At 39.1% G+C, this 72,089-nt stretch overlaps 2 protein-coding genes across 2 annotated transcripts in view; both read left to right on the top strand.

The window, feature by feature from the left end:
- Positions 1-9,455, top strand: part of srl (sarcalumenin) — an 18,308-nt gene extending 8,853 nt beyond the window's left edge. Inside the window, exons 2-6 of the mRNA XM_072693952.1 lie at positions 784-879; positions 3,166-3,261; positions 7,494-7,610; positions 7,756-7,989; positions 8,157-9,455. Of these exons, the coding sequence (XP_072550053.1) occupies positions 784-879; positions 3,166-3,261; positions 7,494-7,610; positions 7,756-7,989; positions 8,157-8,968 (1,355 nt within the window). The 3' untranslated portion in view covers positions 8,969-9,455. The remainder of the gene's footprint in view (positions 1-783; positions 880-3,165; positions 3,262-7,493; positions 7,611-7,755; positions 7,990-8,156) is intronic.
- Positions 9,456-26,763: 17,308 nt separating this feature from the next.
- Positions 26,764-55,767, top strand: trap1 (TNF receptor-associated protein 1). Its single transcript, XM_072694427.1, has 18 exons — positions 26,764-26,958; positions 28,783-28,938; positions 29,038-29,120; positions 33,248-33,388; positions 33,561-33,632; positions 37,069-37,229; positions 37,422-37,531; positions 37,898-37,971; positions 46,894-47,049; positions 47,201-47,321; positions 47,439-47,508; positions 47,585-47,732; positions 47,900-48,085; positions 49,300-49,438; positions 49,557-49,642; positions 52,382-52,527; positions 52,720-52,792; positions 55,415-55,767. Exons 1-18 carry the CDS (start codon positions 26,838-26,840, stop codon positions 55,514-55,516), a joined length of 2,145 nt encoding a protein of 714 aa, XP_072550528.1. The 5' UTR covers positions 26,764-26,837; the 3' UTR covers positions 55,517-55,767.
- The last annotated feature ends 16,322 nt before the right edge of the window (positions 55,768-72,089 follow it).

Below are 72,089 nucleotides of genomic sequence, written 5' to 3'. Positions count from 1 at the left end.
GAGACCTAATGGAACAGCATGCGGCAGCATTGCTGTAGCCCTGCATATCATGCAATCTGTTACTGCATTTAGGTTTGAAAACACTAGGCCCTAGGGAACATATTCTAGGTATGTAATTGTGCACTGTAGTGGTATGACACATTTACTAATTTAGTGTTGTTGTTTTTTATATGACATCAGACCAATACTGATACTGATCTAGGACATATTATGCAAATTATTTCAAAATCTAAGTGGGTTGAGCTATATGATTTTCTAGGGCATGAGGCGAGTAATCGGGGGAAAAAATAATTTTGTTTCTACGTCATATGGGGTAGAAGATATGGACTTTGAAGTCGCATGCTTCGCTATAGTGCCACCATCAGGCCAGTCGGGCTGAACTTGAGAGCTTAAGTAGCAGGAAGGACTACTACTTAATATCCAAACTTACGGTTTGGTCTGTGCATTTTGTTTTATTGCAGAAAAACAGTTTTATTCGTTTTATTGTATGAAAGACTGAAATGTATGTATGAAAATTCTAACAAAAACAATAGGGTTCCCGCACCTTTGGTAGCAGAGATGTATATAATGCAAAAAGACTTTCCCTTTTGGACATTAGTGGAACATTATATTATATAAAATATCCATGTCTCAAGTTTCGAGTTTACACCAGATAATTTGTGTTGCCCAATCCTAATTGGCATAAGTGAATGACACTTGAAAAGGGAGAGATGGTTAAAAACATGGTTGAAATGTGTCCTATTTGTAATTCTTGGGGTGCATATGCCTGTGTTTTATCTGCAGAGGTGGAGGAGTTGTTGGACTCCATTCTGAGAGACAGATCTCACATTGAGGAGACACTAAGATTGGCAGCAATGGAAAACTCAGGAGACTATACAGGTAGGTTAAAGAAGTGCCTGTTAGATAATGCAGTCAGGTTGGATATTAATGCAAGCAAAAAATCTACACATACAAGTCTCTTCTTAGGCTTAGTTCCTATACTTATCACTACAAGTTTGCTCTCAGGTAGGCTTGTTGTTGTTGTTTTTTTTGCTTAATTGTCAGATTCTTGCATAACTCTGCACATGGGATCATTTCTGGCAGAAGTAACCATTTCTGGTCAGGGGTGGATTTATAATTTGATTTAATTTAAATATAATTTGATTTAATTTAATTTAAAGTGGATTTAAAATATTTATGGGGAGGTGAGAGGGGGCCAGGAATTTTTGAGGGGTGGCAACATATGGCAGGTGTATATACTGAATTTAATCACAGTTTGATAAGAAATATTATGTAGACACTGTAAAAGGGCATAGGATGCCATATATACATGTGGACAAAATTGTTGGTACCCCTCGGTTAATGAAAGAAAAACCCACAATGGTCACAGAAATAACTTGAATCTGACAAAAGTAATAATAAATTTAAAAAACTATGAAAATTAACCAGTGAAAGTCAGACATTGCTTTTCAACCATGCTTCAACAGAATTAACTCATGAAACAGGCCTGGACAAAAATGATGGTAGCCTTAACTTAATATTTTGTTGCACAACCTTTTGAGGCAATCAAATGATTCCAGTAACTGTCAATGTACCTCTCAGCAGGTATTTTGTCCCACTCCTCATGAGCAAACAGCTCCATTTGTTTCAGGTTTGAAGGGTGCCTTTTCTAGACGGCATGTTTCAGCGCCTTCCACAGATACTCAATAGGATTTAGGTCAGGGCTCATAGAAGGCCATTTTAGAATAGTCCAATGTTTTCCTCTTAGCCATTCTTGGATGTTTTTAGCTGGGTTTTGGGTCATTATCCTGTTGCAAGACCCATGACCTGCGACTGAGACCAAGCTTTCTGACACTGGACAGCACATTTCTTTCTAGAATCCATTGATAGTCTTGAGATTTCATTGTACCCTGCACAGATTCAAGACACCCTGTGCGAAATGCAGCAAAGCATCCCCAGAACATAACCTCCTCCATGTTTCACATTAGGGACAGTGTTCTTTTCTTGATGTGCTTCATTTTCCGTCTGTGAACATAGAGCTGATGTGCCTTGGCAAAAAGTTTAAATTTTCCTCCTGCGACCATGTCCAGGGAGGTTGGCTACAGTACCATGAATCTTAAACGTCTAAATAAAATGTGCAACTGTAGTCACAGGAACATCAAGCTGCTTGGAGATTTACCTTTACCTTTACTTTTAAGATGCTTGTCTATCATTTTCTCCTGAGACAACTCTTTCCTTCGCTTCCTCTGGTCCATGTTGAGTGTGGTACACACCATGTCACCAAACAGCACTACCTGTGACTACCTGTAGCCCTATATAGAGACTCACTGACTGATGGGCCTATAAATAGGGCATGGTTCAAAAATTAATTTTCATAGCATTTTTATTTATTATTACTTTTGTCCGTAACTTTTGTCAAGTTATTTCTGTGACCATTGTGTTTTTTGTTTTCATTAACCGAGGGGTACCAACAATTTTGTCCATGTGTGTATAAACTCATGCAGACAAACTTAATCTCATGCAATGTGTTGCTTAATGTTTCTGATGGAAAACTCTGGCAAAACTGGGTTTGATCCTGTCTCAGTGTGAGCCACTGGATTACACTATACAAAGTATAGAATGTTGATAATGCCTAAAAATAATCTTTTATTCATTGAGAATGTTAGGAAACTACTTAATGCAAATAAAATCTCATATCAATGCAAAAATATTACTTTATACATCGCTCAAATGTAGTAGTGCTTCATTGACTCTCTTATATGTCAATTATATGTAAATCAAAAGGATCAAATACATGGTGCCTCATTTGTTATACCATCAAAGGTATCTAATATTGGTTATTAAAAAGCTATCAAAACTTTATACTAATCACTATGAATATGACTGCGTCAGCAGTGTCCAATCAACATATTGTTCAGCTTCGATGACCGTGAGGGGGGTCCACTTTGGCAGTTCCCACATCTTTAAGAACTTAAAGAAGTTTTTATGTAATGTTAAGATAAGATAAGATAAGATAAGATAGTCCTTTATTAGTCCCGCAGTGGGGAAATTACCATGTCATTTTAAACACAACCACTCCCATTATATTCAAATACTTTAATTACTTGATACACCATGAAGTTTTCTTTGATTTGAATTGTATTCAGAGTGTTCCAAGACTACTTTTTTCTATTTTCTGTTTTACAGCTGCTCTGCAGAGACTGAGAAAGATCTACCACAATTCCATCAGGCCTATGGAACAGGCTTACAAATATAATGAGCTCAGACAACATGAGATCTCAGGTATTTTTGTTCATTTGACTTTAATATTTTAATGAAGGACAGATATACAGAAATACATATTTAAATGGCAGACAACAGATGCTTATTCCATTTCTTTCTATTAAGAATATTAGGAAGGAGAAAACAGTAGCTGTGTCTGAAATGGTCCACTTGTGTACTTATTTACTAATCACCATATTAGTTAGTAGAGTAGAGAATTCGGACAGTACTTCCTCTGGAAATGTTTCACTGTGACATTTAGTCAACATAGTAACACTGCTTTCAAAATAGTTATTTTTCTGCTATTTCTTCTTTTTTTCTGCTATTTCTCCTATCAGCGCTGCTGATTTGTGTTGTGATGATATAAAATGTCACCATTTATTGCCAGTTTGCATGAGTGATGTGATGTGACCTTGTGGTAGCAGTTTCGCAACATTTTCCAAACTCAAATGTAGTTTTTCATCATTGATTCTACATATATGTTAGCTGTACAACCTACTAAAACACCTTTATGCATTGTTTTGGTTCTGGAACACAAGCTTAATTAGTTCTAGTATAATTCACATTCTGAAATCCTGTATGAATTTATATTAATATTAACTACAATACAGACTGTTGCAGTATGATAAGAAAATGCAATTGCTTTGCAAGTGCTGAATATGCAGTCTCATTTTTATGAGAAGTCATAGTCGGATACTGCATTTGAGCCTAGGATTACCCTGCCGAATGCCAAATGTTGGCTGAGGCATTAAAAAACTGACTGGAGCAATGGCCTTGTTTTTTCTGGTGTAATACCCTTGGGATGAGTTTGTGATCTGGAACTAATCATTCAATATCAGTACCTGACATTACTAATGCTTCCGTGGCAGAATGCATTCAAATCCTCATAGAAACATTCACAAGGAGACAAACTATATAGAGAAACCTGGACAAATGACACATTTTGTTGTGAAAATCCTCTACAGGAAACAAAAAAAAGAAAAAAATCTGTACATTTCAGACCACAATTCCTACTGAAAAAAAATAGGCCATCCTGTGAAAACCTGTCTTTTTCATATTTAATATTTAAAAAAAATTGACATTTGGTCTTTATTTGAACAATATTAAGAGATGATGGTAATGCAATTAAACCACTCACTTTAACAGCCCAAAGCAAACCAAATTAAATATCTGAGGTTTAAATTAGACAGACTTCTTCAAAATCCTCTGTAACGATGTTCTAATCATTTCAAGTTAAGATGAGTAAAGAGGCTTTTACAGTCATTTTAGCTCTGTACAAGTACACAGTGAAATTACATTACATTTTTTTCCAGAACAAAGGTGCAACATGGAACAAAACAAGAACAAAAACAATACAATAAATACGACTCAATTCTGAGTAGAGGTATTTAGTGTAAGATTCATAGATATTTAACAGGTAGGTATTGATAATAAGGTGCATAAAAATGTAACATGTTGTGACATTATATGCAGACAGCTTATAATGCACATGAAACATGAAACACAGCTGGTACTGAGATAGTAAAGTATAGAATATATAAATAAGATAAATAGAATGCAGACAGGTTACAATGCTATGGGTAGTGGAGTAGGGGGTTAGTTCAGTCTCTGTGAGTTTAAAATTTGCAGATGATGTGGGGCGCCTGATTCTAATTCTAGGCATTTGTATTAAATGTGGTGGTGTCTTTTCCTCACAAGAAAATTACATTTCAATTCATTACAATTTACAAATTTTATTATTGTAAAAGACATTTCATCAGTTTTATTAGTCAAGTTATGTTACCTCTATATCAGTGTTGTTTTACATGACTGTATTTTTAAAAAAAAAACATTTTTTTTTACATATGCCACATTTAATTTTAACATTTATTTAAATGTTGCATTATGTTAAATTTAGTTACTAAAAAGTTTTACAATTTACAGACAATTTAAATTGTGTTTTCTGTAGAGAATGTAAAATTATTTTAACTCATTTTTACTATTTAAAAAACAGAAGCACATGCAATTTGACCAGGGGTGCCCACATTTTTGCACAAGACTGTATATGTCTCTAGGTGATGTTGGACAAGAATTTTGTAGTGATTGGTACAACACGTCACATAACATCACTAACAGCAAGCGAGCTACCACACCATGTGGGATACTGAGATTAAATTTTTGATCTGGGTGACTATGCTGTGCTACACCAATAGTGCTACACTACATTGGATCACACTCTGTAATACGAGTAACCTTGTAAGTTGATCTGGATAAGAGCATCAGCTAAATGTCATAAATGTAAATTTCCCCTCTCTGACATCACCTGGAGACTGAGCAATATCCATCTCTAAATCACAATCAAACCTTATTCAACCATTGCATATTCTCCTCCTTCCCACAGGGAAAGTTTTTTCTTTCTTTCTTTCTTTCTTTCTTTCATTCATTTTCTTTTTCTTTTTTTACTTTCTTTCTTTTTTCATCCTCTTGTTCATTGTCATCACGTTTTAACTGCACCTGACTATTCGTATCTTGCTCTCCTTGCCCCTTTGCTCGCTCCCTACCTTCACTAAACAGCCTATCCCGGACGCACCCTGGGGGATTCAGCCACAGGTGGGTATAAGGGGGCAATCTGCTGCATGGCCCCAGCCTGAGTGTCTGACCCCCTGCTTCACGTTGTTAGCATCAACAACTAAGCCAAGGTTACAACCATTTAACCTATAGTATTAGTATTATATTATATTAATTTGTTATAAGTTATTAGTCACCTAATCAAATGATCTTTCCAATGTAAAATATTTTAACACATGTTTAAAAATATAATTAACCTATATAATACGTTAATGATCTTTTTTGTATATTCGGAGAACTATAGAATAGGTTGTTCTGAATAATTTAATGGTTTGATGGACAATAAGCCCAATGATTTGGTAGAGTTAAAGCGAATGACAGCTGGGTTATAGCATATTTCTCCTGGTAATTCCCTCAGAAACTGGTATCACTGCCTTTATTTTGAGGTTGCTTTGAGCAACACTTCACAGAGTAATGAATGAAGAACAGTAAGGATCAGGATACATTTGTTGCAATCTAATTGTAATTATTTCTGTCACTTTTAATTTAATTCTATTTTTTATTTTAGGATTCAAATGAGCTGAATAAATGACAATGAAATCCTCCAATATTAGCTCAATCGCATAGATCCACTACTTATGTTGTTGGTTTTCAGATGATGTAATTTTGTTATTTTATTGTGTTTGATAGTGTTAAGCACATTTGCTCTCTGCTTTTGATTTTTTAACAGAGCCTGCTGTAAATGGTTCAGGGCTGAGGTTAACACCATCATTTAGTGGTTTGGCAGCATTTTCATTTTGGCAGCATTTAGCGGTTTAGCATAACAGGGGAAATTTAAGATACTGTGTCACGTGCAGTGCAGGCCAAAAACATATTTAATGCAAGTATGCGAATACATATGCTGCATGACTCACAAACACAGTTTTGCACATCATTGTTCTGAAATGTGTCAAGATGCAGTTCATAATACAGCTTATAAGCTGCTTATGGGTGATACCATATGGGGCGCTACAGCAAGACCCAAGACTGGCCAAACTTCCTTGAAACAGTAGTGTGCTTTTGTCCAGTCAGGTGCTGTAAAAGAACAGCAGTTTAAAGTGTGTGTCGCTGAAATGATTATATCCTTAACAATAATAAGCATGTTTATATGCTACACCTCTGCATAAGCACTGCACTCTACTGTCCACATGTTTAGAGATCCTTTAATTTGTCCTTTATCACCCTTGGGTACTGGGTGTTTTAACTGCACAGAAAACACACATTGGATTTGTGCAGAAGGATTGTACGGTTACTATGCATTGGCTGGGCATTGTCTGGGCATTGTCTTTTGTGTTCATGTATGTTTCTGCCCTTATTGCTGATGCAGTGCTGCAGTGCATGAAGGACTGTGTGTTTCTTGAAGCTTTGTGTTTCTCATTGTCTGTTTTGCCTCCTGTAAAATATGTTAGTACGCTTGTGGATTATCATGTGATGTATATGTCTTTTTGTTGAATTAACTACAAAGTAGGATAGCTTTTTTGTTTAATATTTTAATTTGATTGGTTTCAGTAGGATATGGTTTCACAGAAGACTTTTAATAGCATTTATAGTGTATTATCTCCTTGTGCAAATATTTACAGAAAAAGACAATATATTGCTTGTTTTAATAATGGATTAGAATAAGTGAGTTGTTCCATGCGTTTGTAATACCTTTTTATTTTTCCCAGATGGTGAAATTACTTCCAAACCCATGGTGCTGTTCCTCGGCCCTTGGAGTGTGGGCAAGTCATCTATGATAAACTATTTACTTGGGCTTCAGGACACTCCTTATCAGTTATATACAGGTAGGGTACAGTTCATAGGCCCATATGTATGACAATGCTGTCTGTAAGACTTATCACATTCATTATGGCAAGTACAACATTGGTTTATCTACTCCTTTAATCTTCTCATGTCTCTGCTTTAATCTTTAAATCTCTTTTTCTATAGGAGCTGAGCCCACTACATCTGAGTTCACCGTAATCATGCATGGTGAAAAAATAAGGTCTGTAGAGGGAATTGTAATGGCTGCTGACAGCTCTCGCTCTTTCTCACCCCTGGAGAAGTTTGGCCAGAACTTTCTGGAGAAGTTGATTGGTATTGAGATGCCTCACAAGCTTCTGGAACGTGTTACATTTGTGGACACTCCTGGAATCATTGAGAACCGCAAGCAACAGGAAAGAGGTAATATTTAAAAGCTGTGGTAAAAGCCTTTTCTGCATATATGACATGGCACATTCATCCAATGAATGATACTAAGAGCACAGTAGTCACCTTTCATTATTCAAAATAACCATGGGACCATTGTTCTTGTACTGCTAAACTTTCCACCCTACCTCCATCTTTCACAGGCTATCCATTCAATGATGTGTGTCAGTGGTTCATTGACCGTGCAGACCTAATCTTTGTTGTATTTGACCCAACCAAGTTGGATGTTGGTCTGGAACTGGAGATGCTCTTCAGGCAATTGAAAGGTCGGGAATCCCAGATCCGCATCATCCTTAACAAGGCAGACAGCCTGGTCACCCAGGATCTCATGCGGGTGTATGGTGCCCTGTTCTGGAGTTTAGCACCTCTTATCAATGTGACAGAACCCCCACGTGTGTATGTCAGTTCCTTCTGGCCCTACGATTATGCCCCCAACACTAGCCGCGAACTCTTCAAGCGCGAAGAGATCTCCCTCCTAGAAGACCTGAACCAAGTAATTGAGAACCGCCTAGAAAACAAGATTGCCTTCATCCGTCAGCACGGCATCCGTGTGCGAATCCATGGGCTTCTTGTAGACCGCTATGTGCAGACATTCAAGGAGAAGATGAGTTTCTTTAGTGACCCTGAGTTAGTGTTCAAAGAAATTGTGGATGACCCTGACAAGTTTTACATCTTTAAGTCAATCCTGGCAAAAACCAATGTTAGCAAATTTGACCTTCCCAACCGCGATGCTTACCGTGACTTCTTTGGAATTAACCCAATTACCAGTTTCAAGCAGCTATCGGCCCAGTGCTCTTATATGGGTGGCTGCCTTTTGGATAAGATTGAGAAGGCCATTACTGCAGATCTGCCTGGCCTTCTTAGCAGCATCAACTCTGGTAAAAACCCCTCCATGTTCTCCTGTGAGGCCACTGGATGTGGGGAAAAGCCCAAGAACCGCTACCGACGACACTGAGACTGAAGAGAGGAGAGAGGGTATATAAGAGGAAAATGAAATTAGTGCTTTTCAAAATAAAAATAGCAAAAGAGTGACTGTGACAACGCCGCTTCTGACATACATTTGTGGTCAGAAGTTTACAAATACTTATTATAGACATTAATGTCATAGGTATATTGGGCTTTCATAGATTTTTTAAAACTGGTCAGTTAAGGTTGAGTGTGCAACATTAAGCACATTTTTAGCACATTTTGGGGGGTTCTAAAATTAATACAGGGTAACAGATATACATAGATGGCAAAAATATACATACCTAATATTTCGTTACATGTCCCTTAGCAAGTTGTATCTTAACATGATGCTTGGTAGCCATCAATAAGTGTCTGGCAGACACTTGATATTTGACCCCTCTTCTTGAGATAATCTGTAAGGTGCAATTGAATTTGTTTAATTTAATTGAACCCATTTCCTGATTACAATCCAAAAGCTTAATGTTAATTTTTCCATTCCACAAAAACCTTTTATAGTGTTTATTGTCCTATCGGAATACCCAATTGTGTTAAACTGTCTAGCTAATAGCTTGATGTTAGGCTGAAGAATTCTAAGGTAGTCCTTTGTTATTCCATCCACTTTGTACAGTGTACCAGCCCCAGAGCATGATACTACTGCCACCATTCTTAACAGTTAGTACAATGTTCTTGGGGTTGAATGCCTAGACTTTGCTTCAACAAACATACCTCTTGTCATTGTGGCCAATCGTCCCTGTCATGTGCAGTGAGCTTCTACATTGTACTGTGTGTTGGTCAGTTCAATGGGTCAAACCCTTTTTAGGTGGGTGTCAGCTGTAGTCAATCCTTACACTAACAGGAAGAGACTTTGGCCCTAGCAAGCATTTTAGAACTTTTAGCACCACTGGATTAATAATAATCCTTTTTGCCACCACATTCTTGTGTTTTATTAAAGATGTGTTATAAACTCATTTTGCCTCAGAAAAATAACCTTCAAAGAAATCACTGAAACTTTAATATTTCTATGACATTTATGTCCATGATAAAACAGTATGCAAATGTCTGACCACAACTTTAGGTCTATCTTAGTAAATAGCTTTTGAGGTGAGGAATAAATAGACTTTTTTTGAGCAGAAAGTAGACTAGACTAGGTTTCTTTCTCCTGAAAAAATATACTTGGTAAAAAAACAAACAAACACCATGCTGCATGTTAGATAAAGCTAGGCTTATGTAATAATAACAGTGTGTCACATTGTTGCATTTCTATTTATTCTCTTTATAAATACTTTCTGTGTAAAATGTATGTGTTCGCAGTTGTCTTTTCACATGTTTCCAGCTGTCATGTAATTGTCACAGAATTTTTTGTTTTTCTGTGCTTTGTAAAGTCTATTCTGTGCTTTGTAAAGTGCTTACAAAGTGCTTCCTTGGTGTACATATAATGAAGGTTCGATTTCGATTTAGAGAATTACTTGGCCATGTATTTTACCCATAAGGCTATAAGGTTTACTGGGATGTGAATAAACTAAATGTAAATAAACAGTGGGAATCTTCAAGTGACTTGACAGCATTTAAAGTGTTTGCGATCATAGATGGATGGTTGTTAATTTGGCAAGATATCCACAGTAAAAAGCAGCATCATAAGAGAATTGCTATTTTTTACTTGTTGGCTCCCACTAGAACAGTGTAGTGCAAACACCACTCAGTACTGAATGTGTGGTGAGTGCAGAAATGCACTATGTGCTATGACATATAGGTATAAGCAGTGAGCTTAAAACATACATGAACACAGCAGTTCCTGAGGTAAAAGTGAACAATTCTTCAGTAGAAAACAGTATTTAGCAGCAAGTTATCTGATAAGTGTGCATGTACATACATGGTGGGCATCAATACAAAGCAAATTTGTCAGTGTTAATTTAACACTATCAGATGTGTATGTGAGTGTGGGAGTATGTGTCATGTAAGAGGGGGTCGCATCTCAGTTCCTGTGAAATGTGGTTGAAATCTCCAGTAATAATGAACAGTCTGTGTGGATATTTGTTTTGCAGCTCACTGAAACACAAACCACATAAAGTTAGTTCAGTGAGGCATTAGCATTAGCACTAGGGACTATTTATAGCACATCTACATACACTGTTGTCAGCTCTCTTGATAAATAAAAAGGACTGGCTCCAACAATTGCAAACTCAGCAATAGTGAGCAGTAGTTAGAAACTAGAGATGTGTTTTTACACCATTTAGTGCTGATGTAAACACACAGTGAGTATGGAAACATATCAATACCAAAATTAAAATGAAAATGTAATTTCCAAAATGGCAATGTAATCCTAAATGTGAATTTAAATGTTCCACTCATACATGCAAATTTAAGCTCAGAATTAATTTAGATTCAATAATTAATTTTACATATACCCTTTCGTAGATGTCAATTGATGTTTCATTTACACAGTTCGCTTTATGTGTATGCTTTGAGTAGCTTTATTTAAATGAAAATGCATTTCCCATTTTAATTTAGATGTTTAACACAATGATAATACAACAAATTATAATTAAAATGTTATTCACATATAATAAAATATTATGTAAAATGTTTCAAACTCACAACCCCAAAATTCAAATGTTAAAGGGGAAACAGAGTTTCTTTATCAGCCCTGCTGTGTCCCAGTCTGTGTTGAAGCGCTTGTGAAAATGCAAACCGAGCGGACTGTATTTTCATTTCCAAGGTCTTCCACCTCAGTCAGATAATCAGATGCCACAGCATTCCACCTCAATCAGCCAAGCAGGACAAGTCCTCTACAGCATGCTGCAACATGGCAGCAGAAGAGCTCATAACAGTTATTGTAACAGTGGAAGAGATTAGCTATGGCAACTTGTTTAGTGTGAAACTGTCTATTATTCCAACATGTCTCTAATGTAGGATATTAAAGAAGTATCAAAACTTCAAATCTGTGGTGTACATTTCAGGTTTTGGGGGGCTTTAACACACCTCAGTACGTACGGGAAAGTGGGGTGATTTGTGCCAGTGGGGAAGTTGTGCCACCCCCTGTTTCTAGGGGGTTTTGTTCTGGCCCGGGGAGAAAGAGAATTGTGCAATATGCAGAGGTGGTCGGAGTTAGGGGACCTGACGACTATCTGTGTCTTCCTCGCACTTTTGCAAATAAAATCGGATTAGGGCCCCATAAAGGCTTGGGCTGGCCAAGGTAAAAAGAGCCAAGCCAATACCACCCATCGACACAAACGTAAACAATGGCGGGAGGGGAGAGATGAACGTTTTCTAGTTAGAAATCTAGGCACTATTTTGAGTTTGTGTCAGCTAGATGATGACAATATCAAGATTCGTTGTACACTCAGTGCTGGAGATAACAGCACATGAAGAAACATTTGGCTTTGCAGCACGGCACAGTCAAACTTATAGAGCAAGTGCCACCAGGTGGTGCGAAGCAGAGAGCTAATGTAGGAGTTATGTTGAGGCGGGGGGTTGTGTTGTCTGCAGCTGCAGAATGTAACTAATAAAGTAACTTGTAAACTAACTTAGTTACTTTATTGATTACTTGATTTTAAAAGTAACTAAGTTACTTTTTAAAGGAGTAATGAGTAGAAATTGGATTACTTTTTCAAGGTAACTATGCCATCACTGTTGGTCCCACATATTTGTAGTCAATTTACACATCCTGCAAAGAAGAGAGCCTCAATGCATGAGAGGTAAGCACATTTGAAGACAAGTTTGACTGGCGGGGTTGAGGTGATTTGTGCCATAGGGTCTGGGTTAGGTTGTGTCACTTATTAATATTTTAAAGATTATTTTATTGTAAGTGTACATTGCATTTTTACATTTTATCACTAAAACTATGTGACATTTAGACCAAAAATAGTAATAGACCATCATGCCACAGAGTTATTAGAGACATGGATAGAACCGTGAAAGAGGTGGAGAAGTCCATTTGTCAGGTGGCAAGGCAGATAAACATGTCATTAAAACGATACAGAACATAAAGATAGATTGAATAGAAATAAGGCCAGGATATAAAAAGGTTTTTTTATAAAATATTTTTATAAAATGTATATTCTTCTGTAGCAAGTGGGATCTTATGAAGTAGGCCAGATCTGTGAAGAGAACTGCCCTCAATTTGGTCTTCCTTTGAATTTCATTTTGTTTTGAACGTGTGTACATGTGGCACTAGGCCTTGTTTAAGAAAATTGATCTTTGATGTGCTCATGTGGCGCAATAGACTTTTAGTGTTTAGTGTAATTGAATTTGTCTAGATTTTATATAGAATTACAGTTTGTGAGTAAAATTTTTTTACTATAGGTTCGATTACTATACTTTAATATTCAATAGCACAATTGACCCCAATGTGTTCACTTCAAAGGCACAAATTACATCGCAAGTTGTGCCAAGAGATTACTTTTTTTCAAGATAGCTATATTTCTTAAATGCTATATTTCAGTTTCAAAGTGATTGTTCCCAGGGATGCACTGGTTCCTGAAATATGTGGACATAGTTTAGTTGTCAGCATTATTGTTATGGTCTCGCTTTAAAGTCATTTTTGTTTGGCTCTGTTTGTTTGTCAGTCCTAGCCCTGCCTGTTCGTCAGTGTTTCTACCTGTGCCTCCTCACTAGCCACGCCCCTTTGTTAGTCCCAGGTATTCCTTGTGTATGCCTGTGTATAAGTACCCCTTTGTTTCAATCTTCCCTTGTCTGGTCTTGTGCATGTTCATGTGGATGTATGTTTATATCAGTTTGCGATATGTTGGCTCAGCCTGCCTGTTTGGTTTCTGTTTGTTAGTCTCAGTAAGTTATGTTTGCTTAATCTGTTTGTTTGTTTCTTGTGTTAGCCTTAGTACTTTTCGTTGTCCTTTTTAATAAAACTCCTGCAAGTATGCCCTGCTCCGTCTCCAAGCTCCACCATACCTTGACCATAGTACCATACTGCAAGAACATTTGGAACTTACCCACCTTGGGCCAGACTGTCAGAAATTATTTGTCCTACAGATCTAAACAAAAGAAAATTATGTTTTTCCAATCATCCAACTGTCAAGTCAGGAACATTTAAATTATGACATATTAAGGATTGTACAAAATATATCTAGTTGAAAATACATGTATCTCCAAAACTAAAAGTGGAAAAGCATTTTTAATGTAAGTGAACATAATGAGGTTTTAAATAATTCTATTGTATTTCTATTGGCCCATTCATTATATGTTCACAAAATGTAAGTCAGCTCACCTAAAAAGACAAGGTGTTCTATCAGGGGTGAGGTCAGGACTCTGTGCAGGCCAGTCAAGTTTTTCTACACTAAACTTGCTCATCTATGTAGTAGTAACCATAGAAGTTCATTCACTGGAACTAAGGGGGCTGAACCCAACTCTTAAAAACAACCCCACATCATAATTCCCCTCCACCAAACTTTACACTTGGCACAATGTAAAAAAAAAATTACATTGAAATAATTCATCAAGTGCTCAGAGGTGGAAAGGTAATAGCATTTACCAGGCAAAACCAAAACAAAATCTTGCCTTTGCATCCTAAGCACAATGCTTCTGTTAATTTAATAAAATATCAAGTTAAATCCCAGTTGATCATCATTTTGAAACAAGTTACATACTGCCTATAAACAGGTTACATACATACTACACAATGCCTTCTGATCCGTGTGCAGATGCCAAACACCTCTAGTAGGAGCATGCATTCTTTTGACAGACTAACTCCTTGAGGCCATTCTCAAGCCATTTTATTTTCTCCTCTCTGGATGACAACAAATAACAAAATTTGAAAAGCAATGAAACTACTTTGCAATAACTAAAGACAGTTAATCATTGGACAGAAGTGCACAGATTAATCAAAATACACAAATTGTCTAAAAAGAATAGGAGGTATGAGGGGGTATGCAAAATCAAGCAATGCACTACATATTTTATTCTACAAGATCAAGGGATAACCCTGTTGTACTAATTCTGTGGAAACAGGCACCAGAATTCACCATGGTGCCAACATGCTTTAGAGAACATATCAGTAATAACTAGGATAGTGGTGTTACCTTGAGACAAGGGTAGATCAATACAAAATCAATAGACAGGTGAGACCAGGGACATTGGGGGTATGGGGTCTGATGCAGGTAAAGGGGAACCCAGCTGTCAGTCTTCTAACAGATTGGGCCATGTAAGTGGGCAGCCATTTACTTAAGGTAAAGAGTTGGATAATAGAGAATGCTGAAAAGTATCAGTATATGTAGAGCAGAGAATGTTCGGCAGTATCAGACTGTGGCTAACGACTCCTGGACATCTGATTATAACAGTCTAATTAAAAGGAGAAAGACCAAGAGTAACAAAAACATGGGAGCATCCTGAAACACTGATGTCCGTCTGCTCCACTGTCCACAAAACTTAGTGATTGCGTGCAAGCAGCGGGACGCCAGCTCCAGCATCTCAGCAAACTACAATGCCCTGTGTCCATGAACCCCTGGATCTGCAGCCTTTATCTAAAGGGAAACATTAATTACCAAAAGCTATAAGTGATTCCAATCATGTTCTCTAACCTTTCTAGGAGGATAGTGGGATCTATTGTGTCAAATGCTGCACTGAGGTCAAGTAGGACTAATTAGAATACATAGCCTTGATTTCTTGAGGAAAGAAAAAGAACATTTGTTCTTCACAAAAGTTGTCTCTGTGCTATGATAGCATCTGAATCCAGATTGAAATATATCATACACATGGTTCTTACCCAGGTATGAGCAGAGATCTTATATATAAATTTTAGGTTAGAAATTGGTCTATACTTAGACAGTACACCAAAATCAAGATTTTGTTTCTTGATCAAAGGTTTAATGACTGCTTATTTAAGAATTTTGGGTACATACCCTAAGCTAAGGGGGTCATTTTACTATTGTTAAAAGAGGTCAAATTATAACTGGGAGTACATTTGTATTTTTGAGGTAATCTGAAAGCTACAGGTCCTGATGGAATCAGTGCCAGGCTCCTCAAGTCCTGCGCAGATCAGCTGTGCAGGGTAGTTGAGCATATGTTCAACATGAGCCTGAAACTGGGAAGAGTACCACAGCTGTGGAAAACATCTTGTGTGGTACCTGTGCCCAAAACACAGCACCCAAAGGACCTAAACAGCTACAGGCCGGTGGCACTGACTTCCCATCTGATGAAGTCACTGGAGAGGCTGGTCCTCAACCACATCCGCCCTCTGGTGAGCCCATCCATGGACCCTCTTCAGTTCGCCTACCAGCCTGGTGTCGGGGTGGATGATGCTGTCATCTATCTTCTACACAGAGCTCTTTCTCACCTGGAGAAGCCCGGCAGCACTGTGAGGATCACCTTCTTCGATTTCTCCAGTGTTTTTAACACCATACAGCCAGGGCTTCTAAAGGACAAGTTGGGACATTGTGGAGTGGACAGTCACCTGTCAAACTGGATACTGGACTACCTCACCAACCGACCACAGTATGTGAGGGCACGGGACTGTGTCTCTGACTTGGGGTCTCTGACCTGTGTCTCTTGACCGTTCCTTGAGGGGCTCAAGGAATGGTCTTGGCACCGTTCCTCTTCACCCTGTACACTGCTGACTTCATGTACAGCTCACCGACCTGTCACCTCCAGAAGTTCTCTGATGACTCAGCGATCGTCGGCCTCATATCCAATGAGGAGGACAGCGAGTACAGAGAACTTATTCAGGACTTTGTGGACTGGTGTCTGCAGAACCATCTGCAGATAAACGCTGGAAAGACCAAAGAACTGGTGGTGGATTTCCGCAGGTGCAGACACCCCCCTCCATCAGTGAACATCCGGGGTATGAACATCGAGAGTGTGGACTCTTATAAATACCTGGGTGTTCATCTGAACAACAAACTGGACTGGTCAGTCAACACTGCTGCACTCTACAAGAAAGGCCAGAGCAGACTCTACCTGCTGAGGAGATTGAGGTCCTTTGGAGTGCAGGGAGCGCTCCTGAGGACGTTCTTCGACACAGTGGTGGCATCTGCCATCTTCTATGGAGTGGTCTGCTGGGGCAGTAGCATCTCGACGGCAGATAAGAAGAGACTGGACAAACTCATAAAGAGGGCCGGCTCTGTCCTGGGGTGCTTCTTAGACCCAGTGCAGGTGGTGGGAGACAGGAGGATGACAACCAAGCTGGCATCCATGCTGGAGAACAGCTCCCATCCCATGCATGAGACTCTGGCAGCACTGGGCAGCTCCTTTAGCGACAGGCTGCTTCACCCCAAGTGTGTGAAGGAGCGGTATCGCAGGTCCTTCCTTCCTGCTGCCGTCAGACTGCACAACCAGCACTGCTCCCAGCGGACCACATACGCACACACTTAAATACACACACATGTTCATGTTCAGGGAAGAAGAGACTGGACAAACTCATAAAGAGGGCCGGCTCTGTCCTGGGGTGCTTCTTAGACCCAGTGCAGGTGGTGGGAGACAGGAGGATGACAACCAAGCTGGCATCCATGCTGGAGAACAGCTCCCATCCCATGCATGAGACTCTGGCAGCACTGGGCAGCTCCTTTAGCGACAGGCTGCTTCACCCCAAGTGTGTGAAGGAGCGGTATCGCAGGTCCTTCCTTCCTGCTGCCGTCAGACTGCACAACCAGCACTGCTCCCAGCGGACCACATACGCACACACTTAAATACACACACATGTTCATGTTCAGGGAATACTATGTGCAATACCCCCCCCCCATGTGCAATTAAGAGTCTTTTGCTGTAAATAATATTGTTTATTGCTTTTTTAATTCTTATTTATATTGTGTATATAGTGTAAATTATTTATCTAAATTTTTGTAACTGAGTGTCTTGCTATCCCTTTCTGCTGTCACACTGTGAATTTCACCACTGCGGGACTAATAAAGGACTATCTTATCTTATCTTATCTTAATTGAGTCAAGTGTGCAGGTTGTATTTGCCAAGAATATAATTTTCTCTAATTCTGGCTATGAAAGTGGGTAGAAAGCTTCCAGTCTTTATTCTGCAAGTTTTGCTCTACATCAGCTACACCAGGTGAGAGACATGTTAGATGTAATACGGAGGTTTGGATTTCTTGTCCAATATTTTCTATTTTACTATTTAAAAAGTCCATAAGGACATTGCTAGTTAAAGTAACTGGAATCTGAAGTTCGGTATCTGCCTGGCTTTTAGTATGTTTAGAAATCACACAAAAAAGCATTGTTTGAAAAAAAAAAATATATTTTTCTCAATCAGTGAGGCCTAAATATGTGAAGTGAGCTTTAATGAGTGCCCTTCTGTTCTTTTCTGTTCTCAATACGTTTTTAAGGTACGGGTTTATTCACTGTACCACAGTGCAAGCTTTTTGTTGCTTTATCCTTTTACATTTAAGCGACATTTAATGCCACTTTGTCTAAGGTAGACTGAAAGGTATTTTCTAGACCATTAATCTATCTAGCTCCATTACATCTGATGGAGAGTAGACCAATAAAAATGTTGTTATTATGGTTGTGTATGCCAATGTGTTCTGATAGAAATTATATTATGCCCCTGCACCACACACATGTAGATGCATGATAAGGCTGGATTCAGGGAGTCCTTTCGCTTCTCCTCTCTCCTTGCGTTCTCATTGGCTGGATTGGAACACCGCACTTACCAGTCATAACCTGGTCGTGACTGGGACTGTGTCCCTTACCAAAATCTATGTAGGTCTTTAAAACAGAATTGTAAAAATAAAACTGTATTATTTTTTTCATAAAACTAAAATACACCATATCCCATCAGAGACTCCATACATATCTGTATGAAACATTACACAGCATTTGTGTTTAAATGGGAAATGCATACTATACAACTAGTTAACTGCAGCACAAGCTAAAATAGCAATCACACACAAGAGTAATGGAAGCTGAAGCTCAATCCAAAAAACAAAAGAAGCTGAAGCACCACCTACAAAAGTAATGGTACCAGCAGCACCAGCCCAGCCCAACTGTGCCATCCCCTGGTATGACCACAATATGCTGTTTTGTAGGCTATGTTTTTGTACTGTTTTCATTATTTACATGGATGATTTCACATGAACGGCACCAGCATACAGTGATGACTGCTGGGGACTACTAAATGTGGACCACATAAATGCCAGGTCTATGTAACTTTGTGTGTGTTTGTTTCTTTATTGCTTGCCGCCTCTTAGTTGCAATATATCAGGATTGTCCTAATATTTTGGCACCTACATGTGTTCTTGATTTAATCTTTTAATGTGTCCTTTGTACTCCACATGGAATACTGTGGGCCATTGTGGAAATGTCTAAATGTCTTCTTTGTGCTGGGTCCCACAAAATCCCACCAAAAATGGTTGTGATCCCTAGGCACCAATGATTTATTGAGATTGAACATCCTAACCCTAGCATTAAAGCAATAGTTGGAAGAAAAAGTTAGGGTATGACAGTCATGATGTTGGAGTTCTATGTTTCTAAATGGATATTCAAATTATTTAAATTTAAATATTTACAACTTGCTCTCACTCTGGTTTTACAGATCACCAACGGTTGCTTTGAGATCATCTGCAGAATTGCCAGGGAGTAGTTTATTGTATTATACTCAGTAAAATGTATCTGTTCTTGACCAGAGGAGGATGGGTCCCCCTTGTGAGTCTTGGTTCCTCCCAAGGTTTCTTCCTCCAGCTCTGAGGGAGTTTTTCCTTGCCACTGTCGCCGTTGGCTTGCTCACGGGGGGGTCTTTGATCCTTCATGTTATTTCTTCTTTCTTCTCTGTCTCTGTCCTTTATTAAATACTAATTATGTAAAGCTGCTTTGTGACGACAACAGTTGTAAAAAGCGCTATACAAATAAATCTGACTTGACTTGACTTCTTAGACATTTATAGCCATTTTGCCATTTTATATTTTTAATGAAAGCATTTTCATTCAGTTGATCCCTTTTTTGGTTCTACCTGTGTGTTTACCTTCTGTGCCTTCCACCCTGTTATGTATGTTCATGAGAAAAAATATAAGTAGTGTTATTACTTTGGAATTGATCATTTTGTTTTGCTGTTAAAAGGGTATTCCAGGTGGGTCACTAGGGCCAGCTGCAGTTTCTCTGATGTTTCATTTAAGTAAGCAAATTGTCCTGGCTATATTCATAACAGTGAGATGACCTGAGATACCCTGCTCTGGCATATGTCAAATCTGTATGTAGTTTCTTTATGGTTAATAATTGTGAAAAGAACTATAGAATATCAAAAATAATAGAAAAATATACGCTGTATTTATTTTCCAAATACCACCTAATGGCTTCCTTTTCCCTGTGTGGTAACCTAGAGACTGGTTCCTCTGCATACATCGTTCAGTATATTTGTCAGGTCACTGTCCTTTTTGTATACTGAAACATACATTAATTCTTTGACTTTTTTATAGAACTTTTACATTTAAATATTCATTTAAGGCATTTAGCAGACGCTCTTATCCAGAGCAACTTCTGAAAGTGTTTCACTGTTTACACAGAAAATGCTAATTGTATGGGCTAGAATCCAAAAGATACCTCTAAGTTTAGACGCTACTAAATTAGTATGGGTACCACAATACTCAGCACTACACTTTGCCCAAGTACTCTTGGAAGAGATGGGTCTTTAGTCAATATTTGAAGACAACGAGTAACACCCAGGGGAAGTTTGTTCCATCACTTCAGTGCCAGACAGAAAAAGGCCTGGATGCGTGTATTTTGTGGATTTTAAAGGATGGTGGGTCAGGCCTAGCCATACTTGAAGCTAGAAGGGCTCTTGGTACAGATTGGCTTTTGACCATTGCCATTAAGTACGAAGGGGCTGCTCCATTCTTGGCTTTGTAGGTCAGCAAAAGGGGTTTTGAATCTGATGCGGGCAGTTACAGGAAGCCAGTGAAGAGAATGCAAAGGCTGAACTTGAAGACATCTGGATCAATTGCAGGAGCATGATGGTGCACAAAGGGAGACCAGCCAGCAAGGAGTTGCAGTAATCAAGTCTTGAAGCGACAAGAGACTAAACAAGCATCTGGGTGGTCTCTCTTGAGGGTAAGGGTTGAATTCTTCAGATGTTGAAAGGGAAAAATCTGCATGACTGAGTTAGACTGGTCATCTATGACAACATCAAGGCTTTGTGGTTCTGTAGATGGAGTGACCACTGAGTTCCTAAAGAAGATGGCAAGATCTTTGTGTAGTCCAGTAGTCCCAGGGATGTACAGCAGCTCTGTTTTGCTGGGGCTGTGTTTGAGGTTATGAGCTGCCATTCAAGATGAGACGTCAGCGAGACATGCTGAGAAGTGGGTAAAAATCTGTGTAAAGGAGTGGGAAAGAAAAGATGAGTTCAGTGTCATCAGCATAGCAGAGGTAAGAGAATCCACGGGAGGATATTACTTCACCAAAAGAGCAAGTGTAGAGTGAGCACTGAGCCTTGTGGAAAGCCAATGGAGACTCTACAAGGAGCGGATGTGTCATGTTACCTGGCATGAACGCCCCACCAGGAACAAATGTTGTCACAAAGCAGTTTTACAGAGATCTGGGTCAGAGCCTCTTTTGAGCAAGCCAAAGGTGACAGTGGCAAGGTACATGGGCAATTATTGAATAAATAAAATAATAAAAAATAAAAAGGGTAGACATAAATAGGAAAAGTAGAGAAATTAAAAAAGATAGCAGCAATATGATTATATTGCTGCTATCTTTTTTAATTTCTCTACTTTTCCTATTTATGTCTACCCTTTTTATTTTTTATTATTTTATGAGAGGCGTGTAGCAGCATTAATGAATAAGTAGCAGAGACTGGTTGTCAGTTACAAAAAGCTGTTAATTCAAATTATGAGCTATTCTATTTAACAATTTTCTTATTTAATTAATTTTTTAATCATTACATTTAGTACATTACTAATTTCAAATGTTGCAGTATATGTATATGAAAGGACACAATTCTGAAAGTTTGGGTGTATTTATTTTTTCTTTCTCTTCATTTGTGTGGTCTCTTGTGCTGAACCTTTGCTGTGCTGTTTAGACAGAGAGTGATAAGGATTATAGTGAGGACATGGATTCCCAAAGGACTGCAGTATGTCTAATAGCTGCGTACTGTATATACTGATGTATTAACTCTACTTGTGTATTTTTATATGTATATTTTTAGCCTGTAGGGTCAAGATATAGGAGAAAAGTAAAATCCGAACCAGTATCTACATTAACTGGATAAGCACCTGTGGCATCGCCAGTGCTAATTTCCAGACCCATAGCTTTTGGGGCTTCAATTTCTGGACCTGTGGCAGTTGAGGCTGCATTGTCGGTACCCATGTTCACATCTTGACTTGTGGCTGTTGGCACTGCAGTATATGGCCCTGTGTCTGGACCTGTAGCTGTTGGAGCTGCAGAGTCCGGGCCTGTGTTCAAGTCAGGACCTGTGGTTGTTGAGGCTGCAGTGTCTGTACCTGTTGCTTTGGCAAGGCCTGTGGGGGAGCTGATAACTGCAAACATTGAATTCGGTACTTCAGCACAGGAACCTGGTGACGCAGCGAGTAAAAGAAAAGGTGTGTTAGTTATATTGTTATGGCAATGTTGAAACTTGCATAATGAAAGGGTATCAGTATTTTAAAATCAGTCAAGTTTTGACATGCTACATTGTAACTTTAAATTCAACTCATATATTTTATCTTGAAAAAAGTTTGTGGTAAATTCATATGATCAAACCATTGTAATTATTTAAACATACAGTGAGGTTCAAAGGTCTGGGCCCACTAGTAAAATATATTTTGAATTTTTGTCAGCGTTACAAGAAGAGTAAAAGTTTTAAAAGTTTTTTTTAAAGAAGAATTTCTAGATGGTATGTTCCCTTTAATGACAATGGACACTTAAGATGCCATGGCCTCTAATAAGTAGATTATATCTACCTGTAAGTAATCTGAATACAAACTTCAGTGGAGAAAAAAACTTTTCTGTACAATAGCCTTGACATGGTCAGTGTAATGAATTTGCTTTAAATTTGAAAAGTGATTTAAAAAATGTGTCTGAGGAATTTGTGGAATCTTCTTATTTTTTATAACTTGTATGTTTTATTTTTGTTAAAACGTTAAGATTTAAGTGGGGAAAAACCCCAGATTTCGGTGTGGGACACATTATGTACACCTCCAGTACAGAACACCCTATTTCTATTCCATACTTTACACTCATTGTTCATTTTATCAGTTCCCCTTCAAGATGCAATGTGTAGTTCAATTATTACATACTGTAGTCCAGCTGTTTCTCTGCATACTTTGTTAGCCTCTTCCACTCTGTTCATCAAGGGTCAGGACCCCACAGGACAACCACAGAGCAAGTATTATTTGGGTGCTGGGTCAAGGTTATATCCCTGTTGTCATTTGGCACCAGGAAGTGACACCCACTGGCATGTGCCACATTACTATTACAAATGGCACTACTGGCTGGTGGCACTTGCTAGCTGCAACTGACATTCAGCAACTGGTACGTCCCCCTTAAGAAAAGGCACTTGCCAACAAATTCTGTGAGCAAACCAATGGCTCTGCACACTGGCTACTCTGCTATGCTAACTAGCAGCTCATCATAACTTCATAATTGGTCACAAAACCCGTAAAAAGTGATGGGGATGTGTAGACTGGAGAATGTTGCAGAAATGTATAGATAATAGTTTTGTTGATTAAATGGGGTTTTTCGTTCTACACAAGAAGTTTACATGTTTCTTCTGGACTCGTATGGACATTTATTGTGGACGTATTTGAGCTAATTGTTGACTGAATAGAAACAACTGTTGTAAAGGTGATGTATTGGCATGTTTATTAAACATGAGAAAAGCGGGCTTGTGTCCTTGTTTTTATTTATTCACTGTAGTTGGGCTAGTAATTTAAATCAGTGTCACCTGCCATTCAGTAGAGGCAATAGCTAGCTTAAATTGAACTAGTTATTTAGACCATTGTCACCTGCCATTCAGTAGAGGCAATAGTTAATAATTCACATTTTCTTCCCTTACAACCACAAACGTAAATGTATTTTATTTCGATTGTAAGTGATAGACCAACACAAAGTAGCACATAATTATGAAGTGGAATGAAAATGCTACAAGTTTTAATCTAAATTGTAACATCTAAATCTGAATGTAATCTAAATTATAATTTCAATCTAACATATAGATAAAAAATATTTTTATCTAAATTATAATTAAAAAATCTGAAAAGTGTGATGTGCAAAAGTGTCAGCCCCCCAATATCAATACTTTGTAGAGAGACCTTTAGCTGCAATTACAGGAACAAGTATTTTGTCTCTACCAGCTTTGCGCATCTAGAAATTAATATTTTTGCCCATTCTTCTTATACACATATAAATATATAAATAGCCCCGGCTCATCCAGGTTGGATTAAGAGCATCTGTGAACAGCAATTTTCATGTATTGCCACAGATGCTCAATGGGATTTAGGTCAGGTCATTGACCAGGCCATTCTAACACATCAGTATTCTTTGATCTAAACCATACCACTGTAGCTCTGGGTGTATGTTTAGGGTCATGGTCATGCTGGAAGGTGAATCTCCCCTTCCCAGTTTCAGGTTTTTTTGCAGCCTCCAACAGGTTTCCTTCCAGGATTGCCCTGTATTTAGCTCCATCCATCTTCCCGTCAACTCTGACCAGCTTCCCTGTCCCTGCTGAAAAAGCATTATAGTGTTTGTGTTGATTGAAAACCTTGTGCTCACAACATTTGTGCAATTAATATAGCTTGAACTGGTTAACATGCTCAATTCATGTTTTCCATTTGTATGAGTGTCATTTTCATGATTATTTTGCCATTTGTTTTATTTTCAATTAGCAAAATATTAAGGACATGTATATTTATTATTTGATATTTGATCCTGCAATATAATGTAATAGATATGTTGTTAAACTTGTTATCCTTCTGCAAGATCACTATCATGATCCTGAAGAAGCTGGAGGGTTTAAAACAATTCCATGAAATGACCAGATAGATGTAATTCTAAATTGTTAAAAAAGAATCATAGGGGAGAGTGGAGTAAGATGAGACATTTTTAGTATAATAAAATTATTTTATTATTTTACATTTAGTTTACATTTACCTCTTCTAAAAACTCATTTGGTAATCAATTTCCCTCTGCAAACTCAAACATCATAAAATCAATTGAATGAAGTTTAAATTTCAGTACAATTTAATTGTTTGCATTTCTATAAAATATTCAAAAACATGTTATAATAAAAGTAAAAAACTACACTGACAATCAGTCAAAAGTTGTTTTAATCTAAAACTATATCACAGTCTTTTTCCTAAATTAACATTGGCATGATGTTGAATGAAACTTGAATGAAATGTTCACATGCAAACAAATCAACAGCTGGAGGACCAGCTGGAGGACCAGTCCTCCAACCTTTTGAGGTTTATGTAGCTTCTTTAGCACATCACTCAGTGGGAAGAACCGTGTATCATTTTCCTTGAATGTGAAGATGGGATTCTGATTTCCAGCACAACCTGGGATTATCCTGAAGAATCTTCCTTCATCACCCTCTATGCTCTCAACCAAGCCAATGTTATAGTAGCTCTTGCTTTTGTAGCAAATTTTTCTATTACAAACTCACCAACTGACAAATCTGAGATGTCTTGTTTACTTCTCTAACTGTACCTCACTGTTTTTACATTCTTTACCTGCCTCTTTTTTATGAACCTACGAAGGGTTGCCCTGTCAAATTTTCTGTTCTTTGCCACAAATCTTTTGGATTTTCCATCAATCACATTAATAGTTGCTCTCTCCATCTCCTCAAGGGGTGTTGGGCCCCACCCTCTCTTCCTTTTGTAGTTTCTTGGCATTATAGCTTTTCTGATGTATTTGGAGTACATGCTGTCCCTATTAGCTAAACTCAATAAAATAAAATAAACATATAATAAACTGCTCTAATTGCATAATATTACATTGTATGTCAGTTTGTATGTCAGAGATGTAACCTAACTGCTGTGCCTTATGGTGGGGTAATTTACCCCATGGCATTTCACTCACTTTGCCCCATAGCCACCATTTTTGACAAACTAGCTTACCAGTTCAGGCTAATATTTAGCTAAACAATTTGCATGGTTTTATATGTTGGAAACCCACCAACATGCAAAATAAATATTTGTACATCTGGAGAGCAAAGATTGCTTTGATGCTGTGATGTAGCTGCTATTTTATCGGATATGCTTAAATTTTACTTTCACATGCCAGAAGTTAAAATAAATTGGTTCTTACCAACACTCCCACATGCTTCTCCTTTTTACAGTCTTTCAGAAACAGTGGGTTGTTCTAAAATGTATGATCTAAAAACAATAAAAGTGTGTGATTTACAAGATACGGAGGGAGGGTCAATTTACCCACTGGCTCATTTTACCCCACTCTCCCCCACATGGCTACTACAACCAAGGTGCTGTGTCTTGTAACTTACACATAGTAAAGGGTACATACATTTGTGGAGTTTGTGGTGTGGACTGTGTCTTGTGTGGTGAGTGTTGCATGGTGTGTGTGTGGTGTGAACTGGACTTTTGGCCCAAAAGATGGTTGGTCAAAAAACTCATCCAATATGTTTTGCTCATAGATCTGTGTCCACAAACTTTTGGCCAAAATGTGGGGTGCCAAAACGTTTGCCCAAAAGCTTATCCTCTAAATTTGACTACTAGAGCTGTATATAAATAACATTTGGGGTTAAAACGTGGGGTGCCGAAACAAATTGGTTTCGGGAAGTACTATTATCTAATACCTAATAATAATAAATTATAATATAATTTGTCAAACAATAATATCATAATTTGTTTGGGTAGCACGGCACCAAGAAAGCTCCCTTAACGTCATCAGTAGGCGCCACGAATAGGCCCTTGCTGTAGTCGTGTGCTGCATGTCTTGCTGCTTCCGAGTGAAAGGTAGAATACGAACGAAAGAGAAATGTCTCGGCTTCTGACATTACTAAAGTTTTCTCTTGGGAGTTCCTGTAAAACTAACAGGAGGTTTTTCTCCTATAACCAGAGGGCATGGAGCCGGATCATGACAAGCACATTCAGTGGAGGTAAAGGTCATTTTATGGCTAAGCTTACGGTTCAGTAAGATAAGTGGTAACGCAGTGGCTGTATAAGTGTTACCTAACTTTTGCCGCAAAAATATATCCATGAGGGTTTTAGCACTCGCGACTCTTGATACCTGTTCCATTAAATAAGAAACGAAAGGAAAGCTGCTTGGGTTACATTTCGTCACTGAAAGACGTAGTGCTCGGTATCTTTGTTCACTGGCAAACTGAAACCTTATGGGTAATTTCATGATTTTTCGCGTTGAGCGTTTATCCAAAAAACATCGCGTCTTTCTTGCCACATCATCTATATGGGGAAAAACATTCGGACTATGTAATTGGATTAAATGTTTTTTGATGTGTGTGTTAGTACTATTAGATATATGCATTGACAATTTATGTATGTGCATTTTTTCCTGTTTTTAAACACTCAAAAACAAAGGCGTCTTCTTTGGATCTCTTGCTGTCACCTTTGTTTCATAGGATGCCCACACTTAACGAAAGTGGCAACAGTCTTGTTGCTTTTATTAAATTGCCTTTTCATCTTTTCCAATTTCATCTTTCAGTTAACTCCAAGAGAAACCATTTAACTAAGAGATTAACTTACTTTTTAGAACATTCACTGTGGATGTTTACTTAAATAAATACAAAAACATGGGCAGTTCAACATGGACAGTGTTAATTAGTTTATTAGTTATTAGATATTAATCTAGTTGTCTTTAGTTGTGGTACAATCAGACCACACTTTTCCAAAGGTTCAAACCCAGTGATGAGGAAAGCTACTGAAAAATATGTATTGTCATGTAAACCAGTTTCTAAATATTGAGGCTGATATTTAGATGACAGAAGCGACCTATATATAAAGCAGATATTGCCAGTTTTTCGCAGATAAAAACCTTTAATAAACATTGATCACTCTATACTGTATACTGCTATAGTGCTCTTTTGCAGTTCTACTTGAAATAAAAAATATTAAACTTTAACTAAAATATAAATTATTAAAAGTTTCAGTAAACTTAAAATACACAAATAGCAGAGTATTTTTTGTTTTTAATAATGAACAGAAGTGAAGACAAATTCGCACACAAGCAAGTCTGCTAGCTGTATAAGATAATTAAAATAATAGAAAAATAGATCCAGTAACACTTTCAGATCTTGACTAGTATTTAGGGAGTTCAGTACTGTCAGAAATTGTCACTCAACTGCATTATTCTACATGCAACAGTATTTTATATATTATGCATTTAATACTAGCCAATGACTGTTTTGGAACAGATTGGCTAGTGATTTAGGATGAAAAATCACTGAAAAAAAAGTATTAATTTTAAAAGATGACAATGGTAACTGAAAATATATTAGGTGATTGTAACTGGGTGCATGGAAGTTACAGTACAGGGCTCTATGATTTACTTAACGCACAGATATAACAGGGAGAGAAGGAAGTTGTGCAGCAACTAAAAGCCCCTAACGTTTGCAACGTTTTCCAACTTGTCTGCAAGTTAATCATGTTATTCTAGCTTTCAGACTCCCAATAATGTAAGTTAACAAGTTAGCCTAATGGCTAAGGCTCACTACACGGCTTGTAGAGTTGTGAGGTTGCTGTACTGTTCAAACTACACAACTCGGTCTCTTGTCATGAATGTTTAAGTTGTTGTGGTTTGTATACTACACAGCTGTTCAACGACTAGTCTTGACAGCAGGTCCCAAGGCATTGAAAGAATGAGTTCACTGTATCTCTGCCAAGAACAGTTGTTCCCAATTAACACAGTTAAATGGGCAGAATTGTTGTATATGTACTGCTCTATTTTTTTTTTTTTTTCCCCCCAGCCAACAACACAATGCACCAGCAGAATTGCATTAGTCCTAGGCGCTGGAGCCCTATTGATCACAGTGTGAGTTTGACCTACTGTCTCTACAGTACTCATGCAGAAACAGCTGAAGAGCCCCTTCACAATATTATTAGTGACTCTGAGAATGTTCAAGGTATGGAGCAATTTCACATTTTTATAGTAATCTTGCAAAGCAGCCAATTATTCTAGTTGTATAATGTCCAGAAGTGAGACTTTTTCTTGTTATGGTTAGGGTCTTTCTCCAAGCATGAGTTCCAGGCTGAGACAAAAAAGCTGTTGGACATTGTTGCCAAATCTTTGTACTCCGAGAAAGAGGTAAGAAGCTTTTTGGACATTTAGTGGCATTAAACATTATGAAGAATAATTCTGTGTTAATTACTTGTCAATGTTATTTGCCTTGTTTATGCTGTAAAGGCATCAACATTTAATGGAAATGCGCAAATAGGCTAATTCATAGGTCTTTTGGTCTATATGGATATCTTAATCATATAAAAAAATTGATAGGATTTTAAACATATTGTTCTGAAAGCCTATTGTATTTGCTAGGGTTCTTTTCCGTTTAAATTTGTCAATAGTGGACGCTATAGTATTTAAGTATTGACTTCTCAACATCTCTAGGTGTGAGCAGCTGAAATTCAGCATGCTGTACGTTTGAGTGTATAAGGATAATTTGATTATTCAAAAAATGTTGATTCCCTTGGTCAATCATTTTACAGCAGGCATTTGATAGGTTTAATATTGTCAAATCACCTGAATGCTGTCTATTTTCATGAGATTTGGTCACTGGGGTCACTCTTCTAAGAAATTACATACATGTTGTTCTTTTAACATAAATGCTAACAATTACATTTGCAAGATGCCATATACTGTCTGTACCAACTATTTTTAGGATAACCTATTTTAAGTTCTTGGGTAGCATTTTTTTTTTTTTCTTTTTGCTCAAACACTAATCACAATTTGTTTATTTACATTTAATTGTTTTACACTGTATAGCAGACCTCTTATTTGAAGCCAAGTTAAAGGCTTCAAACTTTGGTTTGTAACAAATCAAAAATTGTGATCTCTTAAACCTGGAAATCTTTTAATGAACAAAAGTAAATATCTAGAGGCTGGTTAGAGACCTCATCTGCTCATCACTACCTGCCACCCTGGATCCATTGCAGTTTGCAACCAGGCGGAATAGATCCTCTTATGCTATTGTCATGACTCTGCATACTGCCCTCTTCCACCTGGACACGAAGAACATATGTGAGAATGCTGTTTGGACTAGTTTAGCCTTTAACACCATTACATTACATTACATTTTATGGCATTTAGCAGACGCTCTTATCCAGAGCGACATACAAGGTTATTTATATTACAAAGGTGGGCCATTGTAGTGTTAGGAGTCTTGCCCAAGGACTCTTATTGGTATAGCGCAGCATAGTCACCCAGACCAGGAATTGAACCCTGGTCTCCCACATGGTGTTGTAACTCAGTGGCAGGTAGTGGTGTTATCTGTTGCGCGACACCAACCACATCACATCATTCCCTCCTTTCACATTAAGCTTTGTGCCTGTGTCTGAGCTTTGGGGTCTGTGTCGTCTTGACAGGACAGTGGCAGGTGGTAAGGATGGACAACAACATTCTCCTCACTGACCCTGCCTGTGTACCCACTTAAGCCACTGCCTGTTTTCACAGCTGCCCAGTGGCAGGGTTGTACTGAAGCATTAAGACCAGAACCAGATGGTTCCAAGACAGCTTCTACCCCCAAGCAGACTGCTGAACAACTAGTAGCACAATGTGCCATTCCACAGTCCACAAGTTGTCTTATTGGCATATTGCAGCACCTGTGAGCATGGGCCCTGCTACAGTGGTCAGTATGTGTCTTCCAAAAATCTGCATGCCACGTTGGCCTGATTTGGATAGGGCCACTAAGTTGCGGCATTATTTGGAGTGAGCCCTAGTACCATCTCCAAATTGAAGGCCAGGTTCCATATAACTGGGGATGTCAGAGGCAGGCCGCAAAGTGGGCGTCCCAAGAAGACGACACCCCCAAAATAGATAATTTCCTTACCCTGTCAGCAAGGTTTGCAAGACAATATGGCTGACTGCATTCTGCCCAGACAATCCGGAACAGACAGCACACAGCCAATCTCCGGTCTCATCGGGCTGCCAAAAGGCCTGCCATGACTGCCCTTCACTGCCAGGCTCGATTACGCTGGTGTTGACGACACGTTCACTGGAACCTGTCAAGGAATGTTTAGTGATGAGTCCAGATTCTGCTTATGGCAGTTGGATCGTAGGGTCAAAGTGTGGAGAAGACGCCAATATGTCTTGTTTCTTGAAACTTCAATCATCCAGTCCACCAAACACCAAATGAGTCAGTGGCAGAATAAGTTGTTAGGTATTGGCAGAGAGGATTTGGCAAATTTTCATGGGCGCAATCCACACACTCCGCTCTGCTGCTAATTCCGTACAAATGTGGCCCCATTGAAAAGGGAAATTGACAGGCTTTCCAACTGTATAAGTTTCATTGCCAAGAAGCATTGCTACAACAAAAATAACCTACCAAACACAAATGTTTGTGCTAAGTTAAGGTTAAAACCTACATTTTAATAATACACATGGAATGTGTGTGTGTGTAGTGTATGTAAGGGTTACCATGGCCAGCTTTGCATTTAGCAATTACAAATATTGCAGAGAGAGTAAGGTTTTTAAATATATATTTTCATTGATCTGGCAATGCAGCAATTGATTTTTTTTTTTAAATGACATTGTGAGGAAAGAAAAAAATAAATCTCAAAACTGCCCACATTATAACCCAACCAACTTTGGTTAGAATACTATTTAAATGCTGACCCATTACCTTTGGTTGTGAATTCTTTTTTTTTTTTTCCCCAATTTAAAAAAGTTCATCTAGGAAAGTTCAAACATCTTGAAACCATTGTAAAACAGTGGGTAGTTTTGGGTGTCTTTCACAACAGCAGAATGCGGTGTCTTGCCAACAATGAAGTAAACGCCAGAATTTCTGTCAGGGTTTCCATGCAATGGTGTACTCTGCACAGGTGTACTTTGTTAATAGCTTTGTCCCACCTATGATCTGTAAAAACCATACCTAACTCAAAGGCCCAGGCATGTTTAATCTTATTAAAAGACTGAGCATCTAAATACATGAGGTGCGAATATATTATAGAGATGAGGGATTTTTGGGAAACATTCAAACATAGGTGGTCAAACCACATACCAAATTTCCACTGAGTGGAATGTCCATAGAAGGCAAACGAGCAATACAAATCCCTATCATCCTTGCTTATTCATTGGTTATTTTGAAATCAGGGGTATTAAAAAGAGTTCATCACCCCATTTCATCTCCAGCCCCCCTAACATATCCATAAAGTATGGGATGGAGCACAATCATTCCAGAGAACACTGTTCCACTGCTCCAGAGCTCAGTGCTGTTGACAGTGCTTCTCTTCAGGCACTAGACAAGCTGACTTGTGTGGTTAGTTTTGATCAAAATGTTCAGTCACCGTGGCGCCTCATATAACCACTCTTCACAATGGCTGCTGTTTCATTACAAATTTGTGCATCTCTCCGACATAATGAACAAATATTTTTTTTAGTCCGCTCCTCTCAAAATGAACAGTTTTCACATTTGTATTAGGCAAACTTTTATGTGAGGCAAACTTTTATGTGAATGGTGAAGTTAACAAACAAAACCACCACTATTGGTCTGACACTAACCCACATTGGATAGATCCCTCCAAGACTGTTGGAACACACAAATTGATGGTATGGGGTACAAAGATAGTGGGGCCATTCTTCATCAATGGAAACCTCAAGGCCACTGTATATTTGAAATTGTTACATGATGATGTGTTTCCCTCTTTATGCACTGAAGCTGGCACCACCACATTATGGGTGTCAGGTCCGAGCATTCCTAGATGAACAGTTTCCTGAAAAGTGGATTGGTCGTCATGGGCCAGCTGAATGGCCCCCAAGGTCTCCCGATCTGACCCCCTTAGACTTTTATCTTTGGGGTCATCTGAAGGCAATTGTCTATGCTGTGAAGATACGAGATGTGCAGCACCTGAAACTACGGATACTGGAAGCCTGTGCTAGCATTTCTTCTGCTGTGTTGCTATCAGTGTGTGAAGAGTGGGAGAAGAGATTGCATTGCATTGACAATCCAACACAATGGACAGCACTTTGAACACATTTTATAAGTGGTCAGAAACTTGTAAATAACCCATGAAAGAATAAAGTTACGTTAAAACCAAGCACACCATTGTTTTTCTTGTGAAATTCCCAATAAGTTTGATGTCACATGACCCTCTTCTCATTGAAAAAACTAAAGTTGGATCCAAAATGGCCGACTTCAAAATGGCTCACCCTGTATACTGTATGTTGAAATTGAGTTTAAGCTGCTAAACCGTAAGCTTATTGCACTGTGCTTGCAGGTGTTCATTAGGGAACTCATTTCTAATGGGAGTGATGCCCTTGAGAAGTTACGGTATAAGCTTATTAAAGGAGGGGCAGGGGATTCACCTATGGAAATCCACCTACAGACTGACACAGCTAAAGGCACCCTGACCATTCAGGTATCTTTTGACTATTGAGTTTTTGTAACAGATGAACTGTCTTTGACTTTATATGTGGTGTATAACTGCTTATTGTATTACAAAAGCTACAGATGTAAATAAATGAATTATAGTGATTTAATGTTTGACATTAGTGTGACATGAATTACAAAGTGTTCTTTATTTTATCTAGGACACAGGTGTTGGGATGAATCAAGAGGAGCTTGTTAATAACCTGGGTACCATTGCTCGATCTGGCTCTAAGGTTTAACTAATTTCTTACTATGCTGCTATTCTGAATTATGGTGGAAATCGTAATGGAAACTGGTCACAGATTCGAGATAAAAACCAATACACAATTGGCACTGATTGATGGTGTTCCATGAAAATTACCTTCAAGAAGGGGCATTCTTGTTCTTTCGCATAGGTTTGCTGTAACTAGGTATTTTCTGAAAGAAGTACCAATTCTTGCAAAGCAAAAAATTAAAATAATTTGAAAGTAGAAGTAGCGATTCTTGCAGAAACTGAGTGTAAATTTAGCACAGCAGTGTTCTTGTGATATAGGTGTTGGTTGCTAAGGTGTTGCTAGGTCAAGGTAGAGCTGTGTCCAGAAAACTTGGGCTAAAATGTAGGGTACCAAAAGCTTTGCTCAAAAATGTTTAGGGCAAAAGCTCGTCCAATACACCTGTCTAATAGAGCTGTGTCCACAAACCTTTTTCTGATTAGTTGGGTGCCAGACATCTTGCCCAGTAGATGACTGGTCCAAATTTCATTCAATACATTTGGCTAATAGAGCAGTGTCCACAAACCTTTGGCTAAAATGTAGAGTACAGACAGTTGTTGTAGAGGGATGAATAAATGGATGGATGGATGGATGGATGGATGGATGGACAGCCAAACAGAGTTGCAAAGGGATGGATAGAGGGACAGACAGAGTTGTAAGGGAACAAATAGACAGGTTCAAGACAGATTAAACCTGATAATGAAGTTACAATGGCTCCGCAAAGTAAGCAAAGCACTGTATTGTTATCCTTTGGTTTATTCTGCTTCTTTTTCTTATTATCCTGTTAAACTTTGTTGTGTAGGTCTTATAAATGGCATGGGGGCTTTGACTTTTCAATTTTGTTTGTCTGTACATTTCAGCAACAAGTCTATGGACACAACTCTATTAGCCAAGCATATTGGATGAGCCAAAACATTTTTGAGCACCCTACATTTTTTTAGCAAGATGTTTCTGGACACAGTTTTACCTTGACCTGGCAATACCTCAGCAACCAACACCTATATCACAGGAACACAGCTGAGCTGCAGTCACACTTGCAGTTTCTGTAGGAACTACTTTTTTTCACTTTGCAAGCTCTGGTATTTCTGGTCTGTATATCCTTCTACAAGTCTGTCTGTTTGCCGATCTGTCTTTCTCTACAACTCTGTCTATCCATATGTCTATTCCTCTATGACTGTTTCTTTCTGTCCCTCTACAACACACACTCCACACTACACACACAAACGCATCACACATTCCTCACACTCCACGCCACATCTGACACCTAGAAACACCATAGCAACCACATTAAATACCATAGATGTATTACTATGTAGCAACACCTTAGCAACCACCTGGGATATACACACCTGGACAAAATTGTTGGTACCCCTTGGTTAATGAAAGAAAAACCCACAATGGTCACAGAAATAACTTGAATCTGACAAAAGTAATAATAAATAAAAATGCTATGAAAATTAACAAATGAAAATCCGACATTGATTTTGAACCATGCTTTAACAGAATTATTTAAAAAAACTCATGAAACAGGCCTGGACAGAAATTATGGTACCCTTAACTTAGTATTTTGTTGCACAACCTTTTTCAGGCAATCACTGCAATCAAACGATTCCTGTAACTATCAATGAGACTTCTGCACCTCTCAGCAGGTATTTTGGCCCACTCCTCATGAGCAAACTGCTCCAGTTGTCTCAGGTTTGAAGGGTGCCTTTTCCAGACGGCATGTTTCAGCTCCTTCCAAAGATGCTCAATAGGATTTAGGTCAGGGCTCATAGAAGGCCTCTTCAGAGTAGTCTAATGTTTTCCTTTTAGCCGTTCTTGCGTTTTTAGCTGTGTGTTTTGGTTCATTATCCTGTTGCAAGACCCATGACCTGTGACTGAGACCAAGCTTTCTGACACTGGGCAGCACATTTCTCTTTAAAATCCCTTGATAGTCTTGAGATTTCATTGTACCCTGTACAGATTCAAGACACCCTGTGCGAAATGCAGCAAAGCAGCCCCAGAACATAACAGAGCCTCCTCCATGTTTCACAGTAGGGACAGTGTTCTTTTCTTGATATGCTTAATTTTTCTGTCTGAACATAGAGCTGATGTTCCATCTGTCCATAGGACATTCTCCCAGAAGCTTTGGGTCTTGTCAACATGTAGTTTGGCAAATTCCAGTCTGGCTCTTTTATGATTTGTTGTCAACAATGGTGGCCTCCCTGGTCGTCTCCCATGAAGTCCACTTTGGCTCAAACAACAAAAGAAGGTGCGATCTGACACTGATGTTCCTTGAGCTTGAAGTTCACCTTTAATCTCTTTAGAAGTTTTTCTGGCCTTTGTTACCATTCGTATTATCTGTCTCTTTGATTTGTCATCAGTTTTCCTCCTGCGGACTGCCCTCCTGCGGTACAGTCCCATGGATCTTAGATTTTTGAATAATATGTGCAACTGTAGTCACAGGAACTTGGAGATGGACTTATAACCTTTACCTTTAACATGCTTGTCTATAATTTTCTTTCTAATCTCCTAAGACAACTCTTTCCTTCGCTTCCTCTGGTCAATGTTGAGTGTGGTACATACCATGTCACTAAACAGCACAGTGACTACCTGTAGCCCTATATATAGGTCCACTGACTGATTACAAGATTGTAGACACCTGTGATGCTAATTAGTGGACACACCTTGATTTAACATGTCCCTTTGATCACATTATTTTTAGGGGTACCATTATTTTTGTCCAGGCCTGTTTAATGAGTTTACTTTTTTTAAATAATTCTGTTGAAGCATGGTTCAAAATCAATGTCAGTGTTTCATTTGTTAATTGTTATAGATTTTTTATTTATTATTACTTTTGTCAGATTCAAGTTATTTCTGTGACCATTGTGGGTTTTTCTTTCATTAACCGAGGGGTACTAACAATTTTGTCTAAGTGTGTAAATTGTTACCCCCATGCACCCAAAGGTTATTAGCCAGATGTATTGGATAAGCTTTTGCCCTAAACGTTTGAGAAAAGGTTTTGGAACCCTGCATTTTAGCCAGAAGTTTCTGAACACAGCTCCACCTTGACCTTATCTGTCTGTCTGTCTGTCTATCTATCTCAGAAGCACTGCTGAGCTGCAGTCATAAAATCTACTTTTTTATTTCACATTTTTATTTATTTTTGGCTTTGCAAGCAGTGATAGAAATGTATATCCAGCTATTATTACAGTGCTTGTAATGTTTTCTATCTGTCTATAAATCTACCTCCCTCCAACTCTGTCTGTTTCTCTATCCCTCAAAATATCTGTCTGTCTATCTAGCTCAGGAAAACTGCTGAGCTGCAGTTACACTTATAGTTGCAGGAACTGCACTCTAATGTTCTCTTAATGGCTTTTAAAAAACAAAGCATACAAATGGGTAATGTCACGTTTACTTCGACCTCTCTGCACTTAAGGCCTTCCAAGACGCTCTTCAGAGCCAAGTTGAGGCCAGCGGCTCAATCATTGGTCAGTTTGGAGTTGGCTTTTATTCTGCCTTCATGGTGGCAGACAGAGTAGATGTCTATTCTCAGAGTGCGGAACCAGGTACTCCCGGATACAAGTGGTCCTCAGATGGGTAAGATACAAGTGGTCCTCAGAGGGGCAAAATATACTCCAAAATTGGAGTATAAAAGATGAAGTTAATGAACAGTTAATGTCAGAAAATGAACTTATTTGTCAAGATACAAGTTGTCTTTGTAACATTAATTAAAAAGTTCAGAATGGTTACTTTGTATACTAATGAATTGACAGTATTGTGTTTTTGCAGCTCAGGAATATTCGAGATTGCAGTGGCAAATGGGGTTAGACAGGGCACTAAGATAGTGTTGTACCTCAAAGAAGAATGCAGAGAGTTTTCTTCTGAGGACCGTATTAAAGGTAAGTTTTGTAAGCATAATATTTGTTCTACTTTAACCTGTGAATCATACAGAAGAACATTAGCAAATAGGGTTGTAATGGTACAAAAAATGGTTTGGTTCATACTGTAGTTTGGACTCAGTTTGGTAGGAAGACTTCGCTACCATAGCAATAATCTTCCTACAGTTTAAAACGGTACTATGTAAATTTAACTATTTACAACTTAAGGTTTCCAGGTGACATGCACACTTCTGTATTTACCCTAATTGTGTGTACTGTGTATTCTCTGTGCACCAAACCATAACAAATACACGTACCGTTGCACCCCTACTAGCAAATGCTTTGGAGTGACTTATTACTTAATCTTCCCCTAAATGTATCTTTTAGAGGTTGCAACCAAGTACAGTAACTTTGTCAGTTTCCCTATCTACCTGAATGGTCGGCGACTTAACACTCTGCAGGTATGTGAGCTTGTTCTGCTTATAAACATAGCACTGTAAATGGTCTTTCTGAAACAGTATATTCAGAATAATTTATTGGAGGATGTAATATGTTTTGTCAGATGTTTTGTCTTTGAAATGTTATTTTTTATATGTTTTCAGAATAATTTTTTGCCTGGTTTTAAATGTTTAAATGGTTTTGTTTTGAGGTTTCCACAACACATGCTAGTCATTAAAACAAATAATGACTATGATGTATATAGTTTAAATACAGAACAGAAAAGATCTGGACAGAGCTTGAATGGGTGCCTTTGTTTTAAGCCTGCTTGTATTCATAATAACACACATGGTTTTATTTCAGAGAACAAAAATGCACTTATGAAGAAGTAAATACTTTTAAGAAGCAACAAACCTTTAGACTAGTGTGTAAAGCAAGAAAGCTAGTCAGCATTGTATTAGTGTCTGCTAGTAAGGCCAATTACTGGTGGTGAAACACTGGTGGTGAAAACAATAAGTGTATTTGTTGGGTGCATGCAGAGACATACTCAATACACATAGTACTGTGTGTACATATGTGTACAAGCACAGATTAATTATCATAATGCAGAAGCAAATTTCAAAAGCAAGACTTTCACCCAAAAACTGATTTGTTGCAACTCAAAGTACTCTTTTTAGCATTGTGTACAGTCATGCATGTTACAAGTTTGAGTGTTGTCTTGCATGTAACAACACTCTTTTATTTGTGCTTTAATCTGTGGAGTCTATCTAATCTATTACTACTATACCCTATAAAGTAGTGTTTGTGTGAGTATATGTGTATATAATAGAAGTTATTAATGTTTGGATTTTTCTGAATATTTTGACCAAATCAGTGTCTGTGGAATCCTTTTAATGTTTTAACACACTTTTATGACTATTATTTTAGAACTATAGAAATAACATGCCCTTTGTTGTTTTGGCATATTGCTATTTGAGGAGGGCTGTTCCTACAAGAGGAACCACAGATAGTGACTGTGGTTTGAGTGGACTGGTTGACAGATTTTGTAGAATGTTAGCTAGACTGTATCTTATTGGTTATAGTTTCTTGTTCAGATATTTGTGCATTACTGGCATGCGCTTAAAAAAAGCGCATTAAAGGTTTTAAAAAAAGGTTTAAAAAAAAAAAACAAAGAACATGGCTTTACCAGCGCTGCCCCCCTTGTCCAGATAAGAGTGGGGAAAAAGTACAGCATTGCATCCTTCACTCCCACTTCCTCCCTGTAGGCAAACTGTAGGGGGTCCATTGCATGTTTAACCTGGGGTCTGAGGTGATGTAGAAGCAGGCGTTCCAGGGTCTTCATGACATGTAATGTTAGCCCGACTGAAGTCATTGAGTTCACTGGGTTGCTCATTTTTGGCTACTGGATCCAGGCATGATGTCTTCCACAATGTGGGCACCCTCCCCAAGCGCAGACTTTGGTTGAAGATGTGCTGTAGGGGAGCTCCCAGCTAAGCGGCACTTCTGCAGTCTGGGAAACATTCTCTCAGGTCTAACTGCCTTGCTTGTGTGGAATTTCTTCAGCTGACCTCTAACCTTGTTTGCAGGAAGATGTGCAGAAGGGGGAGAAGGGGGGCTTCAGAGGTGCTGCTGATCAGGTGTGATGAGTTAAAGTGTGAAAAGGGGGGAGTGGGGGCTGTGTTGTCTGTGCTGTCAGCCTGTGGGAGGGGTGCATAAATATCAATAAGAGAAGGTGAGGTGTTGATGCCTAGGCAGACAGAGACTGAAGTATCAGGAGCTGAGACAAGTAGGAGTGTGAAAGAGGTGACCGCTGAAGCTGCAGAGACTTGAACAGGGCGGTCAAACCGGTTGTAGAAGCTTTTGAACTCATTGACTCTTTCCACATCACTGTCTGTGGCACTGCCCATCCTCTTCTTACAGCCTGTGATGGTCTTCATATCGTTCCATATCTCCCGCATCGTTCCCTCAACTTTTGCTCTGCCTTCTTCTTGTAGGACTCCTTGGTCTCTCACAAGTGGACTTTGATCTCCCTCTGTATGCTCCTAAGCTCCTCCTAGTTGTCTTTTGAGGCCCTCTTCTTGTTCAGAAGGTCTTTAACGCTGCTGGATAAAAGGGCTTGTTGTTAGCCAAGCAGCGCACAGTTTTTACAGGAACAACAATGTCCATGCAAAAGTTCATATAGTCTATCATGCAGTTTTTAATCCCCTCAATGTCCTCCCCATATAGCTCGTGCAGTACACTCCATTCCGTGGACTCAGTCACTGCTTGTACTGTGGCTGCAGGTAGACCAGGTTGTGGTTAGATGTTCCCAGAGTGGGCAGGGCTGCGGCCGTGTATGCATCCATTATGTTAGAGTAAAGGAGATCAATTGTCCTGTTCCACATACTGATGAAAAGTAGTGAGTACTGAGTCCAGTGTGATGTGATGGCTATGAAAGCTTCAGGATGCTGGTTCTGGTGTCTCGCGATGGTTGCATGAATGATGTCACACAATCTCGGCATCCGCACGAGGAAGAATGTAAACACAAACAGCAATGGTGTGGGGAAAGCTCTCTGGGCATGTAATAGTTTCGAAAACTACCTGCCAGCAGTTCAATATCACTTCTCTTTCACCATTACATTTCCTGGGTTACACCATCTGATGTTCACAAAGAGCACGGGCCCCCTACATTTTGTTTTGCCGCTCTGTTTGGCGTCCCTGTCTGCTCTCATGATGCTGAAGCCGGGAATGTTCACGTTGGTACTAGGAATGTTGCTGGTGTTCTAACAATTTATCCTACCCATCATACCAATGTAACATTATGTAATATTATATAATGTAATATTAATATAATGTAATATTACATAATGTAATATTATATAATGTAATATTAATATAATGTAATATTACATAATGTAATATTACATCATGTGCTTGGCAGCCCGTCCATAATGTGCAGTGCAGTCAAAAAAACTTATTTATAATGTTTTATTGTTCTTAATGTTAATTGCTTGATTTAAGTGTATTATATAGTCCCATCTACATGTTATTGTTTGTTCCGTCATTTAAATTGTGCATGTTTGTTCAGAATCTGTAAACATGTGTGCACAGTAGTCTATCAGATTATCCTACCTGTAGTTTTACTGCTGGAAGTGCTTTCTGATGAGTTTATGTAGTTGACCAGGTTATCCTACCCGTAGAGTAATTTGCATTAATGCCACTTTTCTAGAAAAGGTATGAAAGAACGACCTGTATAATTTAACACCGGTTAGTCGCGTTTCGGTTAGGCATAAAAAAACTACATTCCCGATACAGCCGCTGATCACGAACCAGCACCCACGGTTTGGCCGTCTTGTTGGTCATGGAGTTCACGTTCCCTATTACCACTAAGGGAATAGGTTTGTACCTCCAGCGTTTCTCTGTGCGCTTAGCCTTTTAGCTTAATTCCGGCTCTGCAGCCCCAAAAGGGTCTCCATCTCCTTTGGGATATCGTGTTTCATGGGGCTCCATTATATCAGAGCTCTGTCTTTGTGTAAACAAAGTTAGTCCTGCACACGCACACGGAAGCCCATAGGACATACAAAATAATCACTAAAACAAGTAATACAAACGTATAAGAGAAAGGAAGAAAAGTAAGGAAAAATGATAAAACAGTACCCCAAAGGAGAAGCTACTGGAACGGCTGTCACACAGAGCGGTGCCATCATCTACAGTGGTATTTAGTCAGTCACCAATTGTGCAAGTTCTCCCACTTAAAAAGATGAGTCCTGTAATTGACATCATAGGTAGACCTCAACTATGAGAGACAAAATGAGAAAAAAAAATCAGAAAATCTCACTGTCTGATTTTTAAAGAATTTATTTGCAAATAATGGTGGAAAATAAGTATTTGGTCAATAACAAAAGTTTACCTCAATACTTTGTTATATTTCCTTTGTTGGCAATGACAGAGGTCAAACGTTTTCTGTAAGTCTTCACAAGGTTGGCACACACCGTTGCTGGTATGTTGGCCCATTCCTCCATGCAGATCTCCTCTAGAGCAGTGATGTTTTGGGGCTGTTGGCGGGCAACACAGACTTTCAACTCCCTCCAAAGGTTTTCTGTGGGGTTGAGATCTGGAGACTGGCTAGGCCACTCCATGACGTTGAAATGCTTCTTACGAAGCCATTCCTTTGTTGCCCTGGCAGTGTGCTTGGGATCATTGTCATGCTGAAAGACCCAGCCACGTTTCATCTTCAGTGCCCTTGCTGATGGAAGGAGGTTTGCACTCAAAATCTCACAATACATGGCCCCATTCATTCTTTCATGTACATGGACCAATCGTCCTAGTCCCTTTGCAGAGAAACAGCCCCAAAGCATGATGTTTCCACCCCCATGCTTCACAGTTGGTATGGTGTTCTCCTCCGAACACAACGAGTTGTGTTTGTACCAAACAGTTCTAGTTTGGTTTCATCTGACCATAAGACATCCAAATGCTCTCTACCAAACTTCAGACGCGCCCGGATATGTACTGGCTTAAGCAGGGGAACACGTCTGGCACTGCAAGATCTGAGTCCCTGGCGGCGTAGTGTTACTGACGGTAGCCTTTGTAACATTGGTCCCAGATTTCTGCAGGTCGTTCACTAGGTCCCCCCACCCCGTGTGGTTCTGGGATTTTTGCTCACCGTTCTTGTGATCATTTTGACCCCACGGGCTGAGATCTTGCGTGGAGCCCCTGATCGAGGGAGATTAGCAGTGGTCTTGTAGGTCTCCCATTTTCTGATTATTGCTCCCACAGTAGATTTCTTCACACCAAGCTGCTTGCCTATTGCAGATTCAGTCTTCCCAGCTTGGTGCAGGTCTACAATTTTGTTTCTGGTGTCCTTTGACAGCTCTTTGGTCTTCACCATAGTGGAGTTTGGAGTGTGACTGTTTGAGGTTGTGGGCAGGTGTCTTTTATACTGTTAACGAGTTCAAACAGGTGCCATTAATACAGGTAACGAGTGGAGGACAGAGAAGCCTCTTAAAGAAGTTGTTACAGGTCTGTGACAGCCAGAAATCTTGCTTGTTTGTATGTGACCAAATGCTTATTTTCCACCATTATTTCCAAATAAATTCTTTAAAAATCAGACAATGTGATTTTCAGATTTTTTTTCTCATTTTGTCTCTCATAGTTGAGGTCTACCTACGATGTCAATTACAGGCCTCATTTTTTTAAGTGGGAGAACTTGCACAATTGGGGACTGACTAAATACTTTTTTTCCCCACTGTATATAGCTACAGATGAAACCTGTTGTCGTTTTGTTGAAATATGTTTTGTAAGTTAAAGCTGTTGAGTAAATTTGGCTCAGATCCAGAAGGATTGCTTTGCATATAGCGACCATATTGTTTACAAATGTTGTCGGCTTAATAATTACTAATCTACAGACTTAATACCAAAGGTGAGGGGGAAAAAAGACGACTTATGTAAGCAAAATCTAATTAGGTAAAAGCAAAGTTGTTTGGATTGACCCGAGGAACCCCCCCCCCCCAAAAAAAAACAACAACAAACAAAACATAGGGTTCCAAGCACTGTATGCTCAGACCCCTATTATAAGTCAAAAAAACTTTACAAAAACAGAAACACAACAAAAACATGGTCACTAACCACTACATGCTTGGACCCTATAAAACCCTAACAAACAATACAGGGTATTGAACATTCTTTTTTTTTTTTTTTTTTTTAATTTTTTAAACCATAGCAAATATAGCTGCATTTTTGGGTGGCAAAACATTTTGCAACATGTGTTTATTGGGGAGAATTGTCAAACTGGGAAGTTAATGGAAGTTGGACTATACAGCGATCCAAGCAAATTACTAAAGCCTCAGTTAGTGGAACATTCCTGGCTACATTTCACACACTTTCAGAGGATAAAACCTCGTATCTGAGAGCACAAGTGAGTGTGTGGTCTTCATGTTTTAGGGCCATTTAGTAGACTGGATCAGAATTTTGGCTTGCTTTTCTTTTTGATCAAACTTGCATGACGCTAAATTTGCAACTACAGTGGGCTTGGCTTTTTTCCCCCACTTGTTTTTAGAGTGTGACCTCACTAAACCGTGAGCTTCCATATGCTGCCACCATGTTGAGTAAAAGTCAAGTTTTTAAAAATAATTATGTGCCTATAAACTTGTGTGCAGCAAGACCACATCAGACAAAATCCAGAGACATTTTTTTGGTGGGAGGGGTGTGCAATTTTCAAATTATTAATGATTACTAAATTTAGTTTTTTGTCAATTTGTCAGTTGTTTTGAGATTTTTGTATTAATACTTTAGAACTAGTTTGCAAAATCAGGTTTTGCATATTATGCAAATTTGAGATTTTTTTGTTTGTTATGACTCGAGGAATGAGGGGGGATTTTAATTCTAAAACTGTTCACAAGATTTGAAGAAGATGTATTTGGGTTCACAATAACTCCCTCTTAAGACCAGCCAGGCCAGTTTTCGTGCCCGAGTAGATTTAGAGTTCTACCAGTTGGCCAAGTTTGAACTCTTTAGGCCTTGTTTGGTCTGTGCAATACATTTTATGGGCAGAAAAAAACATCCCCCAAAAAACAAAACAGTAGAATTCCAGGCACTGCATCCTCAAATACCTAATTAGCAGATTAAAAAAATACTAGCAGTAGTATAGGTTTCCCAACAATAGGGTTCCCAGCACTTTGTACTAATAATAAATATAGCTGCAAGCTGCTAATATTGTGTAGGCCATATGCAATTTGAGACAACTAAATTTGAGCCTAAAAGGACAGTTTAGGATTTAATTGCATTCATCATCGTCTCTCTGTAAATGTCACAGTATATCAAAAGGCCTTAATTGGTCATACACACGTGGACAAAATTGTTGATACCCCTTAATTAATGAAAGAAAAACTCACAATAGTCACAGAAATAACTTGAATCTGACAAAAGTGATGATAATAAGAAATTCTATGAAAATGAACAAATGGAAATCTGACATTTGATTTTGAACCATGCTTCAACAGAGTTATTTAAAAAATAAACTCATGAAACAGGCCTGGACAGAAATGATGGTACCCTTAACTTAATGTTTTGTTGCACAACCTTTTTCAGGCAATCACTGCAATCAAACGATTTCTGTAACTATCAATGAGACTAGTGCACCTCTTAGCAGGTGTTTTGGCCCATTCCTCATGAGCAAACTGCTCGAGTTGTCTCAGGTTTGAAGGGTGCCTTTTCCAGACGGCATGTTTCAGCTCCTTCCGAAGATGCCCAATAGGATTTAGGTCAGGGCTCATAGAAGACCTCTTCAGAGTAGTCTAATGTTTTCCCTTTAGCCATTCTTGCATTTTTAGCTGTGTTTTGTTTCATTGTCCTGTTGCAAGACCCATGACCTGTGACTGAGACCAAGCTTTCTGACACTGGGCAGCACATTTCTCTTTAAAATCCCTTGATAGTCTTGAGATTCATTGTACCCTGCACAGATTCAAAACACCCTGTGCCAGATGCAGCAAAGCAGCCCCAGAACATAACAGAGCCTCCTCCATGTTTCACAGTAGGGAGTGTTCTTTTCTTGATATGCTAAATTTTTTGAACATCAAGCTGATGTGCCTTGGCAAAAGGTTCCATCTGTCCATAGGACATTCTCCCAGAAGAACATGTAGTTTGGCAAATTCCAGTCTGGCTCTTTTATGATTTGTTGTCAACAATGGTGGCCTCTCGTCTCCCATGAAGTCCACTTTGGCACAAACAACAAAGAATGGTGTGATCTGACACTGATGTTCCTTGAGTTTGAAGTTCACCTTTAATCTATTTAGAAGTTTTTCTGGGCTCTTTTGTTACCATTCTTATTATCCGTCTCTTTGATTTTTCATCAATTTTCCTCCTGCGGCCACATCCAGGGAGGTTGGCTACAGTCCCATGGATCTTAGATTTCTGAATAATATGTGCTACTGTAGTCACAGGAACATCAAGCCGCTTGGAGATTATCTTATAACCTTTACCTTTTAACATGCTTGTCTATAATTTTCTTTCTAATCTCCTGAGACAACTCTTTCCTTCGCTTCCTCTGGTCCATGTTGAGTGTGGTACACACCATGTCACCAAACAACACAGTGACTACCTGTAGCCCTATATATAGGCCCACTGACTTATTACAAGATTGTAGACACCTGTGATGCTAATTAGTGGACACACCTTGATTTAACATGTCCCTTTGGTCACATTATTTTACTATTTAATGAGTTTATTTTATTTAAATAATTCTGTTAAAGCATGATTCAAAATCAATGTCGGATTTTCATTTGTTAATTTTTATAGATTTTTTATTTATTATTACTTTTGTCAGATTCTTCTGTGACCATTGTACTTTTGTCAGTTATTTCTGTGACCATTGTGGGTTTTTCTTTCATTAACCGAGGGGTACCAACAATTTTGTCCATGTGTGTAATTGTTAAGATGGGGTTTATAAACGTGCTGATCTGTTGAGGTTTGTAGAACATTCTAAAGATTGTCAAAATGGATTATAAAAATACATGACTTATATGAAATGACTATTGATCGACTTAAGCATGACATATTGTTTATAATTGTCAGCCTTTTTTGACAATTATTGTGGATCAGAATTTGGCCAGTGGTTTAATATCTAACTTGTTTGCAAATGTAGGTTTTGCATAATGTGCAATTAGCAGAAACATGATCAGTGCTTAATGGTACAAATTGCAAATTAGTTTGACCTGTGCCAAGGAATCATGGAAAAAAAACATTTGAAAGTTATAAAATTAATAATAATAATAATTCTGTAGAACTTCACAAGGATAAGTTGTTTTGTTGTGGGATTATGTGTTTGGTGTGTGTAAATATATATTATGTGAAATTATTTTTGGGATTGTGTACTTGTTTGTTAATGAACTAAAATGAATTCATATAGAAGGTAGTAAAACAATTAGATGCTTTGCAAATTAAGTAAATATTGACCCCCTCCCCCCTTCCAGGCACTATGGATGATGGACCCCAAAGAGATCAGTGAATGGCAGCATGAAGAGTTTTATCGCTATGTGGCGCAGGCTTATGACAAACCTCGCTACATTCTTCACTATTGTGCTGATGCACCACTCAACATTCGCAGCATTTTCTATGTACCAGAGACTGTAAGGCACAGTAACGAGCCAAATATCTAAACATACAAGCAGTACTGAATTTCTGAGCTAATTTAAAGTGTGTGTGTGTGTGTGTGTGTGTGTGTGTGTGTGTGTGTGTGTGTGTGTGTGTGTGTGTGCGCGCGCATGTGCACGTGCGCAGAAGCCATCCATGTTTGATGTTAGTAGGGAGATGGGATCCAGCGTGGCATTGTATAGCAGGAAGGTCCTTATCCAGACCAAGGCAACAGACATCCTGCCCAAGTGGCTGCGCTTCTTACGAGGTTGGACTTGGTGTCACCTTCTCATTTCATTCTTCAAAGATTCTAAATAAGACATAAACTTGGATATTGCGAGCCTTGAACAAAATGTTGCTCTCGCTCTATCTCTCGCAACTGTAGGTGTGGTGGACAGTGAGGACATCCCCTTGAATCTCAGTAGAGAGTTACTACAGGAAAGTGCACTCATCAGGTAATTGTAACATAGTTTAGTTAGACATGTGCTTTGATGGAAATATTAGATATACTTTATAGTTTATGTTCTTCAGGAAACTGCGAGATGTGCTTCAACAACGGGTCATTCGTTTCCTGTTGGAACAGAGCAAGAAGGAGTCAGAGAAATATGCTCGTTTTTTTGAAGACTATGGACTTTTCATGAGAGAAGGCATCGTCACCACAGCCGAACAGGATGTTAAGGTCAGACCAAAATTTCCATTCATACTAAGATCTTGAAAGAAATGTGAGAACAAGAGAAATGCGAGTCTTCCTTACTTTATGTTAATTAAGTAAGTAGGCAGTGATTTTTTTTATGTATGGTTTCCTTTTCATTGATGGCCTTATTTTCTTTCAATAATGTATTTTAGGAGGATATAGCCAAGCTGTTACGCTTTGAGTCCTCCATTCTGCCTGCTGGTAAGCAGACCAGCCTCATGGACTACACATCTCGGATGAAAGCTGGCACAAGAAACATCTACTATCTGTGTGCTCCAAACCGCCATCTTGCTGAGTGCTCCCCATACTTTGAGGCTATGAAGCAGAAAGACATGGAGGTGAGCCTGAAACACACTTGCATACCTGGTCTAGCTCAAATGCGGAGTTCTTTAAGTATCCTAACTTATTGGGGGGGTTTGAAGAAAGTGGATTCATCACACAAACCCAAGCATGTTAGTGAACTAGAGGACATTGCCTATGAGGAATGGCCTCAGATTCCTCAGGAACGCTGTCAGAAGGTAGTGTCTGGTCTATGCATCAAGGCTCTACTAAGTACTAAAGACACTCATCTTGAATAGATGGATAATTGTGAAACTGCAAAAGTCATTACAAGTGTTTGGTAGATTATTTCTTTGTTGTAACAATGTTTCTTGGCAATAAGCCTGTTAATTTCCCTTTTAAATGGTGCCACATTTGTAAGGAACATGCATTTGTGGGATAAGCAGCAGAGTTGAGTATATGGGTTGCACCCATGAAACATTTGCCAAATCTTCTCTGCCGTTGCCAAACAGCTTATTCTGCTATTGGTTTAAAGTTTAAAGAAACAAGACATATTGGCAATTTAACAATTTATTCATTTAACAAAAAGGAGACTCAGTAGCGTGTAGAAGAACCTTACACAGCCACAACAGTCTGGCACCTCCTCCTCATGCTGGTCACCAGCCTGGTCACACACTGATGTGTGATGTCATCCCATTCTACAACCAACATTTGTCGCAAGTCAGCCAACGTGATTAAGTTGGTCGCTCTGGCACGAACAGCACGTCCAAGCTGATCCCACAAGTGTTCAGTGGGGTTGAGGTCAGGACTGCTGGCAGGCCATTCCATCCTCTCCACTCCCAAATTCTGGAGGTAGTCTCTGATAAATCCCGCTCTATTGAGGTGAGTTCGGTTCCAGACAGAGAAATTGAGAAATAGGATTGCCACTGATTACAGAATTTAATCTCAATATCTCTCTGCATTGAGAGCCTCCAATGATGAGCCTTGTTTTTGTTTTTTGACACCATCACATTGCCCCCACCAGAAGATGTTATTCTATCGGTGCATCAATCAGAACAGCGTTAATTCTACATCTTCGCCACACTTTGACCTTACGACCCAACATAACGTTCCTCCTCATGTTTAGGTTCGTCAGTGCCTGTGTCCTTCTCTGAATCCTGCAAAAAGGATTCAGATCCTGCCCATATATTGTGCTTTTAGATGTGCGGTACCATGCCAAGACACTTTGCATGATTTGTTTTTCAATTTATCTTTAATTAATCTCTTTCCATAGGTGTTATTTTGTTATGAGCAGTTTGATGAGTTAACTCTGCTCCATCTCAAAGAATTTGACAAGAAGAAGCTAATTTCTGTTGAAACAGATATTGTTGTTGACCACTATAAAGAGGAGAAATTTCAAGACAGCAAGCCAGGTACGATAGAGCCATGATGTGATGTCTGAGATTAGGAGAAAAATATTTTGAATGGTCCCTGTGATGATCAAACTTTCTCTTATTGATGGATAAGTTATCAATTAACCACCAATTACAGAATCAGAAAGGTTGACTGTGCACCAAGCAGAGGATCTCATGGCCTGGATGAGGAACGCTCTTGGCCAGAAGGTCACCAATATCAAGGTAATGAATAAGTGCATGTGGATTTGGTAGCATAATTAATAATGCCCTGCTGTTTTTGTTTAGTATTTTGTTTTCTCATACAGTCTCTTATTATTATTATTATTATTATTTATTATTAAATTATTATACATTTATTATTATTAGTAGTATTTTATAGTAATAGATGAAGTCCATTTAAAATCAGTTATGTTAAATTGAATCTGAAAGGTTTTCTTTTGTTTTTGTAATTTAAGTGAACTATAAAGAGGACTCCTTATGGTCCTTTTCAGCACTGGTAAGATCTCAGACCACTTTCTGTTCACATCACAACTCAGACCTTACCTAAATAGGTTTAATCATATAACAGATCTGGCATAGCCAGGTTGAAAGACTTGGTGTGTAAAAAATATAAAGAAATACATTTATTTATCAGTATTGAGTGAGTTTTTGTCCAAATATGCAATCAGCGATATTTCTCTAACTTGGCGGATCCCAAAAGCAGATCATCTGAGTTAAGGGTTACGCAGCTTTGCTTAACCTTCCTCTAGTGTTAACTTTCTGTTACTCTTTCTTATGTTAACGGGTCGGTTTTGACCCGTGTCTTAAATCACCCTTCAGATACCCTAAAAACAATTATTTATCCTACAATTTGTTTCTTACCTCTTAGTTACCTTGTTAGGCTTCCTCATCCATGAAATGATTGGTTTAAATATTTTTTGTTGTGCCCCTCTGGGCCTTTCTTTTGAGCGAATACCCCTCATCTTCAATATAAAAATATAGTCAAATGAACCTCAAGAGAATAATATAAATAAAAAAAGGTTGTTATAGTACCTGACTATTACTGAATGGCATTAGAACACATATATACATATACATAATGTATATGTATATGTATATATATTTTTATTATTAACTATAGTAACATCTATGGTGTTACGGGTCAATTTTGACCCATATATAATTACTTCAAGAAGAAGGCAAAAAACAGGAGATTTTATTTAAATAGAACTTTAATACAAATACAAAATGAAAAGCACCAGTAATAAACAATAAATAACTAGTATTAAATAATAACAAATAATAATAATAATAATAATAATATGTAGATTTTCAATGTCAATCACAGCCAATCAAGCAAATCAAACCCTCCAAAACCAAGTGCTAGTTTTATAAATAATCTGTGTGCAAGAACATGCATGTGTACTTGTGCAATATTAGATGCATGTGTGGCAAAAAGTGACACTTTTTGTGTTCTTTGCAGAGATATTTTTTGCAGATGAAGCACAGTGTGTTTGTCTTTCTGTCCTTATTGCAAGGGCAGACCTGACACCTCTTTCTTTTAGAATCAGATGGTCTCACTGGGGTTGTGGGACTTTTTTGGTTGATGTTGAGGCAGGGCTGGTTGAGGAGGATGCTGGTGCTGATGCTCTTCATGTTGCTGTGGGTGTGGATGGAGTGCTTGGTGAGCAGCTGGGTCTCGGGGCACCCGTTCCCTTTGCTCAATGTGTGCCTTGACAAGAGATCTTCCTAGCTCCTCAAGAAACATCTTTCGCTTGTTCTTGTTTTTTTTTTTTTTGTTTGAGTTCCACCCTTGATGAATTTGGTTCCACAACACAAATGCATTGTATGCAGACACATCGAGGATGTTGTAAAAATACAACCATTGGCCATCTCCTGGTCATTCGCTGGTAAGTGTAGGTGACCGTCAGCTTGTCCAGGTTGTCCACTCCTCCTTTGTTTTTGTGGTAGTCCAGGATAATTATGGGCTTTTTGTCACTTCTGATGACACAGCTGCATCTTTGTGAAGAGTGCACATCAGAATCACATTCCGTCGTTTTTTTGGACAGTATGAAACTGCAATGGTGGTGTCTGTAAAAACAAACTTTGAGGAAAGTGGAGCCCTGTCCTTCACCTGCAACATGTCAAGGGGGCAGCTCAGGTTTATTCTTTTTTACAGTGCCCACCATGGTGAGTTTCCTTTTGAGAAGTTCTTGTCCAAGGTCATAGCTGGTACAGAAATTGTCAAGTAATGTTGTGACCCTGCAGTCCAGAAGTCATATCCATTCATATCCAGAAGCCCCTAACTCAACCTGAAGCCCCTAACTCAACTCAGAGTGTTTGGAGGTAGAGCTGGCTGGATTTATATTTATTTATTTTGTTTAAATAAAAGTTCTAGACAAAGTAACAAAAAACTGATGCAGTAAACACATTTATGTAGTATTTTTATGCATTTAAACTTACAAACGGGTCGCTCATGACCCTAACACTAGAGGAAGGTTAAGGCTCCTTAGTCACTGGTCACTGCAGTTTCCTGTTCAACTGTTAAAAGTACGTAAAAACCAAGTCAGTGATGTGCTCCCTGTTCTATATTCATTCGTCTTGCAGAGGGTTTGTTTTGTTTTTGTTTTTTTAACTGCATCTGACTTAAACTTAAATATGTAAAATTAACATGCCTTGTATGGGAAGGAGAGTAAAGACCAATAACCACTTTTAAGAGTACATCATTCATCCCGGTACAGTGAGTATCAGAAGACAATAATCAGTATTAACCCAAAAAAACACTCTGCCCATCCCTAGTTTTAATAAAAGTAGTGCCCACTAAATGCTGTGCATTGCTGTGACCACTTTTTTACACCGTTAAACCCTTCTAGGATCACTTGAAACTCTCACTGTAAGTGGCCAATTACTATAAATGTTTTTGGCAGGGCTACCTGAGGCACTAAAAAGGTTGTGACTGTAGTCATCCTAATACTTTGTCAGGTGACCCCTCGCTTGGACACTCACCCATCCATGATCACAGTGCTGGAAATGGGAGCAGCACGACACTTCCTCCGCACACAACAGCTGGCTGGAAATGTGGATGAGAGGGCCCAGATTCTTCAACCAACCCTGGAGATTAACATTGCGTAAGGGAGATGGGGAAATGGGGAAATGTTTTTTTGTTTTGTTTTGTTTTTTTTGTTTTTTAAACAGTTGTTGTCCAGTTGTCTGTTATGAGTGAGACATTATAGATTAGTTATAGTAAGCATAGTAATGTCAGTCTTTCATTATTATCCCTAAATCTGACTTTAAAATGGAATTTGATTTTTTTTCTACAGGCATGACCTTATCAAGAAGCTTCATATGCTGAAAGACTCGAATCCTGACCTTGCACAGCTGCTTCTTGAGCAGGTATGGCCAACAATATGGGTCAGACTTGTGACTTGGTATGCTTATTTTGCTGTCATAATGAGGAATGCAAAGATATACTATTGAATTGATTTACTTGTAAAGTTGTCATGACATTTTATAGATTTGTGTTTTTGTGACCCAAAATCAGCCTTACTTCCAGTTTATGTCCACTTGCATATATATGGACATTGAGAAATATGTTTTATACAGCCTATTTGTTGTAAAATAAATGTACAAGAAAGGGTCCCTTGTATAGCAAAAACCTATCTAATTATAAGGCAATATTAATTAGCAGATTAGATGTAAGATAATCCACTAGTATGGAAAAGTTAAAATTGATGTTTGAACATCAAAGGTAAATATGTGAAAATGTTTTGCTCCTCTCTTGCTTCAATTTGAAAAGAATATATATTTTTCTGTACATCCTTTCACGCTGAGAAAATTATTTAGTGGTATGAGTCTAACTACTAAACTGACTGTGCGTCTGACTAGCAGTCAAAAAACAATTACTGAGAAAAGAAATAAGATGAAACAGAAAAACAACATAAATGTACTTCAGAGATGTAGAGAATGTTTTTACTGAGAAGACCAAACATTAAAGCTGGTAGACTCAAAACAAGAGACTGTTCATCCCAGAGCCAGTATAAATATGGTATTTTTTGGATTGTAGGCAGAAAAATACTGGAAATCACTGGAAATACTAGAAGTCACTGAAAAGAAATCTCCTGAAAAGAGTTGTAATAGACAGAGTGGACACACTAAATACTAAAAATGTTGTACTTAGTTGTTGACCCCTCAATCTTGGCCTACTAAGCTCTAGTTACAGAATGGTGTCAGCTGCAGATCTATAACAGCTAGTTTGAGGATGTTGAGAATCGGTGATTTCTCAGGTGAATTTCTACCAATACCACATTGGACACTCCAAATAAAGTGAAAATTAGTGGCCGGCTGACCAAAACTACCCCAAGAGCGCAGCAACGACTTATCCAAGAGGTCACAAAAGAGCCCCCCCAACAACATCCAAAGAACTGTAAAAGTCATTGCCAGTTAACGCTTGATTGCAGTTGTTGCTGCTAAGGGTGGCCCATCCAGTTATTAGGTTCACTTTTTCACACAGGGCCATGTAGGTTTGGGTTTTTTCCCCTTAATTAAAAAAGTACATTCATATTATATTATATATTATTATAATGTGAAATTACATTTATTAAATAGGCCTTAAGTCCGGTGTACTCAGTCACAACACAACAATTAAAATATCCAGATCTAGATTCTGCCAATCTCATAATTCAAAACATTAAGATAAATGATGGAGCTGCACAGAACTGAATGACGTGAAAGAGGCGCCATCTAGTGATCGTAGTCAGTAACAGAGTCCTTGTATAAAACCACTTTGTCACATAAGACCACTTCGTCACTTCTAGTAGGTACTGACCTAAAATGATGAGACATTTAAACAATGTAAAAACTTACTCACATTTCCTTGTATACATATTTGAACAACATTTGGTCCCCTGCAATGAAAAGAAATTTTAGTTTGAAGCTTCACCATAGATTAAATTACCAAGTTAAAGCATTCCTTTATTATTCTTTTATAGACATGGACAATGAAAAAAACAAAAACAAACAAAAACGATGTTCCTCTATTGTTAAAGAAAAACATTGATGTGCCCTTGTAACAGCTTCACCATATATTAAATAACAAAGCACAATCTTAACTTTGTTCGTTTTCTGGTCCTCTATAGTGCTGATCTCTCAGACCACTTTTTGTTTACACCACAACTTATTTAGCACTCAGACCCCAGCAACAACAAGGACACAAGGACCTCTATGGGGTTAGCACATGCACATGTTTAGAACATTTCACCTAGTTCCTCAAAAAAACTGACTGTTTCAGCGGGCTGTTTGCTTGCTCTTTACTTTCAAGTGGCACTGCAGCTCTGTTGTGTTGTATCCATTTTCTTTCTCCATTTTTCTAAAAAACAACAGGAAAAACCCTGCAATTGTCACAGATTAAGAACTTAAAACATGTATTTATGTTGATTAGTGTGGTCTCTGAATTGTGGTGTTTTGGTGTTTTGGTTAAGTAGATTTTATTTTGAAGGAGAAGGAGGACACAACAGTATTTGTTTTCACAATAGCTCACTTCCATGTTCTATTGATATTGAGACAGGCAGAAATGTTTTTGTGGTTTCTCTGAGCATTGCACGGTCTGATCTTTGGGTGAATTTGCTGGGGCGTCAAATTATTGACCTTCTAATCCAGGTTGACTGGAAGCAACTGTTACTTCTCTAAGATCATTGCTGTTGTCTTACCTCATTGGCATTGTTCAACACACCTGAATGCTGTAGACCAGCAATCTTTAGACAAAACTTCTGCTTTTATGGTCACACTTGCTTATAATCAGTTAATCCTAGCTGCTACTTACCCTCCTAATGTGTATTGAAAGCTGTTAGGGTGTACTTAACTTTTCACACACTGCTTTTGCATTTTGGCCTAGTCTGTTAGTCATGTGCTGGTCTGAGGTTGTGTTTACCCAAATTTAAGACCTGCTAATTATTATATCTACTTATTATATCTAATTATTATATCTACTATAATTATCTATATCTACTACTGTTTCAGATTTATGAAAATGCTATGATCACAGCCGGCCTGAATGATGACCCCCGCCCAATGATCTCTCGTTTAAATGATCTGCTGACCAAAGCCCTGGAGAAACACTGAGACCTGTGAACAATGACCACAAGCAAAACAAGTGCAGAGGTTCAAGGAGTCCTCCAATCTTGTGCTGATCAACATTTTAACAAAGTTGTACTTCTGAAATGTGGTGTGCAAATTGTGTTGTGAAGATTGTAATATTTTTCTGTCTAACATTTATTGTGCCCCCCCATATAATTTTCATAGTGTCAAGTATATGCATGTTCTTGTAAACATGTCCTTACCTTAATGCACAAATAAAAGTTTCTGTAAACATATTGAAGTGTCTTTAAATTGTTCACTGTTTTTTACATTGAGACTGAAAAGTTTATTTATATAGTTGTTCTTTGTATGACACAGTTCTCTATAGTATTATACAGTATAGTATTGTATCTATATATATATATATATATATATATATATATATATATATATATATATATATATATATATATATATATATTATATCTGTATAGGAACAATAGTGGAATCCTTTATGGTGCTATGGAAACTAAATCATTTCCATGCGTTTCATCAACAAGTATCTGATGAACCATTCAAACTCATGTTTGTGTTATAATGATTTAAATGAACCATTACCTTTTCTAAATAACTTTTCCAAGGGTGTACTCTAAATTGCATAATTGTTGTAGCTTGAAATAGGCTTGCATGATAAATCAATATGTTTATAAGGGGGCTTTAATTTGTGTAGTTCAGTAGTTGCTGGTTTCAAATGTTTAGGAACATGCTCTTTGTGAAACATTAACAGTAAATATAATTTTACTGCATTTTATTAATAAAATGCCTTGTTTGTAAAAGAGCTCAACAGAGAACCTCTAGACTGGTTCAAGGCTATGGTCACTTGGATAACCACTTTGTGCAGTTATGGTGAGCAGAAAAGTATCAGAATGCACAACAAATCAAAAGTGAATGGGCTACAACTGCAGAATACCATAACGTTACAAAGCCAAGGATGCAATGGGAAAATTTTCATTAAACCTGGACAGTTGAAGAATGTAAAAAAATAAAAAAGCATCCTGAGCCGATGAATCTCCACTTCTACTAGGATCAAAATTTGGCAGCAATAGCATGAATTAATAATGTGGGGTTGGAACACTTTAGATCCATTAATGCCACCATGCCTGAAAGCCATTTCCCCCCCAGAAAAAGAATTAGGCACTAAATGCGCAACACTACTAAATATGATTCTTGATACCAATTTCAATACTACAACAAAGATTTATTGCAGTTTTTTTTCCAGCAACAAGAGTGGAATGGACCATTTGGTTAATAAATTGCTATCTTGTTTTAAAATTTAAACAATACTGTGCCAAAAAAGCACTGGTGGCACAGTGTTTCTATTGCAGTCCCCAGCTGCCTGAAATATGAAGGAAAAAAAGGAACTAACCCATGTGTACTAAATAATAAAATATTGCAAAAACAGTGACCTGTAGCCTTTAAGTACACTGCCCCAAAAAATAAAGGGAGCACTCAAATAACACACCCTAGATCTGAATGAATGAAATATTCTCATTGAATACTTTGTTCTGTACAAAGTTACATGTGCTGACAACAAAATCACACAAAAAACATCAATGGAAATTACATTTATTAACCAATGGAGGCCTGGACTTTGTGTCACACACAAAATTAAAGTGGAAAAACACACTACAGGCTGATCCAAATTTGATGTAATGTCCTAAAAACAAGTCAAAATGAGGCTCAGTATTGTGTGTGGCCTCCATGTGCCTGTATGACCTCCCTACATGCCTGGGCATGCTTCTGATGAGGATCTCCTCCCAGACCTGGACTAAAGCATCTGCCAACTCCTGGACAGTCTGTGGTGCAACGTGACGTTGGTGGATGGAGTGAGACATGATGTCCCAGATGTGCTCAATCAGATTCAGGTCTGGGGAACGGGCGGGCCAGTCCATTGCTTCAATGCCTTCATCTTGCAGGAACTGCTGACACACTCCAGCCACTGAGGTCTAGCATTGTCCTGCATTAAGAGGAACCCAGGGCCAACTGCACCAGCATATGGTCTCACAAGAGGTCTGAGGATCTCATTTTGGTACCTAATTGCAGTCAGGCTACCTCTGGCAAGCACATGGAGGGCTGTGCGGCCCTCCAAAGAAATGCCACCCCACACCATTACTGACTCACTGACAAACCGGTCATGCTGAAGGATGTTGCAGGCAGCAGATCGCTCTCCACGGCATCTCCAGACTGTCATGTCTGTCACATGTGCTCAGTGTGAACCTGCTTTCATCTGTGAAGAGCACAGGGCGCCAGTGGTGAATTTGTCAATCCTGGTGTTCTCTGGCAAATGCCAAGCGTCCTGCACGGTGTTGGGCTGTGAGCACAACCCCCATCTGTGGACGTCGGGCCCTCATACCATCCTCATGGAGTCGGTTTCTAACCGTTTGTGCAGACACATGCACATTTGTGGCCTGCTGGAGGTCATTTTGCAGGGCTCTGGAAGTACTCATCCTGTTCCTCCTTGCAGAAAGGCGGAGGTAGCGGTCCTGCTGCTGGGTTGTTGCCCTCCTATAGCCTCCTCTACGTCTCCTGGTGTACTGACAGACACAGCAAACCTTCTTGCCACAGCTCGCATTGATGTGCCATCCTGGATGAGCTGCACTACCTGAGTCACTTGTGTGGTTTGTAGAGTCTGTCTCATGCTACCACAAGTGTGAAAGCACCACCAACATTCAAAAGTGATCAAAACATCAGCCAGAAAGCATAGGTAATGAGAAGTGGTCTGTGGTTCCCACCTGCAGAACCACTCATTTATTGAGTGTGTCTTGCTAATTGCCAATAATTTCCACCTGTTGTCTTTTCCATTTGCACAAATGTGAAATTGTTTGTCAATCAGTGTTGCTTCCTAAGTGGACAGTTTGATTTCACAGAAGTTTGATTTACTTGGAGTTGTATTGTGTTGTTTAAGTGTTACCTTTATTGGACATAATTTGAAGCATCACAAAACCTGAATTATAACATATCTTTGATTCAATTATAACTAGTCTAAATTACATTTTCAGGATGACATATCTGGATTACAGACATTATGTGCATTAGAACCACATTTAGGGCATTTAGTTGAAGCTCTTATCCAGAGCGACGTACAAGGTTACTTGTATTACAGAGGTGGGCCAACGTAGTGTTAGGAGTCTTGCCCAAGGACTCTTATTGGTGCAGTGCAGCATAGTCACCCAGACTGGGAATCAAACTCCAGTCTTCCACATGGTGTGGTAGCTCAGTGGCAGGTAGTGGTGTTATCTGTTGCGCCACACCAACCGCAGGTTGGCAAGCTAAAATTCCAATTAGTTTAGTGTAGCTTAGCTACCCAGTTAACATATTATTGCTCATTCCACTAGTAGAAAACTTACATATCTGTATCAACTTCCAGGTTTCACCAAGATTGCATCTTTCTTTCCCTTGTGTCTAGGGGAATGTGTGTTTTGCAGTGCAAAACACAAATAAGCCCTCCGTAGTAAACAACGTATGGCAAATAAACAGCCATATGGCAATTTCTTGTATGTGTAACATAGTCTGTGAAATAAAGATATTTTGAGTCTGTGAGTTTAAATGTCAAAGTCCTCAAATCCCCTACTGGTTGCAGATAATTGGTGTGAAGGTCCAAAAATAAGAGCTAGAACAAGAGATTCTTCACTGTGTCAGAGCAGAGAGAACCCTAAAATGTAGAAATCAGGCTTTATTCAGAACAAAGGTTAAACACACTGATGTAAAATTACAAAACCTTAGTGTGCATCTACAACTATGTCTAAATTTTAGCACACCATGGTTAAAATGTTGGCTTAGGCAAAACAATTAAATAAAATGGAAACAACATAACTTTCTAATTTTATTATTATTTATTTTAAGTAACATTTTTATTAGTAAAACTATAGCTATAATATATAATATTATATAATATAGCTATAAGTAATATATCCTGATGGGCAACAGAAAACAAGTGTATTCATTAATTCAGTTTACAATACAAAATAAATTAATTCACACTCACTCGTCTGGTTTAGTCCTCTTTGCTTCCATATAGTGTGTCATCTCTGTTGTAGTCTTGAGATATCGGTATATTATATTATGTAATTAAATTACACTTAGCTCTACAATATTTTACACAATAATACTATTTTATATGATTATTTTTTTACCCATTTGTTTTAATGACACCATTTACTGTTATGATTATTATTATTGTTGTTGTTTTTGTTTTTATTATTAAAATATCTAGTTGCAATAGAAATGTGTTGTGAAAAACTACTTTACGAAAAATGAGTAAAGCTTTTTTTAATACTCACAAGAATTTTCAGGTAGCCTTATTAAATTGTGTGACTGGTTTTACTAATTAGTTTGTACATTGAGAATGCATGCTCCTACTAGAGATGTTTGGCATCTGGACACAAATGAGGACGCATCCTCCTTGGTTGCTGGTCACGGAGCTGACTCTTACTCAACTTTACTGTGCACTGTAATAAATATCAGCAAATGTTTTGAGTTAGATCTGAGTTAAATTCTGAATAAAAGTTATAACAACAAACCACTTCTGAAGCAAGATCTATTTTATTTTTTGGATAGAATGTTGAATGACAATAGATTTTACACAAGGGTAAAACAACACAGCCACAAACATATACTCTCTCCACATAGGAAATGAAACAGTGAATGAATGTAGTTTCACTGCAGAAATAAACATGTGGATGTGGATGTACTAGATTGAGCATGTGTGTGTATGTGCTTACATGTCTCTGTATTTACATGATAGTGTTCAAGTATATGCGTAAGTGTATATCAGATAACACATTAACAATGAAGTTGAATGACACAAAAAAACTAATATAAAACAAAATACATATTTTAGTCATAAATAGCTAATAGCTACCAAGGGGAAATATTTGACTGCATTTTCTGAGCATGTTTCTTAGCCATGACTCCCAGGGAAAGTTTGTTCCACCACATCTGATATCTTGATGAAATTGTCTCGATCTTCAGAAACTGGCCGAAAGTGGCAGTACATTGATAAAAGACTAATTGCCTGATTAAACGTATCTTAGTGAGCAGAGCTGACCATCTCTCAAGGGTCTCATTTTATATGTTTCTTCACATGTTATACAAATTCAACATGGGATTGAAAAACAAACAGTTTTGGTCAATTTAACTTAAACCCTTTGCTCTATGCTCATGACTGTCTTAGTTCTTTACTATTTAATATTGTTTGTTAATATATTATAGTTTTTTCATTATATGCCCATTAAAACTGTAAAACATACTTCACTTTATCCACAGGTGAAGCCTTAAATTTCACACAACAATAATCCTTGAATCATGGGCTCTTAATCAACTTTTTCTGTGCCCATAAAACACCTTAAGTGAAAATGTCTCTTAAGATTGCCCTTAAAGATCCCTTAAGGAATCCCTTAAGGAAACATATCTCTTAAGATTGCTCTTAAACATCAGTGACAACAACAGTGAAAGACTCAAGAAAGAAGTGTATTGCAGAAAAAAATGTCTTAAGTGTTACCCAAGGCATTTCTGAAGGGGAATCCCCATAAACCCTTAAATGTTCCCTAAAGTATCGAATATCCCTTAAATAATCTCTTAAAACCGTATTGAATATAAAGTTCCTTAACGATCAGTTCCCTTAGAAATATTTTAGGGGCGCAAGACCTCACTTGAACACTGAGGATATGAGGGTTTTTTTTGTGTACCTAGGTGAGTTTTTCGAGATACAAATCCTCCAGACCATTTAAATGATGGACAGCTATTAAAGTATGGATTTGACCATCAATTTCAATCACTCAATACACATCCTCCCCATTTGTTCCTCAGTAGCTTGAACAGATTGAATCTCCTTTCAATTGTGAAATGATCCACTCCTTTTCTCTCTCCTTCCACTTCTATTCTCTATTTCCACCTCTTTTCTCTGTCCTTCCCCTTCGTTTCTCTCTCCTTCCACCTCTTTTCTCTCTCTGTCCACTTATTTTCTCTCCTTCCACCTCTTTTCTCTGTCCTTCCACTTCTTTTTTCTCCTTCCACCTCTTTTATTTCTCCTCCCACCTCTTTTGTCTCTTCTTTCACCTTATCCTTCTCTCTCTCCTTCCACCTCATCCTCACCGTTTACCTTGCTCAGGTATTCAATTTCTATTTCTCTCGCCTTTTTCTTTGGTGAGAAAACAACTATGTGTGCTACCGTTCCTCTTTTTTGTGAGATTCAAAGTAATATAGATACAGTGTTTTCCTTGACAGACGTTGAAGCAATATTAGTTTTTAAAGCCTACTTTACACAGAACTAACGTCAGACTTACAGCTTCCACCTCTCTACTTTTTCTATTCTATAGCTCTATGGTATAGTTATAACGTTCTTCAACGTGATTTTTATCATCTCAACATCAGCATCGCAACTATACTAGCACTGTGCTTTCATTAGAATTTCTTTTATTGATCAGTGGTTAATCAGTTTTAACCTCTTTCCTCTCGCGTCTCCTTTCATCGCGACTCCTGGCTCCTTTGCTTCGCGACACGAAACAGATCAGTCTCGCCGTTATCTCGTGTTGTGTTCACTGCAGTCGGACATTGGAGATTCTGCACTATTAAAAACAGTATGAATTGCTGTTTATGTTATTCGCCAGTGTTTAACACTTGAAGCGCTCTAAACACCGATGAATCTTTACAGAATAAAGCTGTTAATAACTTGCAGTTATCTCCAGTGCTTCTTTTACGCATGGTTCAATTCGGTGTGGATATTCGGGGATTATTTCATTAGGATGTTTCATAAGGAAGTATTCTTTAATGCAATAATAAAAGTTTATTTAAAATATTGTAAAAAAAAAACTAATTGTTTATTGATTTTTTAAATAATATATATATAATACAATATACTATTGTTTCCTAATATAATAAGAAGCTATCACATTAACAGGTGAATGCAGTTTTATTTAATTTATTAGCTTTTTTTTTGTGTATTTTATGTATTATTTATTTATGTATTAAAATGTATTCATCATGTATTTAAATATGTATTAATGTTTCATTTGTATGAGGACATCCCTCGTCTGTTTCAATACATTTTGCCAGCAGTGGGGGTTTTGATCTCAAAAAAGTTTGCTAACGATGTCTTTAAATAATGGTATTTATGAAACTCGCTCGTGTAACTGCCAGGTATCGATAGTTTTTACTGAACTGGGAAAATCTACATTTACTCACAAAGCACCAGCGAGCTGTATCATTTTTATTTAGCTTCACTTCGTTTTCTTTTTATATCTTATTATTCTTTTATTTTATAATTCTGTTGGTTGTTTTCAAATTTTCCGAGTGGAATAAGTTGATTGATTGTATTTTTCGCTTCCACTTTGTAATACGTCTGCACTTGGTTTTTTACACCTGTGGCCATGGAATTGATTGGAAGTGTATATATGGTGTATCTCGGAAAGTCACTTTATCTTTTTGAAAACGAATTCAGCAAACGAATAATCTTTATTAATTCATTTTAATAATCTTAATGAATGTAATAATTTTAATGAAACCACTCAAATAAGCAAGACCCACAAATGCTTTTAGTTTGATTGCTGTCTGTTTGAACTTAGTAGTAGTAGTACGAGCAGTAAAGGAGAGCTTGTTTTTTTATCTTAAATATATAATGACATAACACTTAACACGAGCTCCAACAGAAATGTACAAAGATGCAAAGGTTTAGGATTAATGTAAGAGGACAGGTTTCTCAGCAGCTCAGGTCAGCAGTGAATTAGCCTGGCCTGATCCTCTTTGTAAGGGTTTTCCTGTAAGGAGTTCAAATCTATTGGCTTTCAAAACCAGCAGGTAGAGCTCATTACTTTATTGTGAAACTTTTCACGGCCTCGTGACACAAAACCGATGTAAAAGACGCCGGTTTATTGGGCTGAAACGGCGTTTTTATCTGAAAAATTTGCTTCATGTTGCATATATGAGCCTTTTTTGCAAAGCAATTCAATGCGGTTTAAAATCGCAATATTCTGGTAGCCTCGGGACTTGAACTCCTAACCTTTAACATTACGAACAGGTTCTTTGCCACTGAGCCACAAGAGTACGTCTACTGGTGGCTGGATTTTCTTTATTAGTGGAAACAGTGAACTCAGCATCGTTAGCGATGAGTACCACTATAAGCAGTTCACTGTGTGAACAGGTTAAAGTGTTATTTTCCTATGTGTAACCTGCTATAGAACATGACAGTGGGGTGAAAATAATGTCAAAAAGCCCAACACTAAAATGACACGCAAACCTCACTAATAGACTGCTGATGTTCACACATAGGAGCTTTTTGCAGAGACGACCCACAGTGACAACAGAGGTGAGGTTCAAACCCATACACTTCAAATTCGAAGGCAAGCATTTTAGGTGTACTTTTGTTTTGTAGAGTGTATGCTTAATACCTTAAATGTGAATGTAAATGCCCATAGAAACATGGCCATTATATACACAAAATATAAAAGGAAAGGCAATATGGAACCAGCAGGATTTTTGGCAAATACTATTTTTGCAAATTCAATGATCATACTTCATCAGTGTATTATTGTGCAGATATACTCCAAATTTGGTAACAATACTACATTTTCTAATAATCTTAAATAGACCAGGTGGGCCATTGATGTAAAACAATACAATAAATTGGCTGCAAACAGAAATTTTGAAGTCTTATTCTTAAGGAATCTCATTGATGAGCCAAAACGTAAAACACTGCTCTACTGTGCCAACGTCAGTATGTGGCAAGCCAGACTCAAATAACACTAAAATAATACACAAGGTTTATAGGTTTATACAGTGGAACCTTTGGTGAGGACATCCTATGATGACAGCAGAAATTGGGATCAAACCCTCACATTTCATAGCTTAAAGCAAGTGTTATAGGGTTGAACAAGTGGCCCATGGAAACACAACCATTCCTGAGAAATGTAGGGTCAAAAAGAACCCAAGCACTATTTTGCAAACTAGTTCTAAACCTTAAATTATTTTTATTGTTGAGGACTTTTTTTTTTACAAATTCAATATGCATACTTTATTGGAACTTTACAGAGACATTTTTTCACATTTTTTACACTTTGTATTTGCAAAATGATCGGCCTTAGTGTCATGCATGACACCATGTAATTTTGTTTTCCACAAGTTAACTACAGCAGGAATAATTACTGGATTCTTTGAACAGCTCCCTCTTATAGGCAGTTTGCATCAACGTTTATGGGATATAAACACCTATATTAACACCTACTCACTATGCTAGCACACAAAGGTTTTTTATTTTATTTAATAATGCTGTCAGGTCCGCGTCGCCGCGCCCACCCCGAGGGCGGTCCCGAGCCGCGGACCACAGGCTTCATGTTCAAGGACTTTTATGTTGACACCCATTTACAGACTGCGGCATGTTTGTTCATCTGTGCTTTCCCGTTATTAGTTCTGATTTGGGTCACCTGAGAGCTGGGGTACAAAAGGGGAGCAAACGCTAAGGTCTGGGCCGAGAATTCTGTCATGCTGGCTAAGCTAGACATGGACGGGTGAACACTCGCAGGGACGGTGCGATGCATGATAACGTTTTATTTAAATGAACAAGGGGAAAACACAAGAGTGCAGCAATAACAGAGAGGGATAAACAAGACAAACGTGACAAACCAATGCGGGCAAAACCTGAAGGCCACCTGAGGCTGGTAGGCAGCCAGGGAGCAAAGCGAAGCTGGGCCAACCTAACGGAGGGGGGGAAGCCAGATACAGGAACCCAACCCAACTTATGTGACTAGAGTGCAAGGGAACCGGACGCCGAATCTCACTGGCGACCAACCGGTGAACCAGACAGCGAACTCCTTCTGAACATGAAACAGCTCCGATAGAGCATACACTACAGAAACCCGTAGACTCTCCTAGAAGTCTCATGAACGTGAGGCCAACATAACGCTTGGCGTCGCAAGAGTAATTCTTGGCCCAGACCTTAGCGTTTGCTCCCCTTTTGTATCCCAGCTCTCAGGTGACCCAAATCAGATTTAATAACGGGAAAGCACAGATGAACAAACATGGCGCAGTCTGTAAACGGGTGTCAACATAAAAGTCCTTGAACATGAAGCCTGTGGTCCGCGGCTCGGGACCACCCTCGAGGTGGGCGCGGCGACGCGGACCTGACAGTACCCCCCCCCGACGGGGACACCCCGGTCGCCGGCCAGTAACCTGCGGAGCATGAATCACCATGGAGTGACAGCACCAGTGGCACTGGCAAGGGCACAGCACCAGTGGAGAGGCGGTCATCCCGGGGGCGACCACGGAGCCCAGGGACCGGCCTACTCGGGCTACGCCCGTGAAGAACCCGCCGTCATGCGAGGCCAACACCCTGATCGGCCGGTACCCAGGAGAGCACCTCGGGACCACACCCCTCCCGGACCATGAAGCACTGCGCACGGCCCCCACGCCCATGGGAACCCAGCCACCATCTGACCGCGTGGACGGGGGTCCCTTGCCTCCGCAGGCTCCGGTGGCGAGTCCGCTGGGGTGGCCTCGTCCCGGGGCCCGGGATCCACAGGCTGCTCTAGAAACCCAGAAAAAAAAACAAGACATGACCGAGGTGCAAACAATGAACAAGAACGTGATCAAAATACAGAAACCCAGACGAGAACCAAAACCAACTTAACGTAAAGTCTAGGCGTCTGCGGTCCAAGGCCATTGCGGCCTACCCGGGGGCTGATGGTGGTCAGTACCCCAGGTAGGCGCCATCAAAGGGGCCTCAGACTCCAGAACTGACTCCCACGCAAAAGCAGGCTTTGAGGACGCCACCGCCGTCGCAGGGGCCGCAGCAGAGGATGCCACTGCCGCGGAAGTTAGTGCAGCTAGCAACACCATAGCAGATGCCACTGCCGAACAATGAAACGAGGCAGGCTGGGCCGCCGGCATGGCTTGAGAGGCGGGCTCGGCTGCCAACGTGACCTGGCAGGCGGGCTCGACCGCCGACGTGACGGCTTCGGAGGGCGCGAGGGGCGCCGCTGGCGGGACGGCTTCGGAGGGTGCGAGGGGCGCCGCCATGGCTTCGGAGGGCGCGAGGGGCGCCACTATGGCTTCAGAGGGCGCGAACCAGGGCGTGAGGTGGCACACGCCCACCTCCATAGGTTCGCTGACTGAGGTGGCGGTAGGCAGGACGACATGGCTAGGGACTGTGACATGGCTAGGGACCGTGACATGGCTAGGGACTACGAAATGGGTTAGCCCTGCTTCACCAACACCTGGCCCCCCAGCACCCTGGGGCCTGATGGAGGAGGGACGGCCAGAGAGCTGGTCGAGCCTGATGGCGAGTGCTATGAGCTCGTCCAGCTCAAGCGCCTCACCTCGACACGCCAACTTGCTGCATATGGGGAGCCAGCCCGTTGCGGAACACGGCGACAAGCGCGGCGTGACTCCACCCACTGTACGCGGCAAGGGAGCGGAACTCCAGCGCATAGTGGGCTACCGACTTGTCACCCTGCTCCAGGAGTGTGGTGCTGCTGCCCCAAGACTCGTCCTTGGGCGCGAGCAGCCAGATTCAGGGCACCCATCCCCGCTGTTCGGGGGTTTAAGGCAGAGAATTCTGTCATGCTGGCTAAGCTAGACATGGACGGGTGAAAACTCGCAGAGATGGTGCGATGCATGATAACGTTTTATTCAAATGAACAAGGGGAAAACACAAGAGTGCAGCAATAACAGAGAGGGATAAACAAGACAAACGTGACAAACCAATGCGGGCAAAACCTGAAGGCCACCTGAGGCTGGTAGGCAGCCAGGGAGCAAAGCAAGGCTGGGGCAACCTAACGGAGGGGGGAAGCCAGATACAGGAACCCAAACCGCGCTCGTCAGACGCTGATAAACTTACGTGACTAGAGTGCAAGGGAACCGGACGCCGAATCTCACTGGCGACCAACCGGTGAACCAGACAGCGAATTCCTTCTGAACGTGAAACAGCTCTGATAGAGCATACACTACCGAAACCCGTAGACTCTCCTAGAAGTCTCATGAACGTGAGGCCAACATAAGTAATTCTCGGCCCAGACGTTTTGCTCCCCTTTTGTACCCCAGCTCTCAGGTGACCCAAATCAGAACTAATAATGGGAAAGCACAGATGAACAAACATGGCGCAGTCTGTAAACGGGTGTCAACATAAAAGTCCTTGAACATGAAGCCTGTGGTCCGCGGCTCTAGACCGCCCTCGGGGTGGGCGCGGTGACGCGGACCTGACAAATGCCACCTATTGACTAATTTAGGTGGAAACTTGGGGCTACCTCACAATCATGCAACAGACAAAACTTGATAAAAGTTTGGTAAAAAAACAAAAACAAAAAAAAAAAACAGCGCAATCCTGATCTGCAACTATTTCTGTGAATTTTAGCTTGACAAATGGTGGGCATGTTGTACACAAATACATCCACCCTCAAATTCTTTTGAAACCAGTAGTTTGCCTAATTTATCTTCACACATTTGGCCAATTATTTCAAACATTTTGGGGTTAAGCTAAACATATTTTACCATTAAAAGAGGTTTTGAAGAGACTGGAAATGTACTAATATGGTATTTCAAATTGATATTCTAATTAAGTCACATACAGAATGAGCAAGCCAAAGGCAACAGTGGCATAGAAAAACTGCCAAGCTGAATGTAAATGTTATTAAAATGTTATTGAAAGCATGACCAATTGGGTTGTGTAGTAGATTCTGAATGTGTTCTTTTGTTTGTCCAGTCCCTATTAAACGGCCTTCCTGTACACAATGCCATAAACGCTCAACTTGTCGTTGTAATGCAGAGAGCACAGTGTTGAAAAGGTGTTTCTGCACACGGCAAAGTTGATGAAAAGAATTGCTTTAAACTGCAGAAACAAACACCAAAAAACGTTCTCATTACAGTGAAACAGCTAATTATTTTACTGTAAAAACACACTCCTGCTTTTAAAAGTCATATCGTGTTTCACATAAGGAAAAAGCTGTAAGGGGTAGCTCTAGGGCAAGGCCTCCTCCTGCCACCAGGGGGAGGCCCCGAGTCACCCCAGCTAGTGATTGAGCCCAATTCCCTACACCTGGGCAGTAGGCTATATAGGCACACAGATCCAGTTGCCCCACTGCTGGATCTTTTGATTCTGGTGGTGTGTGTATCTGTGTGCCTGTGTAGTCTCGAGTGGAAGGCTGAGTGTGTGTCACTCCCCTTCGTGTGTTTCCCTCCCGAGTCTCTCTCCCGGTGTCTATGTGTGTGTGTGTGTGTGTGTGTGTGCGCGTAGCACTCATACACTCGTGTTACAGAGGAAGGCAGGTGTCTGTCTTCCCTGGTGTGTGTGTCTGTGTGTGTGTGCGCGTAGCACGCATACACTCGTGTTACAGAGGAAGGCAGGAGTGTCTGTCTTCCCTGTAACTTCTCAGTTTTCTGGTTTCTTTTGGGAGATCCTTTTTGCTCTTCAGTTGTTTTTCCCTCCAGAGTTAAAGAGGTAGCCAGTTCTCCCCTGGCGTCCTTTGTTATTAAACCCATCTCCTTTTAAGTTTCATTTGTTGGCCATTTTCATAACTGCCGCTTTGGTGAAGCGGCAGAGCGTCAGTCTCGTGACGCGGCGGCCTGGGTTTGAGTCCCGAGAAATTTTACTTTTCATTTCCGGTTTACCTGCTCTAAGATTGAAAGACTCTGCACTTGGGCCCGTTGGTCACGTGATCGTGGTAGCTCACTCAGTAGCGCGCCGGCCCTCCAACACGGCGGCCTGGGTTCAAACCCCGCTGTAAGTGAGCACCACATTACAAAAGCACCTTGCAATTCCAGGCTGATCACGTATCACGTACTGATTCATATCTTGTTTTTCACGATACTTCATATCATGTTTCTCAAACAGCACTTGTAAAACGTTTCATTTAAAGGATAAAGGTGCACGTATTCGTCACTGTACAGTGTGGACTGTACAGCGAAATGTGTCCTCCGCATTTAACCCATCTGGTAGTGAACACACTCACACGTGTTAGGGGCAGTGAGTACACACACACACCCAGAACGGTGGGCAGCCAACTCCAGCGCCCGGGGAGCAGAGAGGGTAAAGGGCCTTGCTCAAGGGCCCAACAGTGGCAGCTTGCCGAGCCCGGGAATCGAACCCACAACCCTGTTATCGATATCCCGGCGCTCTAACCGCTGAGCCACAAGACTTTAATTTAATTGACTTTAAAGACTGAGCAAGTGGGGTGATTTTTATAGTTTTTCAAATATCTGCAGTTTTTGTGCTTCAAAGACTGCAAAAAACTGTATTGAGCTGTTAAAACCTGTCTTGATTCTAAAAGTGACTTTCTTTACTTAATATCATGTTTCTCATAGAGAAACAGCACTTGTGTGCTCCTAAGACTGCGAAAATGTGTTTCAGCACACTTAAAAACTACAACAAACCTCGTAATTATACTCAATCTGCAAGAAACTGTATTGAGCTGTTAAATCCTGTCTTGATTCTAAAAGTGATTTTCTTTACCATACATGCTGTTTCTCATAGAGAAAAAGAGCTTATAAAACGTTTTAAGTCAAAGCTGAGCAAGTAGGGTGATTTGTAAAGTTTTTAGAATAACTGCAGTTTTTGTGCTTCTAAGACTGCGAAAGTATGTTTCGGCACACTTATAAACTTTTTAATTTACAGTCAATCTGCAAAAAACTGTATTGAGCTGTTAAAACTTGTCCTGATTCTAAAAGTAACATTCTTTACTTGATATCGTGTTTCTAATGGAGAAACAACGCTTGTAAAACGTTTTAATTCAAGGCTGAGCAAGTGGAATGAATTTTACAGTGTTTCAAATAACTGCAGTTTTTGTGCTTCTAAGCTGCAAAGGGTGTTTCAGTCTTGATTCTAAAAGTGACTTTCTTTACTTCAAATCATGTTTCTCATGGAAAAACAGCACGTGTAAAACATTTTAATTCAAAACTGTACAACTGGGATGATTTGTATATTTTTTTAAATAACTGCAGTTTTTGTGCTTCTCAGACTGTGAAAGTGTGTTTCGGCACAATTATAAACTTCTTAATTACAGTCAAACTGCAAGAAAACTGCATTGAGCTGTAAAATCCTGTCTTGACTCTAAAAGTGACTTTCTTTACTTCAAATCGTGTTTCTTATGGAGAAAAAACACTTGTAAAACGTATCAATTAAAGGCTGAGCAAGTCAGGTGATTTGTGTAGTTTAACAATTAACTGCAATATTTTTGTGCTTCTAAGACTGCGAAAATGTGTTTCAGCACCCTTACAAACTACAACAAACCTCGTAATTACAGTCAATCTGCAAGAAACGGTATTGAGCTGTTCAATCCTGTCTTGATTCTAAAAGTGACTTTCCTTACTTCAAATCGTGATTCTCATGGAGAAACAGCACTTGTAAAACGTTTTAATTCAAGACTGAGCAACTGGGGTGATTTGTGATTGGTGATTTAATTGAAAACAATTAACTGCCGTTTAATGAGTTTCGGCACACTTACAAACTACAACAAACCTCCTAATTACAATCAATCCGCAAGAAACTGTTTTAAGCTGTAAAATCCTGTCTTGATTCTAAAAGTGACTTTCTCACTTCAAATTGTGTTTCGCATGGAGAAACAGCACTTGTAAAACGTTTCAATTCAAGACTGAGCAACTGGGGTTTGGTAAAGTTTGGTAAAAAAAAAACCCCCAAAAAAACAGCGCAATCCTGATCTGCAACTATTTCTGTGAATTTTAGCTTGACAAATGGTGGGCATGTTGTACACAAATACATCCACCCTCAAATTCTTTTGAAACCAGTAGTTTGCCTAATTTATCTTCACACATTTGGCCAATTATTTCAAACATTTTGGGGTTAAGCTAAACATATTTTACCATTAAAAGAGGTTTTGAAGAGACTGGAAATGTACTAATATGGTATTTCAAATTGATATTCTAATTAAGTCACATACAGAATGAGCAAGCCAAAGGCAACAGTGGCATAGAAAAACTGCCAAGCTGCAGTAAAAAACCTTTGTGAATGTAAATGTTATTAAAATGTTATTGAAAGCATGACCAAGTGGGTTTTGTAGTAGATTCTGAATGTGTTCTTTTGTTTGTCCAGTCCCTATTAAACGGCCTTCCTGTACACAATGCCATAAACGCTCAACTTGTCGTTGTAATGCAGAGAGCACAGTGTTGAAAAGGTGTTTCTGCACACGGCAAAGTTGATGAAAAGAATTGCTTTAAACTGCAGAAACAAACACCAAAAAACGTTCTCATTACAGTGAAACAGCTAATTATTTTACTGTAAAAACACACTGCTGCTTTTAAAAGTCATATCGTGTTTCACATAAGGAAAAAGCATCTTGCAATTCCAGGCTGATCACGTATCACGTACTGATTCATATCTTGTTTTTCACGATACTTCATATCATGTTTCTCAAACAGCACTTGTAAAACGTTTCATTTAAAGACTGAGCAAGTGGGGTGATTTTTATAGTTTTTCAAATATCTGCAGTTTTTGTGCTTCAAAGACTGCAAAAAACTGTATTGAGCTGTTAAAACCTGTCTTGATTCTAAAAGTGACTTTCTTTACTTAATATCATTTCTCATAGAGAAACAGCACTTGTGTGCTTCTAAGACTGCGAAA

This window comes from Salminus brasiliensis, chromosome 12 (genome assembly GCF_030463535.1).
Source record: "Salminus brasiliensis chromosome 12, fSalBra1.hap2, whole genome shotgun sequence".
In the NCBI taxonomy this organism is placed as follows: Eukaryota; Metazoa; Chordata; class Actinopteri; order Characiformes; family Bryconidae; genus Salminus; species Salminus brasiliensis.
The sequence above is the reverse complement of the archived record's forward strand: the minus strand, read 5'-3'. Positions and strand labels throughout refer to the sequence as shown.

Bases quoted from the DNA above. Each gene is read 5' to 3' on its own strand.
- trap1 (XM_072694427.1), top strand. From the start codon at position 26,838: ATGTCTCGGCTTCTGACATTACTAAAGTTTTCTCTTGGGAGTTCCTGT. The intron at 33,389-33,560 runs GTATCTTTTGAC...TATTTTATCTAG, and splicing joins AAGGCACCCTGACCATTCAG to GACACAGGTGTTGGGATGAA. The intron at 52,793-55,414 runs GTATGGCCAACA...CTACTGTTTCAG, and splicing joins CACAGCTGCTTCTTGAGCAG to ATTTATGAAAATGCTATGAT.